The sequence below is a fragment of the Pelecanus crispus genome, chromosome 3 (assembly GCF_030463565.1).
Source record: "Pelecanus crispus isolate bPelCri1 chromosome 3, bPelCri1.pri, whole genome shotgun sequence".
Lineage (NCBI taxonomy): Eukaryota > Metazoa > Chordata > Aves > Pelecaniformes > Pelecanidae > Pelecanus > Pelecanus crispus.
This window is the reverse complement of record NC_134645.1, coordinates 82,543,693-82,611,027: the sequence shown is the minus strand read 5'-3', so window position 1 is coordinate 82,611,027 and position 67,335 is coordinate 82,543,693. Positions and strand designations below refer to the sequence as shown.

At 42.2% G+C, this 67,335-nt stretch overlaps 2 protein-coding genes across 2 annotated transcripts in view; both read right to left on the bottom strand.

The window, feature by feature from the left end:
* Positions 1-10,896: 10,896 nt before the first annotated feature.
* On the bottom strand, positions 10,897-45,770 carry POPDC1 (popeye domain cAMP effector 1). Its single transcript, XM_075707590.1, has 7 exons — positions 45,548-45,770; positions 43,121-43,245; positions 25,686-25,873; positions 24,557-24,665; positions 22,394-22,561; positions 18,481-18,622; positions 10,897-11,021 (listed from the first exon to the last, which is right to left on the bottom strand). Exons 1-7 carry the CDS (start codon positions 45,768-45,770, stop codon positions 10,897-10,899), a joined length of 1,080 nt encoding a protein of 359 aa, XP_075563705.1.
* Positions 45,771-64,532: 18,762 nt separating this feature from the next.
* Positions 64,533-67,335, bottom strand: part of POPDC3 (popeye domain cAMP effector 3) — a 3,676-nt gene continuing 873 nt past the window's right edge. Inside the window, exons 2-3 of the mRNA XM_009481117.2 lie at positions 65,773-65,881; positions 64,533-64,853 (exon numbers count right to left, since the gene is read on the bottom strand). Of these exons, the coding sequence (XP_009479392.1) occupies positions 64,533-64,853; positions 65,773-65,881 (430 nt within the window). The remainder of the gene's footprint in view (positions 64,854-65,772; positions 65,882-67,335) is intronic.

Below are 67,335 nucleotides of genomic sequence, written 5' to 3'. Positions count from 1 at the left end.
TTTAAGTTGCATGGTCGCCTGTGGTACACTGTTGTAGCTATGTGCTTCTTTAATGGGAATAGCTACCTGGTGCAGTTGTTGCAGGGGCAGCTGACAGGTCTACCAATTAGCAAAACAACTGTGTTCATTTTAGTAGTTTCGCCCAAAAGTTTATGATCATAACTATATTTATTCATCCCAGCCTAGGGAAATGTTACTTCTGTCACTTACTTGGGCACCTTGAGACATATGCTAAGCTTATCCATCTCATCACGAAGCCTGAAGCTTGCATGAGCTTCCAAAGTTTTTGCCAAATCTTTCTAATTAACTGAACTCTTTTGGCTTCCCCACGGATATCAACAGCATTTGCACAAAGCATGGGAGGTTTCTCCCCAGTAGAGGCTGCTGTTTGTCTGCGTTCTTGTCTTCCAACACGAGCAATTTTTAGATTTCTCCTCTGCTGACGAAAACAGCACAAATTCCAGGGTGCTCTCATGCATAACTCGTTTCTGTTACAGCATCTGACAGTCGATCAGAACTCAGCTGTCGTCAGGCCATTGGGCTGTGCTGGAAGAAACACTTGTGTTGGCTGAGTGCAATCTAGAAGCAGTTTAGGAACAGGCTCGGCCATAATGCTGCCTCCCAGCTCCACCTTCCCTGACAAGGTACCTGCAACAGAGTTATTGATTCAGCTCTCTGCTGCTTCCGTTTTTAAGGTAACATTCAGAAAGCAATCAGTCTTCCGAGATGGTTATGATAAGTGGAGATAAGATTTAAAATCTAGCAGAGACTCCATCCATTAAGAAAGTCAATGTAAAAGTGAACTGGTTTGAGCTGAATGCAATGTAAGCAACTTGTAGACAAACTGTAATTAGCTCCAACTGATTGATTTAAATTAATATAACAGAAAAATTCCATGGATTCCATGGTAATATCCCATGGATACATACTGCCTAAGTATTCATGTGCCATTTAGGACACAAACTAAATATGCTGAACCCAAATTTTTGTCTGTTCTGTGAAGAAAACCAGGGTTCTCAGGCTGCTAAAACGGAACATAAAAATAAATCCCACTCATCTACTTACAGATTTGCTTTAAAAGGTTATTTAGGGGTCTTTCTTTGTTGGCTTTTCACCTGCAAAGGCTCCAGACCCCCAATGTCTAGGACAAAGCGGCAGAGGGAGCAGGCATTTGCTGCAGTGTTGGGAAGAATTCAAGTTCTCCAGGAATTGCACACTAAAAATAAATTTTCTTGGTCTTTTACTTCTCCTGCCCTCCTCAAGAAGAGTTCATAGTACTAGGTTTATTGCAATTAAAGGGCATCCGAGACACACTAGGACATTTTTTGGAGGGAAAAACCCCAACTATTTGAGCAATATGATTTTTCCCCTTGACATTTAAGTAAGGATATGTATTTAAACTTTCATACTCTGTAAGGTGTTTTACAACACACCCTGTGCATGAAAAAAAAAATCTGTTCAATACACTCTAAGCCAAAATAAGCAGTAATTTTTTAGTTATTCCTCCAAATATAACGCTAGGTGATGTCAAAGGGAGTTTTTCAAGATCTCTGATCAGAGCTGCTGTTGTTAAGTATAGAGCGTAGTGGTGAATATATCAGAATCTACAAATGAGCATAATAGTTTCCCTTGATAACTGTCCTTACTGCCAGATTTGGTTCAAAGAAGGAAAGAGGGAAGGGAGCAGAAAAGAGACAGATAGCCAGGCAGACCTCGATGCTTGTGTGAGCTTCATTTCTCTATAGGTTTTCCGGAAGAGCAACTCAAATTTCCCATCCTCACCACAAAGTATCTTTTGATTTTAGACAAAATAGTATCATTGCAATTCCTCCTTACACTTGCAAAGAAGAAAAACCAGCTGGAACAAAGGGCTAAATCTGGCCATATTTCTAAGAAGAACAAAACCCTGTGGAGATATAAGCTGCAGGGACTGGGCAGAGGTTTGCCCCGTGCTCAGGATCACTTACCTCTCCCCAGCCCACAGGTGAGATGACCACACGTGCGCCACAGCAGCAGCAGTTTAAGCACATCCCACAAAAACACCTTCAGTGAATTTTTCCCAAGCACAGCGGAAAGCCGCAGAAGATGATGTAGCTCAACTCCAAGAAGACAGAAAATACCCCTACCACACCCACATGTTGATTTCCTCCTGCTGACTTGACTCTCTCCGCTCGTATCACACCCAGCCAAATGAATCAGCCCTCTCCACCTGGGCTTGCCCATTGCCACCGGTCCTAGTGCAATCCCCATGTCAAGGAAAAAAAAACCTGTTCCTCCAGCTCAGCTCACAGCTTGATCCCAGCTGTGCTTTGGCACAGGCCAATGGTTGTGTGCTCCAGGAAAGGGAAACGGTGGTGAAGGTGTGATGGAAAAATGTCAACAACAATACTGTGATTTTAAGGCATTTAGCTAATGTTTTAAAAGATCTCTTTAAAGTCCTGCCTCTGAGCAGTACAAAGGGCTTCTGTCTTGCTCCCCTGGAAGTGACTGCATGCACTATGCCTCCACACTCATCCCAAAGCCTTTAGAAATCAGGACAATACCACCTTCATATCCCATTTAGCCAGGAGCAGGTGTGCTACTTGCCCTTTCTAAGTCTAAGCCAGCCACCCAGCCGAAGAGCCGTGCCACCTGCCAGCTCTTCTGAGTATCCCTGCATGGAGAAGTAGCCCAAGGGACCAGGTTATGGACTTGACTAAAAAATGAAATTTGGGGCCTTTTGAAAGGGATTCCCTCCTCCCTTATCCCCTCTTTGTAGTCCTATGACAGCTTTTGAAATATTATATGAGGAGGAAAAGGTGGAGAGATAAACACAGATCGGTGTTTGGTTTTCTAAGTCAGCTTTCAGCGAGCAGTAATCCTCATAAATTGTTCCTGTTGAAAGCCAAACAAAGTATTTTCAGACACGAGTGACCAAACCCTGGGAATTTTTAGCCAAGGAAAGTTTTTATAGAAAAAGCTTTTCATAAAGATTTTTCTGTAAGAACTTTTCATAAAAACGTAACTTAAGAAACCAAGATGCAAAAGCAGTACAGAAAAGGTCTGGGTAAATGGTGATAACAGCTGAGGAAAGGAATGAGATTACAGGAAAAACAATGAAAGAAGTTTTAGGACTAAGGCAGCTCAGTAGTGGTCGCAATGGGATAGCTAGTGAGCGGGCTGACGCAGGCTCACAGAACGGCTGAAGCTGGCAGGCTCCTCTGGAGTCCAGCCCCTCTGCTCCAAGCAGGGTCAGCTACAGCAAGGTGCTCAGGGCTGTGTCCAGTTGTGTTTCGAATACCTCCAGGGACAGAGACCCCGCCGCCTCTCTGGGCAACCTGCTCTTATGTTTGACCACCTTCACAGCAACATTTTTTCTTATGCTTAAATAAAATTTCCTGTGTTTCAGTTTGTGCCATTGCCTCTTGTCCTGTCGCTGAAAAGAGCCTGGCTCCATCTTCTTTATTCCCTCCCCTCAGGTATTTATATACATTGATAAGATTCCCCCCTGAGCCTCCTCTTGTTCAGGCTGGACAGCCCCAGCTCTCTCAGCCTCTCCTTGTAGGACAGATGCTCCAATCTCTTAAGTATCTTTGTGGCCCTTTGCTGGACTTGGTCTGTTATGTCCCTGTCTCTGTTGTACTGGGGAAGGCAGAACTGGATCCAGCACACCAGATGTGTCTCACCAGTGCTGAGTAGATGGGAAAGATCACCGCCACCTTGACTTGCTGGCAATGCTCTTCCTAAATGCAGCCCAGGATACCTGTTGCCCCTCTTTGCTGCAAGGGCCTAATTGCTGGCTCATGTTCAACTTGATGACCTCTGGATCCTTTTCTGCAAAGATGTTGTCCAGCTTGTTGGCTCCCAGCACGTGCTGGTGCATGGGGTTGTTCCTCCCGAAGTGCAGGACTCCGCACTTCTCTTTGTGAAACTTCGGAGATCCCCGCTGGCCCATTTCTCCAGCCCATGCAGGTCTCTCTGAACAGCAGCACAACCATCTGGTCTATCAGCTACTCCTCACAATTTTGTATTGTCTGAAGGCTTGTTGAGGGTGCATGCTGTCCCATCGTCTAGGTCATTAATTCAAATATTAAACAATATTGCCTCTGCCATTGACTCTAGAGGTACTCCACTAGTGCCTGGCCACCATCACAACCCTTCTGGGCCTGATAGTTCAGATGGTTTTCAGTCCACCTCACTGTCCGCTTATGTAGCCCATATTTCATCAGCTTGTTTGTGATGATGTTATGGCAGATAGGGTCGAGAGTCTTGCTAAAGTCAGGATAAATGACACCCAGTGCTCTCCCCCCATACACCATGCCAGTCAATTCACTACAGGCCATGAGGTTGGTTAAGAAGGATTTAATTTCCATAAATCCATATTGGCCACTCCCAATCACATTCTTGTCCTTAATGTTTGGAAATTGTTTCCAGGCTTATCCCCTTCATCCCCTTCCCAGGAACTGAGGTAAGGCTGATGAGCCTGGAGTTCCCCAGGTCCTTCTCCTCACCCTTCTTGTAGCTAGGACTGACATTTGCTTTCTTCCAGTCCTCAGGAACCTGTTGCCAGCAGGTCGAGGGAGATGATCCTTCCCCTCCATTCTGCACTGGTGAGGCTACACCTGGAGTGCCCACTTCTGGGCTCCTCAGTACAGGAGAGACATGGGACCTGTCCACCTTGGCAGACTCTCCCCAGTGTCCTAGATCTGAGCCCCCAGCAAGCAGGTCAGGTTGGCAGCTGGGGGTCTACTAGAAAGACAAATCCATGTTCTTAAGCTAGAGTAACTTGTGTAGCAAGCACAAGTTAGTAAAGTGAAAAACAAAAAAAAAAAGGAGGATTGGTTTTGTGTTTAGCAACACCTACATTAGAACCGATTCTCACCCTTTTCCCATTTACATGAACCTCCTGCAGGATATGAACGTTCCCAGTCCGAGCAACTGCAATCAGATAGCTGTCCATGTTTTCCTTTATTTCTGTCTAGGCAATCCTGTCATCTTAAGGCACCTCCACATGAATGGAATAAGAACAGAAATGATGTGTTTTCATGCTGTTACAGCATTTTATATACTGCCAGTTTTTCTTCATCCCTTCATCATAAGCCATTTTGCCTGCTGCTTGTGTGGTTTACATCATTTGGAAAGAAGCCCAAGTATGCTGAAAAACAAAAAAGCACAATGTGAAAGTCCAGAAGGTGATGAGATCAGGGAAATTATTTTTTTAAAAATTGGAGAGCATGCCTTCTTCAGCATTTAAAAGCTTAGAAGGTTCATATTTCTTCACAGTGTTTTGGCAGACAGTGTCTATACTATTATTAAATTCCTTAGTTTTCTGGAACAGAATAGAGCACTGAGTAGCAGTGAACGCAACAGTATTGATGAAGTAGCATACAACTGGATGCATGTCAGGAGGCATTGCTTTTGATCTGTTCTTTGCTACAAAGGATGACGGGGAATTGCTCTCCCAAAAGCACTTTGCACAGGAAATCAGGATGTGGCCATAACAGATATTAATCCCCAAGGAGAAAGTTAAGGAGGAATTCAAGCATGGTAAATTGCAGTGGTTGGACAGTATTCATTTGAGGCATCTGATAGCTGCGGTAGGTGTCTGGAGATTATAACACAAGTTACATCCAATCCCCGTGCAAAGCCCTGATTTCTACTTGAGCTCTGACTTACGGGTCTTAAAGAAGTTTCTGGAAAAGAAAGCAGGTGCTCTCAGGCTTCTAGAGCTATTTAGCAAATACATAGGCATGGCGTGGCATGGCATGGCTGCATACTTAGATTTGTACCTCATTTTATGTTCATTAAGTGCTAAGTAAATATTCTTGTGAACTAAAATTCAGCTGATATTTAAGGTCACTGAAAATGCTTTATTCTACCGGTAGTCATAATAACTTTATCAACTGAAAAGCAATTTGTTCTGTTAAATGGCCCAACAAGAGCCCTTCAACTTTGCCACATTCTTGAGCCACTCTGCAGTGCTCTCCTTTCTGAAAGAAGCACAGGGACTGTATTGCAATCAATACTGAGCAATCCTGCAACTTTTGCTTTCATACTGCCTCTCTGCACTCTCTTATGACTCTCATATTATCATCATCATGCTCTCAGGAAGTTGAAATGTCAGGGCTAATTAATTAACATGGTTTGTCTTCTCTTATTAAGCCCTTAAGCACTGAGAAGCCATTCCCCTTTAATCAGAAGCAGCTGTGACCAACATCGCACAAGAGAGGGGAAAAACATTTTATCAAAAGGCACTTCCTAGGACTACCTTTCTGAAACAATAATGAAAGTAAGTGTTGCTGTGATTCCAGTAATAATGTTAAAAGGTGTCACTACAACTTCACTTCCCGAAACTCCGTCCAAATGATTTGTGAATGTATCTGTGACAGCCTGTCATGCACAATGTTACTCATGAAATTGCCGTTTTCCTCGTATGAAGATACTTTCCGAGTCTTTACTTTTGGTTCTACCTAGATGCCGGAAATTCACTGGAGAACCAAGCCCTTGCCTTTTAACTCTATCAGCATTGCTACTCTTTCATATTTTTTTTACTGAAGTGCCTCTTTTGTTAGATCTTTGTTTTGCTTTCTAATGCATATATCAAATGAAGTAGCCTATTTTCCATAAGGAGATCATAATTCAGTTGTACTTATTTTCTAAGGGGTAACAGTATAGGAAAAAAAGTAAGCATTTAGTATTTGCATACCAGTTCAACACATTAATTTTTTTTAATTTAAATAGTTTGTGTTTGTTTATAAAACAACCATTTAAAAAAATAGTGTTATCTAAACTACATTCATATTATTTAAATAGTTTTGATCATTGAATTGACCTGTTGTATGCTTGCTATTTACTGCAAATATCCATCACAGACTAGAACCCGAGAGTTGGTTTTCAGCCTGTAAAAACATGCTGTGGGTAGTGACTGCACCTTTCTTTACGTTAACCAAGGTCTAGAGGTTCACCAGCTCCGGAGCTGGAGCATTTTTTACATGCCTGACTTCCCAAGCGCTGGGCTACAACTGATTTTCTGAATGCTCTTCTAAACACCCAAATTAATTTTTTCAAGCTTGGGACAATTTCTTCAAAGTGGATTTACCTCCTGGGGTAGGAGTACGCAAGCTCCTGTGCCTATGAGTTACAGCTGAAGAGATGCTGGGACAACTCGTGAAGTTTATTCCACACGATTTAAGAGTGAGACACACAGCACTTTGCTCATGAGAGCAGGACAGAGCCTGAAGTGCATCTCTAAGACAATTCTTGATACAGCTGATTAACACCTTTTAGTTCAGTCTCCCTGAAAAACATGGTGCTCAATACGTTTTTTATGATATTTATATAAAGCACCGAAATTACAGAATTCTTTAAAAAATTATTAAAAATACAGTTTGATGAAGTACCTTCCCCCCCGGCATTCTGTTAGTAAAAAGAACTATTTGCTAGTACAATCCACATCTCCTGCATAGTAGAAGTTATGACCAACAGACCATGATGTTATGATTTAAAAGTGTGTTGTTTTATGTTTGATTTACTAGTCACACCTTGAAATGAGCTACCAATGGGCTTACAGCCTGTCCTCCGCTCACGCACACAACCACTCTTCCTTTAAATCGGCCATGGGAAGGGGTGCCTTATTCAATACAGGAAAGCAGGCTACAGTCTATTTTAACTGCTGTTGTCTCCATAACAACTCTATCTGAAACAACAGGAACAGACTTTGCAAGTTGTGTTTATCAAGTAAACTTACTTGCTGTTCCTTTTATCCATTCATCGGGAATTTTTAAATTTCCAGTTACTTATTTTTAGGTAATAAAATATATTGTTTCTAGTAGACTAACACAGTTATTTACCATTATTTGCAGTGTTATTGCTGTAGTACCCTTAGCACGGGTGATGCTTTGCGGGCATAAAGATGCCTTGGCTCTTGTTCCCAGCAGACAACAGTTGGTGGTCCTGAGGCTGGCATACGCAACGGGCACGCAGAGCTCTGCTCCTGCAGAGTCTCCCTGATTTTTAAGACAAATTCTGTTCGGAAGATGCAATCTCTCCAGGCATTGAATATTCCTTGAATTTATAACAATGCATAAGAAATAATCCTGTTGGAGAGGGAATAAGAAGAAGAAAGGGAACTACTATTTTTATTTCAGTCACTCTGCTTTTCTGGTTATTCAGTTGCTAAACTGTATGAGCTCTATTCCACCAGCTTGGTTTTCCTCTTCAAAGGAGTCTGAAAACCAGCAGAATTTAGAGAAAATTACATCAGGACAAGGACATGGCTCCCTGTATCTCCTCGCAACTAAAATAATTCCCATTTTCTCTCTCGCCTTCCCAGTAGCCAAGAGGCAACCTCAGAGTCACAGTCCTTGAGACATTGAACCAATGATGCCCTTGCTTCCTATGTATAAAAGATCTTTTGTTTGTAATCCAGGAAGGAGGAGAGGGTTTTTTTCGTATTTTCAGCATGGTCAAATGTGTTTGTTAAGTGATTTTTTTAGTCCTAACCACTAAAAATCGTGTAGCAGCACCCTTCTTCTGACTGGTATGTTTTATCCACTGGGATTATTTTGTCTGGGAGTAAAACACCACTTCCTATGTGGAGATTGAAACTGCTGCCGGGAGCAAGGAAGCCTCCACCCACCAAGCTGCGAGTCTCTCACTACCACATTACTTACATGGCTTGATAATCTTGGAAAACTACTTGGAACAGCTTTTGTAAAACCTGCAAAAATATACAGAATTATTTTATTTACAAAGTCTGACTGTGTTGTCATCCAAAAGGAAGGTAAGAATTTTAGACATACAATTCTCACGTAGTCTCTCACATGTTCCTGTAACAGCGCTTCTTAGTATTTTTGTCTCCATCATTATATTTCCAGTCATTTGGAAGTTGACCCTGCTTTGAGCAGGCAGCTGGATCAGATGACCTGCAGAGGTCTCAACCTAAATAAGTCTGTATTTCTATAATTTATCCTATTGAAATGTTCTGCAAGTATTCTTTCTATTAAAAGAAACAGGACATCTGCAAACTCAAACTTTACACCAAGCAGTTGCTGGAGTTATGAGGATACACATTTCTCCTTTGGTATGCATTTTATTGCATGGGAAATGTTTCATACTTTTCTAACATACTAATTTTTCTTGTTTTCTACTGTACTTTTGTTCATGGTGTAATCTGCTCTGCTGCTAGTATTTGACAGTCAGCTACTAAAAATATGGTATAATTTTAAACATGCATTTATGTTTTAGTTGCTGACTGCCAGTTTCACTCCAGTAGACTCACAACTTCTCCTACCTATCATTTTGGTTTATCAAACCAGTAGTTTTAAAAGCTGTTCCAGCTAACACTTGTGTCTAAGTTATAACAGCTGCAGGACTTCCTATTTTCTACATATAAAGACCTTCATAACATCAAATCAGATTTAGATGATAAACTACATCAACTCCAACAGAAGCAAATGTGCTCTCTGTTGCATATGTGGCAAAAATATTTTACATCTACGTGCACAAATTAGTAAGTATGTCTCACCTCAGCACAACATTTTTAATAATGCAGGACTACCGAACCACGAGACATATTGATATACTGAGGGAATAAACGGGTTATACAAGTCAGATGTAGGCTGATTCAAAGATGCTTTGTCAGGATAAATTTTAGAATTAAAACAGAGTGGCAGAAAACAGAGCAAAACCAGACTCTGACACCTCTGACTGCTTAAGAGTTTATGCCAAACTTCTGTTATTGTATGTATTGGAGTTCTGTGCAATTCGATAAATGGAACAGTATCTATTTTCTGTTATGTTTCGTTAAAATATACTATTTGTTTCATAACAAATTTCAAGAATTGTCAAAGCACAGGACAGCTACCATCTACGTGTCTCCACGTATCACAGACAGGACTGCTACAAGTGTCCATTATAAAGGCTTCCCAATGCCTCCCATTATGAGACCGTGCTTTACTCTACTTGCAGCTACCCAGTCTCGAGAGTTTGAACCGAATTTCCTACATCAAGTGTCGTTTGTACCTCACATATTGCTATGTGGAAAGATTAATCCAGAACAGCTCAATCATTCCACAGGTAAGACCAAGGAAAAGCATATTGTTTTGCCCATCTTAAAAAAGCAAATTAAGAAACCACAACAGGCATCTTTTCCTTGCCACAACAGGCATTTGGCCCGTCACAGCTTTGTAAAGAGATGCGTGTTTGGCACGGATGGGCGGCGTAGCGTAGATGTTGGCTTTTGTCTTGTGAACAAAAAGAAGTGGTTGCCTAACTGTAATAGTTACCTAAAGAAGAAAAAGGTTGGAAAGGCAACATTAAATTTACAATATTTGGAAAAAAACCCCCAAAACAAACCTGAAGTCATTATTACAATTGCAGAGTCAAGCGGTCAAGTTAGGAAATGCCACAATTAGAGGCAAATACCTCCCAGAAGGTGCAGAAGAGTGTGCGCTATTTCACCTGAGGCTCTCACAACAATGATGGTAGGTAACAGCAACATGGTTTTGGAAACATGGTTTCAAAATCTCCTACTGAAAAACACTAAGATACAGGCTTCTAAGAAACCTGGGGAAATGATACTGGGGATATTCTACTCCAAGTCTCTACAAATTTCAGGCTAGTCAGCCACTTAATACTAAATTTACGACGGTAAAAGTCAAAGTAGAAACAAAGCAAATACCCATGTCCAGAAAACAAAAATAAAACACATAAAAGTTTCAGGTTTTTTAATTTTTTTTTTTTTTTATTTAGCAGTAAAATAAAATGTGACATTTCCATCTAGAAGCCACTGACATATTCTGTGGTAAATTCAGACATGGAAAGGTGGTTTTAGCTTTCAGATTCCTCCCAAATTCAGCTTCTTCCTCTTGCACTGGAGCCTTGTACAAGCTCTGATGCACTTGAGGACACATCTGTTTAAGGCAGCCGCTGGAGTTCAAGCTTATCTGCAGATGGTGCTTCAAAGACGTCATCTTCAACACTTTCTTCTATTGGCTTCATTTTCGCCGAAGTTCTCAGGTAGGGAGACGTCCGGCCCGGGCCTGCCACAGTTACAAAGAAATTACCAATTAATTTAACAACTCATACCTGCTACATACACCTATTTGTGACAAAGTGCTCACAGTCTGGTGATCCTGTCCTAGATCCCTCATGAGAGGACTTTATAAGTGAAGGTTTCTTTGTTATTTGGCCACAGGCATCAGGAAATCCTAGACGTGGGACAGCCACGCTGCTATGAACTGGCAATGCCTCTGAGGTTCAAACCCTGCGGCCGGCCACAGGCACAGTATTCTCCTCAAATTCAGTGCAAATCCTGACTGCATGAGGTGCCCAACACAGTGTCCCTGGCAATCGTTTTCTCACCGTTACACTCACCCACTAGTTATTCTCCACAAACAACAATATGAATGGTTAAATACAAAAGGTATGTACATTTGCATGCTTGCCTTGGCTGTGAAAAAATTCCTCGGTGTATTGGGCAAACCTCAGGTGGGTACATGATCAGAGCCCTAACAGCCTTAAAAGCACAATAATGTAAAATTTGTGGAAAATATAATACTCCCATAAACAACCATAGAGAAAACAAGATTAATGGGTGAAGGCCACGTAACTTTTGGCTGACACTGATTTCATTGCTCCAACACAATCTTTTAGAAAAGCAGCAACTCACAGAGCTTGCCAGAGTGGAGCGCACACCACAGCCATTGCCGGCAAGATATTAAATGGAGTTTTTGTGCAAGTTACCGCTGCAAACTACCTCTATTGTAGTTAAATTTTCAGCATGAGGGTTAAACCAGAGAGCTCCTTTGACATCAGCCAAACAGGTTTCTTTCTCATCGTCCACTCTGAAATTGCATCTGCACCTTTTTTTTTCCTCTCAGTACCCTCTTCTAGAGTTAAACCACCACAATGGCACAAGGTTGTAAACAGCTAAAATATGATGACCAAAAAGAGTAGGAAAATCTTTGAAATACCATTTTAGAAGAGAAGAGCAAGAGGAAATGGTCCTGTCTGACAGATCATCTGTATACAAGCTAAAAATTCAAATTTTCTTGAAAAAGATACTGATAGCCATAACATACTCTTCTTGCAAGGGCTGTTCTTATTACTTTAAAAGAAGTTTATCAGATATACAGTAAAGTGCTCTGCTAAGGAAGCCTATTTATGAAGGAGGACTCCTTTTTACTGCATACGTTACAGAGAGAACAAAATACAGCTACAGGCAAGACCAGCAGGTTATCATATTACTGCATTTTTAAGTCACATTCACACAAACACCGTTCAGAATTACCTTTGTAGAACTTTTTATGTTAAAAATGTATTAGTATTTTATTTTAACATTCAAAACCTACCATGATAAAGGGTTATTCGCACACATTTTTAAATACTGGAATTGTTAAGCACTTCTTTTTTATTACTTTATTACTAGTTTATTACCATTTTTAGACTAGCTCTCTTTTGTTTAAAAGTGCTCAGTTCTCTCCAGAAATCAGAAGTAAGAAGCCATAAGTCTGTTGAGCAGGATCCAATATTGAGTCTAATACTGTCAAGTTGTTTGCTTCAAAGACATGCCCTTATTTTCTCCAAATACAAAAAAAACTTGTCTACTGATGCTTCTATCCAGTGTTGGACAGATGTTCAAGAGACTGAGTCAGACCTTGAACCCAGGCCCTCCATACACTGCTGCCCTCTTCTCAAGGCCCTAAGCCCAAATGCCTATTAAAAAGGCATTTCCCATGAAACCCAATCCTGCTTTTAACCACAAGCTGGGTATAACATAGGGAGCACACATAATGAGATAATACGAATAAAAGCATTACCAAATCAAGATTTTCTACATTCCTACTTAGCTTATAAGTTTGCAAATACAGATTCATAGACCAGCAAATCTGAGCGATCTAAACCAAGTAGCACAGAAAAAGAGACAATAAGTACACGAATGACTATCAAGCAATAGAATTATTGAATAGAAACTAATACTGAAATGTTTTCTAAAGGACTAAAAGTTAGGTGAAGCTACCCTTGCAATCAGGTTGAACTGTTTCTGCTTAACTCAAATTTTGGAAAAATCGATACATCAATTTCATTTACTAATAAATTACTTACAGATGGATCACGGATGTCAAGCACAAGTACCATGTGATAAACAAATCCCACTTTAATACCTTTTTGAGGATGCTTGCTGAGTTAATGTGATGTTATCAACAGAAAACATCATGCTGCAAACGACTCACTCCATAAGCATTATAGAACTCTTGTTGGTTATTTCCTTAATATAAAAGCAAACAGTTAGTTGGGTTTCTTAGTTAATTAAATTCAAAACACAGTTTTGTTAGTAATTGTACCTTGGGGCCTACTAATTAGTATTTTTCACTCTTCCACTGCTAAAGACTTCAAAAAAACCTTTATATCAATTTCTTTAGAAAATGAGTTCAAAGCTGATATTTCGTAGCACAGACAAAAACACAATTAAAAAGTTTGGATTATACAAAAATATATATGCTCAGTTTTTCAAGAATATGGAAATCAGGAGAATAACACTTATTTGTATAGTAGTAGTCAAATATCGCATTTGTAATGGAAAGCTTTTGTCCACACAACAATTGATCACCTAGCAATGACCAGACAGTATTCCCGTAGAGTTCCTGTACGGATAAGTTTCTCTTATTAATGTCTTATTCTAATTAAAAAAAAAAAAGTTTGTCATTTTCGTATATTCCTCACTAAGTCTTCTGGGTTTGGTTTTGGGTTTTTGTTTTGTTTTGTGGTTTTTTAAATACACACAAATGTATGATTGCAGAAGGAGGATCCAGGAGAACAGCACTGGGACAGTATGCCTCAGCATGTACCTCATACTGAATCTTAAAAAAAAGACCAAACAAAAAGACTGACTGCTGCACTGAGAGCTCCCAGAAGGTTTTTGAAAACACAGCAGTGGGAAGGCAAATGGCAGCTTTCTTGTTCAGCTTTCCCTGTGATCTGAGAAAAAGTACATACATGGCCACAATCCGCATTGAATACAAATCTTTAAGCAGAGCTCACCTTGGTAGCAAACCCCTTACTGGCAATGACAGTACCCAGGAATAACTAACAAGCTATTTTGGCAAGAAGAAAGATTGAAGTGTTACAGTTTAGTGAGGTAAATAACCTTTCATCAATAATTTTTATCAACATTTATAGAAGTCAGAAATTTTTCATTAATCAAAATGCAAAGGAGAAATAAAGGATGGTATTTCCTGAGGTGCATGATACACTGCTGTATGGGTAACGCCCCTGGTCCCCAAAAGTAAGGGAAGTATTGGACTCAGGAGGCTGCTGCCACGCCTACTGTTGCCAGTGGGGTGGTGGCAGTGGCAGTATCAACTACACCAACTGCTGCTGGACTGAGCAATTTTGGAACATAAAAGACATTTAAACCCCTCCTTTGGGGAAAGCACACGCCATACACCAGAAAATACGGTACACAAACCAAGGAAAAGTACAACAGAGGAAAGTGTATTTATCAAGTATGTGCTAAGCACGGATGCATCTTAGGGATTAATGTAATTACACTTGAACATGTCATGCATTTAGCTTACTTTCTCCCAAAGCCGAAATACTGGTGTAAGTGTTTTGCTGCTAAGCCTGAAAAAGAATTTTAATTCTAGCTAATTGCACAGACAAATTTTTGCAATTTCTTTCAGACTTCTGAGTGTGCAATTTTGTCCAAAGGCGCTCTATGCAAAGGAGTGGCTTCAATTTCATGGAGCTTTGCCGTGGAACAGGTGAAAAGCCAGTCACGAGCTTATGGACAAAGATCAGAGAACAGACCAACACGGGAGACTTCATGGCAGGTAACTGCTACAGGCTGCCTGACCAAGAAGAGCAAGTAGATGGAAGCCTTCTTTAGACAACTGGATGAAGCCTCATGATTGCAGGCCTTGGTACTCGTGGGGAACTTTGACCACCTCAGTATCTGGTGGAAAGTCAACAAGGCTGGGTGCAAGCAGTCCAGGAGATTTCTGGAGAGCGTAGCAGATAATTTCTTCACAGAAGGGATCGATGAGCCGACTAGGAGAGGTGGTCTGCTGGACCTGTCACTGATGAACAAGGAAGAACTCATCAGGGAGCTGAAGGTTGATGGTAACCTTGGCTGCAGTGTCCAGGAGCTGGTGGGTTTTAAGATACTGAGAAGCGTGCAAGAAAAATAGCAGAGTTACAACCCTGGACCTGAGGACAGGGGACTGTGGCTTGGTCAGGGATCTCCTTGGCAGGAACCCATGGGACATGGCCTACAAGGGCAAAGGGACCCAAGGACAGATGGTTGATCTTCAAGGACACCTTCCTCAAAACACAAGGACAGTCCATTCCAGTGTTTAGAAAGTTGAGCAAGCGTGGTAGAAGGCTGGCATAGATGAACAGGAAAGTCCTGACAGAGCTCAAAACACACACACACAAAGTGGAAGCATGGATGAGCTGCTTGGGGGGAACACAGAAACATGGCCCAAGCATGCAGGGATAGAATTAGGAAAGGCAAAGCTCAGCTGGACCTGGATCTAGTGAAGGGCCACAAGAAGGGCTTCTACAAACACATCGGCAACAAAAGGAAGACCAAGGAAACTGTGAGGCCATGGCTCAGTGGGGCACAGGACCTGGGGACATGGAAAAGGCTGATATATTCAATACCTTTTTTGCTTCAGTTTTTACTTTCCAGGTTTGTCTTGAGGCCTCACAGTTCTCTGAGTCTAGTGGTAGAGACTGGGAGAGTGATACTTGACTTACAGGAAAGGCAGACTGAGTTAGGGACCACTTAAGTCAATGGGGCAGACACAAGACTGTGGAATCACATGGGTTGCATCCAAGGGTGCTGAGGATTGGCTGATGCAATTACAAGACCTCTCTCTATCATCTTGGAAAAGTCATGGTAGTCAGGGGAGAGAAAAAAAGGCCAATGTTGTGGCCGTTTTAATGAAGGGCAAGGAGAAGCACTCAGGGAACTAATGGCCTATCAGCCTAACCTCAGTCCCTGGGAAAATTATGGAGCCCATCTTCCTGGACGCCATATCCAAGCACATAAAGTACAGGAAGGTGACTGGGAATAGCCAGCATGGATGTACCATGGGCAAATTGTGACTGATCATTCTGACCACCTTCTGTGGTGAGATGACAAGCATTGTGGATGATGAGGGTACAGTGGATGGTGTTTACCTGGACTGTAGCATGGCCCTCCGCAGCCTGCCACAGAATCCTTCTAGCCAAATGGGTGAGAGACAAATGGACTGCATACATGGCCTACAGCTTGGGTAAAAAATTCGCTGGACTGCTGAGTTCAGAGGGTGGTGAACAGCATTACAAAACCCAGCCGGCAGTTGGTTACCAGCACTGTCCCTTGAGGGCCAATACCAAGGCCTATAATGTACAATATATTAATGACCTGGATGATAGGATGGAGTGCACTGCCACCAAGTTCATAGACAACAGCAGAGCAGTGAGGGAAACTGTTGATAGGCCAGAGGGTAGGGCGGCTAGTCAGAACGGGCCTTCAGAAGCTGGAGAAGAGAACCGACAGAAACCACATGAAGTTCAACAAAGGCAAATTCCTGCACCTGAGACACAAGAAACCTACACAGCAGTACAGGGTGGGCATTAACTGGTTGGAAAGCAGCTTTGCAGAAACAGACCTGGGGGTCCTGGTTGACACAAAATGGAATACAAGTCAGCGGAGTGCCCCTGCAGTGAAGAAGGCCATCCATATATTGGCCATATTAGCAGCATATATTGGGCCATATTAGCAAAAGCATAGCCAGCAGGTCAATAAAAGAGATTAATCCCCTCTATGTGGCACTTGTGAGACAGGATCTGGAGCGCTGTGTCCCGTTTTGGGCTTCCACCTACAAGAAAGACATAGACATACTGGAGCACGTGCAGTGGAGAGCAACCAAGATGGTCAGGGGCTGGAGCACATGATGTACATGGAAAAGCTGCAAGAACCGGGTGTGTTCAGCCTTATGAACAGAAGGTTCTCAGGGGATCTTACTGTTGTCTTTGGCTACCTAATGGAAAGGTATAAAGAAGACACAGCCAGACTCTTCTCAGAGGCACGCACCAAAGAACAAAGGACAACAGTCATGAGTTGCAATAAGGGAAATCTTTTTCACCATGAGGGTGGTAAGGCCCTGGAACACGTTGCCCAAAGAGGCTGTGAAATTTTCCATCTTGGAAATATTCAAAGCTTGACTGGACACGACTCTGAGTAACCTGCTCTAGCTGGCCCTGCTTTGAACGCGGGGTTGGACTAGGCGATCTCCAGAGGTTCCTTCTAACCTCAACTGTTCTGTGACTCTAAATGTCCTTTCAGAGAACAGAGGAGAAATAAAGAAAACAACGCTGGAATTTTCATCAAACTATATCCCAGCTGTCACCCTCGATATTCTAGTAGGGTGAAACACTAGCAGGACTTTTGCTCCCATCTATCTGGGCATGCATACTGTACCAATGTTAAGGAGTGAAAACAGTTAGGCCCTCCAAATCTGAAGGAGTTCCTCATGAGAGCTGTGAGGAACACAATGGAGAACAGATAATTAAATGGGAAAGTGCAAATACTTTAAATCATTTTCTCTTCTTAGCAGAGAGTTTAACCATCATAAATAACTGGCAGTGATTTGTTTCCTCATATATTTGAATTCTAATTACTGAAGAATAATATTTCCCAAATCAAAATAAATAATCTTATATGATCCTTTTAATTTCTGTTAAACTAACAGCTTATGCCAAATGAGAAAATTGAGCATCTTCTGGGGTGTGTTGTTCAAATGCTGCTTTTGGAGTTCAGGCTACTGTTGAAGCTGAGATTCAGGGAAATTAAAACATAACAATAGCCTATAAAGAATTGTTTAGAAGGTTTCTATAAAGAAATAAATTCCAAGAGTTGAAGCAAAAAGGTCAGATACGGTTTCTTCCCTCATTTCATCTGTTGTCTACTACTCCTGTCCATACAAAGCACAAGGGAGGAGAGCCTGACAGGATATATGGAGATTTTCCAGGTGGCATCAAACTATTGGTTGTACACCACATTTCTCCAGACCCTGCCAATACGAACCATCTCAAGAAGAAATGCAGAGCACCAAGTTGCTGCAGGAAAAAGTTTTGTTTGGGTTTTTAATTTCTACAAGGACCAGTCACAGACCAAAGGAGATACTACTGCGACAGGCACTCCACATTCAGTTTTGCCCCATTGCTATAAATATTCTATGTTATGCCTACACACTGACATTATGCCAAAAATTATTACAACACATGCTTGTTTTTTGCTAGTACCTATATGAGGTAGCTTCAGTTAGCATACAAAGCCTTATGCATCTTATGAATTCCCTACAGCTAGGTCCTTCCACCTGGGTGATGTATAGCAGTATCCAAAAAGCTACAGTATGCTCCCACTGAAGACAACAGGAGTTCTACAATCATCTCTAATAACCAATGAAGCTGTGTTCAAAACTGGCATGAACTATTTTGAGGACTCACGAAGAGAGGATGCAGAGGAAGTCCCACGAAGAAACATCTGCAAGCCATCCTCACTGTCACTGCTACTGGCCATACTGTTTCTCATCTGCATCACAGAGAGCTGTGAGCAAAGACTAGGCTGTCGATCAATCTTTTTTGAAGCCTAAAAAAAAAAAATTATCAAGGTATCAAGTAAATTAAAATAAAAATGGAAAATAACGACTTCCTCTGTGGTAGATGCTCTGGTCTCAGCTATGACTATTATGAATCAAGAAACTGGTTAGAGCAGAAGATTCTGTGCAGTGTAAATTGATTTAAATGAAAACAAAAGATGCCAGTAATATATTGGAATTCAAACACTGACAAGCATGAAACCTCAGATTAGTCACTAAATTTTAATTCTGTTTTGCACTGGACTTTTCATGTGTTTTCCTGCAGAGAGGTTGATTTTTATTATTTTTTATTTAGTTTTATTATTTATAATAATATATAAACAATAATATTATTTATTATTATAATTATTAATTATTCAGGTATGATGCTCTGCCATTAAATACAGCCTTTATGATTAGCCTGGTCCTCCTTGCTAAACAAAACAGCATGCTATAGAGAGAGTTTAGCAATTTATATCTTAACAGAAACTTGTTCACTTTCATGGCTTTTCATTTCATCATGTTAGAAAATGGTGAATATCATTCCTTCCTAGTAGATGATCATTTGGCTTTTGATTTTGCTGAAGACAGATTAAATGCATCATATGAACATTATCCTCTACCTGTCAAATGGTCTTAGGAGCTTCCATTTGCTTTGAGTAGTCTTCCTGAAGAGGCTTTGTGCTATAATATTTATATGAAACCATACATTGTACCTTGTTAAGTATTACTGCAAGTCAGAATGCTATTTCAGGTGTATGCGAAAGGTAGTAATCAATGACAAAAGCATAATAGGCAACTCCACTTTACTGAACTTTGTCAAGAATTAGTATCCTATTTCATGCGGAGAGTAACGACTGTTTTTCCCAACAGTAGTGAAAATCTCCTTAGGTAAGAGAAAATAACAAGGTTTCTTACAAATAAATGGATACTTTTCTGTTTTCCAACACACAATGAATTGATATTCTTCTTACTATCATCTTGATTATGAATAATCTATACCATATTTGGTTTAGTTGTTCTCTTGTAAGTCCCCTGTGTACAGAAGTCTACTACAAAATTTTCTGTTGAGATTGTCACCAGCCGAAAAGCATTAAAGACACCAATAATATGTGCATTTGACAATGAAGCTTGTGAGAAGTGACATGCCTATAGGGTGCTGGCAATGGAGAAATGAAGGAGAATGTACTTGTGACAGACAGTTCTTGTCCTATGTTATGTAGGAAGGGCTTGTGCAACAGGATTTTCATTTGAGGAAGACTAAAAAGGTACTACAAACTTCCCAAATTCTCACTCTTAGTTTTTATAACATACATTTTCAAAAGTTACTGTGATAAAATGTTTACAATAATCTTAAATTCATGTGACTTTTCACTAAAGACTTGGTACAATCTCAAATTAAAGTGAAAATTTAATTAAGAAATGTACATGAAATTGTGAGGCCATATTTACATATCTGTATATGATTTTAGGACGGCGAGTGAAATATATACTCAATGCGTTAAAGGGGCAAATAGAAATGTCAAAACTGTTATTAGCTGGAATAAAGTTAAATGGAACTTTTCTGTTCATACTGACTTGTCTGTACATTATATAGCTATACTTGAACAATGCAGTGGGAAATATAGACAGGTTAAGTACAGAAATAGAAAGTCCCTTTCAGCCTTGATCTTGCCAAGCCCAACAGGTTGGACAGCCATTTGATTTTCCAGGCTGTGCAGATACAACACAATGCTACTCAAAAAAACCCCTTTCAAACAGCAAGGACTGCAATTCGATGACAGCAATACCTGGTGGCTGCAACACAACAGGATTAGAAGGGAGGAGGCAGAAGCCAGGGGGGGTCACTGCTCTCCTTAGACACAGAAGCCTAAAATGAATGTACTAATGACAAATGCTTATGCTGTTATTTTTATAAAAAGTGTGCAGATGCTAAGTCAAAGAAGGGGCAAAGTTTGGTGGCTTTTTTTTTTTTAATACTTAGAAGGTATGATAAGGACCCTTAATTTAAAAACAATCAATTACAACCTTACAACGAGTATTTTATTACATTTCCATTTCAAGAAATATTCATACTAGTGCTGAAGCTCCACAGTGCCAGAAGTCAGCACCACAAGTTTGTTGCTGATGACTTCATACACCAGGCATGACACCCTAATCTATGTGTAAAAAAAGAAAATGAGGGAAGGAAAGAGGAAAGAAAAGAGGAAAATAAAATAGAGAAAAGAGAAAAAAAGAGGGGGAAAAAAAGGAAAAAAAGGGGAAAATTTAAAAAAAGGGCAAGGTGAGGAGGAGTGTAGAGAACAGCAGTCTCCCAGGAGAGGCAGTCTGAATGCACACACAGGAAGCACGTTGCTACATGTTCCTTTCAGATGCCATATTCCAGAAATTACTTACTGTCTATGAAGATGTGGGCTTTATTACAGAACACTCTCCTGTAATTCTTTTTTATTAAAAAAGAGACGCTTTAACCACACGCTTTGTAAGATGTATTTTATAGATGGTACATCGCTGCTAAATCACTTTTATCTTCTAATGCAGTAAGATGAAAACAGTGATCCAAAATAGTTCTGAGGATCTGATTGCACGACAGTGTAATCCTCTATTTCATTGACCAGAAGGCAGAATAAGCAGTGCTTTATTGCTATTAAATTGTTTCTCCAGCAATTCTTTCTTTTCTTTTTCTATAGCCAGTACAAAATTGGGAAAACTTGCAATGTCTAATTAGCCATAAAGACATTACAAGTTAAGCTTGCTGATGTCTGTGGTATAGTAGCAGTGGCAGTCATTCCTTCTGGATCATTTTCCAGTAAATTCACAACTTTGCAGCAGTAACTATTTAACCTATATATGAAGTACTTATGGACAACCTGATGAGAAGGATTTTTGCTCTGAGTTAGAGTGAGTTAAATCACTACAGACAGAATATGAAAACACTGTATTATAAAATTATAGAGCTTTTCATAAATGATGGTGAAAGTTCTTCAAATAAATTATACATGAAAACCCTACAGCCACTACATAAATAACAAAAAAAACCAAAACAGAAAACAAAACACCAGCAGCCAAGTTAACATCCAAATCTTGAAAAGCCAGGTAACTAAGTAAGGAGACAAAATGCAAGTAAAACAAAATAATCAATATATCCATTACTATACCCAAACCACTTACAGTGACACCTAAAACACACTCCCTCTACAGGCAAAGAAGAATGAATTATATTCAGACCACTGAATATTATATGTATTTATCTTTATTTATATTTTTTATGTATTTCATGCCTCCTTCCACTAACTACATCATATCAACCTAACATTCCTCTTTTTTTTGTGTTTGCAACCCTCAAACATGTGTTAAAGTTATTCTTCTTGACAAACAGTATTACCCAGTTGTTTGACCCCAGCAAGAAGATTCTTTAAGAAAAAAACCTGAAGCTTCTTTGTACAAAGGCACCCATTTGTTAATGAGAAAGGATATCCAGGGAGAAGCACCTTTTTAGCCATCATGTCTACTAGTTGGCTAGAAATATTTGCGCTAGCCCATCAGTTCTGAATCTCAGTTATTCATCTTTCTTGCACATTACCGTGCTACCTTTAACCGAGATACTGCTTCGGACAGAAATGCTGCACTGACTCATACTTTGCCACTAAAAGGCAATGAGTATGAATTCAGCAGCTGATAGCAGCAGGTTAAAAAAAGGTCCTTTAAGAGGATTTAAAATTGAAGTAACAATACATTTGTGCGTGGGAGGAAAATTCCCAAATGAAACTTCCATTGCTTACCTTGTCATTTAAGGTTGGGTCATTCAATGAGTAGAGTTTATTTGTAATATCTTTGCCAATAAGATACTTAAAGATCTCATAAAGAAATGGCTCAGATTCCAGAAAATAAGTCAGCCTTTCCCTGGACCAGCACAGGAACTTGCAGTTATCATCTGCGATAATGGTGACCTGAGAAAATACATGCTCAGAATTAGCACGTTTAAAAATGCTTTAAAATTAGCACATTTAAACATGGTTTAAAGCAAGTGATACCATTTTATTTGTGCTTTCAGTTAAAATATCTCTTAAAGCCATAAAACTTTTCGGTATCCCTTAGAACGTGACATTTACAAATGTAAAACATCTCAGATGTTTATTATCCTCATATTTTTAACTGATAAGCATCACCAATTTGTTTTTCAGAAGACCTGGGGGGAGATAATAGGGGAGAATCTCTCATAAGTTCCAAACTGTAAAAGCATTTATGATAGAAGATATTTACATATAAAGTCAACCCTACAGTAATGATGCTACTCACATCCCAGCAGGCCTACACGTTGCTTGGTTTTATTTTATGTCGCTGCCACCAAACAGGAAAAACTGGTATAATGTAACGGTCTCCATCAAAGAGTTTTTAGTGATTTTTTTTTTTGTCTTTCAAGTTTCACTTTTCTCTCTTCACTGTCAGCCCTGCTGATCCCACAAGCACTACCTTCTAGCAGTTGAGCTAAGGCTCCGTTTGCTCAGTTACTGATAATTCTGCTATCGATAGTTACAGAGGAGCTTGCACCCTCTCCGGGGCAGCTGGACCCGCCAGGTTCGTCCCCCTGTGCCGGCAGAGGGCAATGGCACACCGAAACCAGCGCCACTCGGTGACACCCAACGGCGTGTTTCGCAAGGGAAAGTCAGTCATCCACGAAGAAATCGGGTGCTCTCTACTGTTACAAGCTAACGTTACCTCCTGAAAAATTAAAAATATATAAAGCCTAAGAAATAATGGGAAACTGTCAGGTGTCCATGGATTTTAACTTCACGGTCTGTAATACAAGCACGCAGGCTGAGGAAGAATTTGCCAGCGTTGCCAGCAGATGGGGTCCTTAAGATTGAATCCGTGTCCTCTTGCAATGGCAACGCTCGGAGCGTTTATATGGCAGTAAGAAGCAGAACTCACGAGTGAAGGATGTACACCGCACCAGATTACAATACTTTTTTTTGAGGCGGGCAGAAGTTGAGGCATGAGCCTTTTCCCTTCAGAGGGACCGATTCGTATCCAGTCGCTTACGAGAGAAACAGGCTGTGCCAAGAGGGCAGCCGTGCTGCAGGACACCTCACTGCTGTGAAATGAATACATCTGGACAACTCTCTCTCCCTGGTGTTAAGCCTAGTATTTGACTGGAACATATGACATCAGTCACTGATTTTAGAGTCTACACTGCTCTCCCTTCCCTCCCCTTCTGCCAAGGTACCCACGTGGATGTACCCAGTCAGCCACAGTCCGGTCATTACTACACATACACAGTTAAGGAACAACAAGTAAGAGGCAGCAAAATAGTCATTTCAGTACTATGTGAAAAAAACCCTTCTCTAACAGTATTTTTTTCTCACAAGCTATAGCATAATATATCCTTTAATGTAGTAGCATAATTACACTGCTAGAGACATATACCCTTATGGCTCCCCATATGAATATTTTTATTCAAAATACTGTGATCTCTTTCAGCTTATGTTGCTCTAACAACTTTCAAAATGACAGAAGCATTAATACGTTTAGATAAATACCAATTTCAAACTACTAGTGCCTGAAATTTTAGTCTTTCATTTTAGTAACACCAAATATTATAGTAATTAGTCTTCCTTTTCTGTTTTTGAACTAGTGACGAGACTTTCCAGTAAAGCTATCTCTTAAACTGTTTGTCCTGAATAACATCTTAAGACAAAATAAACTTGGAAACAGTAAAAGAGAACAGAATAGCAAAAGCCAGACTGCTCAGTGAACACCATCATAATACTGTTTTGCAGCATTTCATTTTAAAAGTTATTCCTGATATGGTCCATCGTGAAACATCAGTACTAGAAAGCTAGCAAAATTATGCAAGTCAAATAGGTCACTGTTGATCAAGTTTATACTCTGGTTTTTAATGATCTCATCAGCTCACATCCAGTGACATTTAAACCAAAGTGTACCTGGAATTTTTCACCCCGATTCATCTGCGTTGATCGAAATTCAGGAGAATCTATAAAGGCACAGGGGTAAATATTATGCAGAAAATGCCCTCGATAAGACACCTTCATTCTGGAAATAAAAATGTACAAATCAACATTTTAAAGTCATGGAGGTTGATTAATTTAATCTAAATTTAGATACCATTATTGACAGTGGTAATGCAGCAGGTAACAGGCAAAAATATGTCCAACTTCTGGAATTTCAGCCCCAGAGCTAACCTATTTTCTGCCTAAACCTCCATGGATTCCAAGCAGAACAGGCTGCCAGCCAATTCGAATTGCCAGACATGGTGTGTATCCTTAGAACACTGCTATTCAAAATGAAAAAGGTCTGCAGGGTTATGCTATCCAGCCAGACCAGAATCAGTCTTCCTTTAGATAACTAGCTTTGCAGTAGTAAGCAGCTAATGACCTCAAAAAAAAAAAAAAAAAAAAAAACCAACCCCAAAAAAAAAAAAACCCCAAAAAACCCCAAACCCCGATGAAACCTAATACCACTGTTGCCATCAGCAGAAACTGGTTAAAATACTGGCCAGAAGTTAGCAAGAGCTTCAGGATTACAGCCTGGCCACAGGCATTTATTTTTACCCTTTCTCACCTGAGTCCTGTCAGCCTCTGGGCAGCGCACCTGCCCCTCTCTGCTTGCACACACATGTGCAATGAAGCAATTCCAACAGGCCTGTTGTTTTAAAGTCTACTTGGAGGGATATTTTTTCCTTCCCTCATGCACAGTATTTTTTAACCTTAAAACCTGAGAATGCACTGAGAAGACGACTTAGCTATCTAAGAGTCAGACAAATCTCTTGCTTGTCCTGAAAGACACTGCCTTTGGTCTTAGGCAAATCTAATTCCCATTAAAATCCATGCAGCTGCACACACAGGTGAGGCATAATATGCTCCCACTAAGAGACATCGCTGTCATTTGAAAACTGTGTCACAAAATAGTCTATGGCTATAGACTATTTGGCTATAGACCATAACATGCTACAAACAGTAACATTTAAAAAGCTAACAAAAACCCCAACAACTTTCTAATCTATGCAACCATCACACAAAGCACAAGACTGTCCCCAAGTTTTACAGAACCTACTTCCCCTTCAGCAGGATGCTTAGCCTATCATCAACTGATGTTTTATCTTCTGCAGCATAGGCTTGACCTGTCTTTAAACTCTGAATGTTGCAGAATTGTCCAGTCAGTCTTTGGAAGAGCTCTGGAGGCACATGGAGAGGTTCAAACATTCTCTTGTAGAGGCTGCTAAGCTCCTTCTCGATCTTGATCTAGAATGCAGAACCAAGAGACATCAATAAACACAGGGGCATTAGTTAAAAAAGGGTAAGACTGCACACATGCTTTAGTTGCTACATTTGAGGAACATCTTAGTGTTTGTTATATTTAGGCAAGGAAAGAAGTGGTAAATGCGTGACATCTGTCCACAAGCACTGCCTGTAAGAGGGTGACCAAAACCTTATCTAAAATTAACCAGGCTGGTACACTAGTGCTTTAGGATGCTATTCCAGCCAAGTGTCACATTAAATCAGACACAAGCAATCTTCCGAGACTTCTGTTGATGCAACAGCGAATAGGACTTAACGGAAAAAAAAATGAGGTTGTCTGCATCTTTCACACCATATGCACACCTTGTTCTGGCCATCTCTCAGGCTCTCCTGGGAGCCCCTTTCATCCCTCAGCTTCTTGGCTCACTTGCAGTAGAAAAGCAGTACTATGAGTCTTGAAAAACAAACCCATCATATCAAAACCACATGTGATGAGGGAGTAAAAAAAAAAAACCCACAAACAAAAAAACCATTGCCAGCTGAACATCCCACCTCTAGGAGCCCACCCAAACTCAGGCAGCGGCAATGAGGGAAACGAAGTTTGTTGAAATCCCAAGCCTGGAAGTCTTTCCTGAATGAAGGTAGCAGGGAATGAGACAATGTCTCAGCCTCCTTGCAAGAAGAGGCAGCCTGAACAAAGCCCGCATATTTGCTAGGAGGAAAACAAATTAGAACAATAAGCATCAGATAATGAAAAGATGAAATATATATAGAACAGAAAATAAGGAAAAGCAACCAAGAAAAAAAGGCAGAAAAAGAAGAAATGGAGTCACCACTTCAACAAATGAGATTATTCCAAGTTTACATAATTTTCCAGATTTTTTTTGTATTTCAATATAAAAAACAGGAGAGTGGAGAAGGTGGCAGCACAGGAGTCCAGGAGTCACTTTCCAGCCGATGGCAGCCCACAGTGGGAATCAAGAAACTTCTGTTCACCTTGGGGCTGGAGGAGGTGGGGAATCCAGAATGACCATGGGAGGCCCCAGGCTGTCCAAGGCCCATGAGGGCCTCAAACTGTCACTATTCCTGGCCCAGGAGAGCATTTTAGGGTGAAAATATTAGTCTTTAGCCCCTAAGAGAGGTATGTATTCCTCATCAAAAATCCTCCCTGAGCTGTTTTCAGTAGAGTTACGTGTGTGTTTGAAATAGTAAATCAAGCATAAGGAAAAGTTTTGGGGAAATTGAGAAAGTTTCCTTGTTAACATTTTGAATTTAGTTAAATATAGAACAAACTGAGCTGAGGCAGAAGCTTTCTAGATTTATGGAACCATGTCTGGACTATTTCACACACAGTCTCAATCACTGATGCGTTCCATCCCACATTTGGGCCACTGAACACCATGGGAATCACTCTGGAAGTGACAATCCAGTGGGCAGAGATAGTGGGTTAATCCCACAGAAGTAGTATACAGTTCATTATTAAATTGCTAAACAGGAAAGACAAGGCTGCTTATGTGACCTTGGTATTAACACTTCATGACTTCTCAGCATTTATATATCCACAAAAGCTCAACAAAAGGATATCCCAAACCTGCAGACTTCACTTTTTACCCAGACCGCCTCAAACCATGAAAAGTGAAAGCAAGTTTATGAACCATGAGAATTTTTATGCAGTCTCCATGTGAAAGACACACCAATACCTGTTTCCAAGGGCTTAATGTAAAAAAACCTCATAAGAGCACCCAAGAACTTTCTTTTCCTTATACACAGCTGAACTTATTGTCAACTTTGTGTACCGTATCTGTGTACATTTACCACTCACAACTGTAAAGCATTCAGTTTGACTTTTTGATCCATCCATACATAAGTTTCAATAAAATGTGAATTACTGCCTCCTCAAAAGATTTAAATGGATGTTCCTGTTTCATTACTCTGTCAACGTTGTTACATGTGTCTCTCCTATAAATTAGAGATGCCCCAGAAATGCTATGAGGACTGAGAAGGGCTAGAATATAAATGTTCAGACAAGAATAACAATAAAGTCACAGAATCACAGAATGGTTGAGGTTAGAAGGGACCTCTGGAGGTCATCTTGTCCAACCTCCCTGATCAAGCAGGGTAACCTAGAGCAATGTTGCCCACAACTGTGTCCACATGGCTTTCGAATTTCTCCAAGGATGCAGACTCCACAACCTCTCTGGGCAACCTGGGCCAGTGCTCAGTCCCCCTCACAGTAAAAAAAGTGCTTCCCAGTGTTCAGATGGAGTCTCCTGTGCTTCAGTCTGTGCTCATTGCCTCTGGTCCTGTCACTGGACACCACTGAAAAGAGCCTGGCTCCGTCCTCTTTGCACTCTCCCTTCTGGTATTTATACACATCGATAAGATCCCCTGAGCCTTCTCTTCTCTAGGCTAAACAGTCCCAGCCCTCTCTGCCTTTCCTCATATAAGAGATGATCCAGTCCCTTAATCATCATCTTGGTCCTTTGTTGGGCTCTCTCCAGTATGTCCATGTCTCTGTTGTACCGGGGAACCCAGAACTGGGTCCAGCACACCAGATGTGTCTCACCAGTGCTGAGCAGATGGGAAAGATCACCACCACCTTGACCTGCTGACAATGCTCTTCCTAAACGCAGCCCAGGATACTGTTGCCCCTCTTTGCTGCAAGGGCCTAATTGCTAGCTTATGTTCAACTTGATGTCCACCAGGACCCCCAGGTTCTTTTCTGCAAAGATTTTTTCCAGCTGGTTGGCCCTCAGCATATATTGATGCATAGAGTTGTTCCTTCCCAGGTACAGGACTTTGCACTTCTTGTTGAACTTCATGAGGTTCCTGTTGGTCCATTTTGCCGGCCTGTCGATGTCCCTCCGGCTGGCTGCCCAACCTTCTGGCCTACCAGCCACTCCTCCCAGTTTTGTGTCATCAGGGTACACTCTGCCCCATCATCCAGATCATTAATGAAGATATCAGACAGGACTGGGCCCAGTATTGACCCCTAGGTTACACCACTAGTGTACTCACGATACACTAGTTTAGTGTGCACAGTGCACATCTCCAAAAAGACTTCATACCCCTGACTACCACCCTCAGCCCAGTCATTCAGCCAGTTTTCAATCCAACTCACTATCTCCTCGTCCAGCCCATACTTCAAGAATTTCTCTTTGAGGAGTTCATGGAAGACAGTGTCAAAAGCCTTACTAAAGTTAGTGCAGAAAATATCCACTGCTCTCCTCGCATCTACCCAGCCAATCATTTCATTGTAGAATGTTATCAGGTTGCTTAAACATGACTTCCCCTTGTGAATCCACGCTGACTGCTGCTGATCACCTTCTTGTCCTTCACGTGCCTGGAAATGGTTTCCAGGATTAGCTATTCCATCACCTTCTCAGGGATCAAGGCGAGGGTGACTAGCCTGCAGTTCCCTGCGTCCTACTTCTTGCCCTTTTTGAAGAAAGCAGTGGCATCTGCTTTCCTCCGGTCCTCAGGCACTTCTCCCAGTTGCCACAATTGTTCAAAGATTATCAAGATGGCCTCACAGTGACATCAGCCAGGTCCCTCAGCATTCGTGGGTGCATGCCATCAGGGCTCACAGACTCCAGTATGTCACTTGACCTCAAGTTACACTGGTTTCACACTGAATCAATTATTAATTACAACTTCCACCAGTGACTACATTTATATGAAACAGAGGTTTTGAGTTTCCTGTACGCTGCTTATGTCACAGTCTTTAACACCTCAGAGGACATCTACATAGACAAAACAAAGTTTAAATTTAAACAAAACAAGAGATTAAATTTAAACTAGCAAGAGAAATTGCATCAGGGATTGCCCTGAACTGTTTGATTTCAAAATACATTCCATATACCTGTGACATTAGATGACAATTCGTTTTCCCAGCAGGTTCTCCCTCATTTTTAACAGCTGTACCAATTTAATTTGCACCTCTTTCTATACATGACCACTGCAACTCAAAGAAAGATAAATTCCTTTCTCAGATGAACATACAAGTAGCTCCCAAGACTCCTGAATTCAAAACAACGCATACAGACATTAGGACAGGATTTGGCCCTGGAGTGCTAATGCAATCCCTTAACTAGCACATAATTCAGGTTTCATGATCTTCCTCTAATGTATAATACTTAAAAGGGAAAGCAGGCATAACCACTTTCTCAGGTTGGACACCATAGATATATTTTAGATGGTCTCCCTCGTAACAGACTATTCACCCTTCACAAGCGCAGCTGACTGCTTCTCCAGTCATGCTTGTGGGTCATATTCCAAATGAGCCATACGGGTAGGTGTAATGTTTTGTTCAGCAGTGGTTGAAATATTCTGGGATGCTGCCAGAGCTCCAAGTCAGAGCTCTGTAGAGATACCGATTAGACTCTTTCAGCTTCCACTCAGACTAAAAAAGCCAAATCTGTAAAGCTCCAAGGAATCAAAACCACAGAAATAATCTTCTGGTCAAAAGAGAAACTCACTGGTATTTTGCATGCTCCATTTAATAAAATATGCTCAACTGAACATATAAATTATTCATTTTGTAATATGACTAACTTGTAATTATTCTTCCATTCCTTTCTTTCCTTAAAAATGTCATTTGTGAGGATGACTAAATAAAATTGATTTTGAGATGGGCAATACAATATTTGCAGACAGAAAAATCTCATTCAAAATTAGTTCCTGAGAATTTTTTTTTTCATTCTCTAGTTTTCTACAGGAAAAGCACTTAAAAACAGCCTTCAAGTTCATAATAAACAGAATGTGTAAGACAGCTAAAAAGGCATGTGTGACTACCAAGCAGCACTTCAAATAAGCTTGTTACAGACTGTGATCAGCAAAGAGATTAATATATGTTTGAGATATTACCCTGATTCCATATAATTTCAGCTATTGTTTAAATTCACATAATTTACTAGGTATTTAGAGCCCAGTCTTCAGAGAGGCAGAGTACCCACAGTTCCCAGATCAGAGCTGCAGTGGTAGTAATACAAGTCTGAAAGCCAGACTCCAGTTCTCCCACTGTGTTATGGTTCAGATTAGCATGAAGCAATTTTAATTTTTTTCCTCGTACTGCTAGAGAGCAGAAATGAAGTGCATCTCACCTAACTATGACTACATAAAGCTAGGTTAGTAGTTTATAATGGTTGTGCAGGCTTGTTCTCTAGCCAGTGGAGAGGGATGCCACTATCACATCTTAGACATTGGGTGGGTGGGTTGAATCACGCTGGACAACCAGCTTAAACTAGATGTTTAACTTGAAGATGGATGGAGTGAGACAAGATGAATCCAATTCCTATTTCATAAGGCAAAGATACTATTGCAGGAGTAGAGACCACAAATAATTATTTGTACTCCTTGAAAATGCTCTTAATTGTTAGACTCAAATATTACATGCTTCCTCTCAGAGGCCTTTCATCTCTGGGAGCACCCACATGCTGAACAATGTAGTATTTCAGGACAAGTATCAGAATGTGACTGAGAGTACCTAAGAAAACAGTCAATACCTACACAGAGCACTTCCCAGTTAAAATGATTTGATATTACTCCTACATTTCACTGTTTCTATTTCCTACATATTTCTGTCTTTAGAAAGCAGTTCAATATTGCAGAAGATGGCGGGGGGATATTCAGTAAAGGCATCTGTGGTGGTGGTTTCATGATTTTACTTTGTTCTCTATCAAAAGCTACAGAGACTACCAAGATGTAGTCACTCGTTTTTAGAGACAGTAAAACTGACATTTGGTTTCAGGTGGCTCTTCTGGTAGAAACTCCAGTCTGCCCAGAAGGAGCATCTAGGAAGCCTTCACATGGAAGACTGTCCCTGCAAGCTCCCTCATTCTGTTCAAGATCTGGAGTAGGGAGTTGGGGGCATTGATCTGAACTAAGTGCTGTAAGCTTTACCACCACAAAAACATATTTTGAAAGAGGAGTGTGCACATCTACAAAGGTCAGGGTTAAACGACTATGATAGATGTGCCAGAGAGGTTTCACATGACCAAACAAGAAAGATGAAACTTACAGTTCAACCACGTCACTTTTGTTGTTCATGGAATTGGTGGAAGACCATATTTTGATCATGGTGGGATGTGCAGATTTAGCATTTATATTTAGGAAACTTATTTTAAATGCAGCTGACTTCAACTACTTATTATCCGTCATTCATTAACACAACTGTAAGTACTCTCACTGTCCAAGACAGAATTTTCATTGGATCTTTCCAATGTTTATTTTTAGTTTAAGAAATGTTCCTCATCCTTCTTTACAGAACAATGCTGTTTTGTCATGGACAGAGAGAAAAAGCTACAGTCCAGAAATTCATACAGGGACAAAGGTGAAATGAGTAGTTTTACATTCACTCTACTCTCATATACGCATTACCTTGAAGTAAAGCACAAATCCTCGGCCACGATCACATATAGTGATGGGAGTCACGCAAAGAACTAGACACATTAGAGTATTAAAAAAAAAAATCCAAAACACACCACCACAAAGACTATTTAAACACTGCTGGACTCAAGCACAAGCCCAGGACCTGGGCCAAGAAAGTCCCCTGATGACGTTGTATCCAAGTTAGGACACAGTCAAGCATGAGCATGTCATGTGGCAGGACTCCACTCAGGTGAATGCCAGACCAATTAGCTTGCCTTCCAGTAAGTATCTAGCTGTGCAAGTGCTCCTTCAATGTTCCAGCAGGAAATCAAACAGCACAGAGCCTCAGGTATCAGTGGCTGGAGCACAAGTATTTTGTAGAGAACCAGATACTAAACTTCTTTATGCTGGACTCACCTAAAACTGGATGGTTTCTCTATAGCACAGTCCCACCCAAAGAACCAGCTATAAAGCAATTCAACTATTATTTGCTCTTAGAAGTTCTGCCCAAATTATGTGCCTTGAATACAAATTCCAAAGGGAAAAAAGTTAATTAGCTTGCACAAAGTTTCCTTTCTGGCCTTTCTGAAGAAGACATCTTTCTGTATCACTTCATTGTTGGTCAGTGAGCTGAGCACTAAAACTGAAAAGCAACTAGCGTTAAGGTATGTAGGGGGGTGTTTTAAAAAAGAAAAAAACCACCGATTTAAAAATAATTACTGGAAATAGTATAATATTTAGTATAATTTTCCAGGCAATGTTCATAAATACTGTAATTTCTTAGAAAGAAAAATACTGCCATTACTTTAATATACAAAGAAACACCACTGTATGGCTAATCTGTCAGAACTAATACTTGGCTAAGCTTTAAGTTGTAAAGGTCACCTAGCCCTGCAGATGGTAACCTTTGGGTGAGTCTGTGCTCCATACTGGGGGAACACTGCTGTAGGTAGAACCCTTCCTTTGTTAACACATGTAAGTACATGTACTCAATTTATCAACTTGTTGTAGACAGGTGCAGTTTAACCTTTAGCCTCTTTTTATATACTGTGGTTGCCTATCAGTTTGTTCTGCAGTTGTTTTTAGCCATACAAGTAAAGACTTCAGCCTTTCTACCATCTCTCATTTTCATTTCCCTTAACTCTTCTTCTTTTGACAGCTTGCTCTGGCTCTACTTAAGTTGAAATCCTTAACTTGCACAGCATTTTAGAAGATGTCCACCAACATCTATTTTCCTATGTTTCCTCTAACATTCTCTGCCTAGAATTCTTTTTTATTCTGTATAATAGCTGTGTTTTGCACCACGTGTACGGCGCAGTGTCTGTGGGAGTGCCAAGCACCTCAATTCTGCCGTGGTTCCAGATCCAGTGGGGCAGGTGTAGAGAAACAGAGAGCAAAATTAAAAAGCAGGTCCTCCAGTCCTTCCTCTCTTAGAGGTTATTTTCTACCAACTTTAGCAACTGACAGTTTATCACTCAAGTTTCATGTCCTTACATAATTTCTTCTTTTAAACCCACCTATAGAGTACTTCATTCACTTCTATCACTGTAGTATCCAAATGCTTACAAATAAGTCTGCTCACAAATTTACTAAATTTAGTGAAAACAGCTGGCACTTCAATATGATGAAGTCTGTATTATAATGCACAAAAAAAACCCAGTCTGTACTAGCATAGCTTTTAGTATACAACTGTAGTCACAGAAGAAAACGTTTTTTTCTTCTTCATTCAGTATTGCTTTACACACTGTAAGGGGATTTTTTTTTTTTTTTTTTTTTAAAACCCACTCAACCACAAACTGGTGTGTCTTCCTCCCAGGATGCTCCTTCACTCTCCAATAACCTTTTATTTAGAATTTTGGAAACGGTTGGATGGGTATGAACCCGAGGACCATTACCCATGTTCTAAGAACAGATGCCACAACTCACTTTGGAAGATACAGACAAGTTTTAAGGCTTGGTTTTCCAGGAAAATGAGTGCACTCCTGCCTTTTGCAATAATTTCTGACTTTGTTAGCCAATTCCTGTCCCTTCTGACAAAGGAGTACAGGCCTCAAGACGACATAAAAGGCTAAGCTGGTGTGTTGGTTGAGGGGAAGCAGAACGTGCTCACTTGATGGCTTCATTGAGGGCAAAGAATGCAACATGAGCTCATCCCATATCAAAGGCCAGAGTACCTGCACAGAATATCTAACTGCAGACACAAGCATGTAGAGTCTGGCTTCACTGGCTCTACATTATCACAACTGTTATTTTGTGTGGTGCATTGAGCAGCATGGCCATGGCTGACTAGCAGAAATATGGTGCAGTTTCACCATGCTGCTGTATCTTTATAACGACACATAAATGGATTAAAGAGTCTAAAATAATAGCATTAGCAATAAAAAACAAAGAGGAACTTAGCCTTTAACTTGGAAGATTACTCTCTGAGAGTAATTTAAAAGACTAGAAATATTTACTGCACATCTATAAATGTCTAGTAGATCAGTCTAGCTAGTTTTAAGCTATCTTCTAGGCAAGACAGAAGTCAAGCTTTATGCTGCTATGCCAGGAAAGGACGAGGTTGCTAGCTTCCTAGCTGCTTTCTTGCACAGGCTGTGTTGACTTGGCTAAGAGCTTATTTCCAGCTAGGTGTCCTGGTTTCGGCTGGGATAGAGTTAATTTTCTTCCTAGCAGCAGGCATAGTGCTGTGTTTTGGATTTAGTAGGAGAAGAATGTTGATAACATGCTGATGTTTTTAGTTGTTGCTGAGTACTGCTTATGCTAGTCAAGGACTTTTTCAGCTTCCCATGCTCTGCCAGGCGCACAAGAAACTGGGAGGGGGCACAGCCAGAATAGTTGATCCAAACTGCCCAAAGGGCTATTCCATACCATATGACGTCATGCTCAGTATATAAACTGGGGGGGGTTGGCCGGGGAGCAGCGATCGCTGCTCGGGAACTGTCTGGGTATCGGTCGGCGGGTGGTGAGCAATTGCATTGTGCATCACTTGCTTCGTGTATCATTATTATTATTACCATTATTATACTGTTACTATTAGCATTACTATTTTACTTTATTTCAATTATTAAACTGTTCTTATCTCAACCCAGGAGTGTTTCTCACTCTTACTCCTCCGATTCTCTCCCCCATCCCATCGGGGTAGGGGGAGTGAGCGAGCGGCTGCGTGGTACTGAGTTGCTGGCTGGGGCTAAACCACGACAGTCCTTTTTTGGCGCGCAACGTGGGGCACGAAGGGTTTGAGATAACAACAGATTAACCAGAGTGTATTAAGGAGTCTGTTAACAGTTGCCGGTCACGATATTAGTTCTTCTGATCTGCACCATGTTCTTTTTTTTGCAGCACACGTTAAAGCTTGCTGTCAGTTTGTGTAGTGTGCTATGCTCTGCAGTGATTCATGATCTTTTGCTTGGGAGGCTCCTTATCAAAACCCTGACCTTGAGCATTCTTTGGTATTTGGGTTTCATACAGAAGTCACTACTGTACTTCGGGTACTACCTCATAGAGAGAGTTAGCAATTATACTTCTTACTCTGAGAGGCTTGTTGTGGAGGAAATACAGAATGGCACCTTTGCTGCTTTCTTCTATGATGTTTCCTCCTTCATTACAACAACTTTCCTGTATCTTGAACACCCCTGGGCAGTTAAGATACTTCTATTGATAATTCTTGGGAATGTTGTTTCCGTTTTGATAAAGGTCAGTAAGCAGTTTAAAAATACCATCCAGAGATCTACCCCAAGGCTGGATAGTTATGAGTGGCAGGGTGTGTGGGAACGTATGCGCAAGTACCTAGGGCAGTGGGGACCTCCAGTGTTTTGGAACTTCACCCCTGAACAAGTGCAGAATCCTGAACAATTAGTAAAGTATTTGGAAGAAGTATGTTGTCACCCTGGTAGCTCCAGAGAGACACAAATCATTGCAACATGCTGGGGACTGGCCCATGCCTATCGAGCCGTGGTCAACGCTAATCAGTACCCTCAAAAGAAAGAGAAGGTCTCTGGATCTGATGACAAAACAACAAGCACTGTGGCTACTCAAACCCCCACTACAGGCCCTGCGGCTACTCCAACCCCCACTACAGGCCTTGCAGCTACTCAAACCCCTGCCCCAGGCACTGTGGCTACTCCAGCCACAGCCATGAGCACTGCGGCTACTCAAACCCCAGTGACAGACACTGCGGCTAAACCAGAGAACCAACCTGCACCGGTATCAGTTGCCCCTATACAGAAGAAGAAATACACGAGGAAATCAGTTCGTTTAGTAAGGGATGAAGATGAACCAGGGCCATCACGAGAACCAGAGGAGGAAGAACCCATAAATGAGATGGTGACCACCCGATCCCTATCCCTGAGTGAGCTGCGAGATATGCGAAAAGATTTTGGTCGTCATCCAGGCGAGCACATCATCACCTGGCTGCTCCGATGCTGGGATAACGGGGCCAGTAGCCTGGATTTAGAGGGTAGGGAAGCCAAGCAGCTGGGATCCCTTTCCAGGGAAGGGGGCATTGACAAAGCAATTGGAAAAGGGGCAAAACCGCTCAGCCTCTGGAGGCGACTCCTGTCAAGCGTGAAGGAAAGGTATCCCTTCAAGGAGGATGTTTTATACCGCCCAAGCAAATGGACCACCGTAGAGAAAGGTATCCAGTACCTGAGGGAATTAGGCGTGCTGGAGGTGATTTACAGTGACCTGAATGATGAGCGGTTAACCAAAGACCCAGATGAAGTCAGGTGCACACAATCCATGTGGCGGAAGGTGGTACGGAGCGCACCAGCATCGTATTCCAACTCGTTGGCAATACTAGCCTGGAAAGACGACGAGGCACCAACGGTGGATGAAGTGGCTAGACAACTCCGGGACTACGAAGAAAAGCTCTCTTCCTCCCTACAGGCCTGTGTCTCAGCTGTGGAAAAACTGTGCCAAGAGTTCCAACAACTCAGAGAAGATCTGTCCTACTCCCCACCTGCACGGACCAGTGTCTCAGCCATTAGGAGTCAACGTCCCTATGCTCAAGAGAGAGGATATAGAGGATACACACCACGGGGCACCCTGTGGTTTTGCCTGCGTGATTATGGAGAGGACATGAGAAAGTGGGATGGAAAACCCACCTCAACCTTAGAGGCACGGGTGCGTGAGTTGCAAGGAAAAACTATTAGAAAAGGCGGTTCTCCCAGGAAAATTGCAGCTCCAGTTTCCAGTGAGCAGTTCCCGAGACAGAGTAAGAGGGCTAATTTTACTTCCGACCTTGATCAGGGGACTTTTGATTCACATTTACAGGAAGTGAACAGCGAATACTGTGACCAGTGTTAGAGGGGCCCTGCCTCCAGCCAGGTGGAGGAAAGGGACAACCGGGTTTACTGGACTGTGTGGATTCGATGGCCTGGAACGTCAGACCCACAGGAGTATAAGGCTCTAGTGGACACTGGTGCACAGTGCACGCTAATGCCATCAAACTATAGAGGGGCAGAACCCATTTGTATTTCTGGAGTGACAGGGGGATCCCAACAGCTAACTGTACTGGAAGCTGAAGTGAGCCTAACTGGGAATGAGTGGCAAAAGCACCCCATTGTGACTGGCCCAGACGCTCCGTGCATCCTTGGCATAGACTACCTCAGGAGAGGGTATTTCAAGGACCCAAAAGGGTACCGGTGGGCTTTTGGTATAGCTGCTTTGGAGACAGAGGAAATTAAACAGTTGTCCACTTTGCCCGGTCTCTCAGAGGACCCTTCGATTGTAGGGTTGCTGAAGGTTGAGGAACAACAGGTGCCGATTGCTACCACAACTGTGCACAGGCGGCAATATCGCACCAACCGAGACTCCCTGATTCCCATCCATAACCTGATTCGTCGACTGGAGAGCCAGGGAGTGATCAGCAAGACTCGCTCACCCTTTAACAGTCCCATATGGCCAGTGCGAAAGTCTAATGGGGAGTGGAGACTAACAGTGGACTATCGTGGCCTGAACGAAGTTACACCGCCGCTGAGTGCTGCCGTGCCAGACATGCTAGAACTTCAATATGAACTGGAGTCAAAGGCAGCTAAGTGGTATGCCACAATTGATATTGCTAATGCATTTTTCTCCATCCCTTTGGCAGCAGAGTGCAGGCCCCAGTTTGCTTTTACCTGGAGGGGTGTTCAGTACACCTGGAACCGACTGCCCCAGGGGTGGAAGCACAGCCCCACCATTTGCCATGGACTGATCCAGACAGCACTGGAACAGGGTGAAGCTCCAGAACATCTGCAGTACATTGATGACATCATTGTGTGGGGCAACACAGCAGAAGACGTTTTTGAGAAGGGAAAGAAAATAGTCCAAATCCTTCTGAAGGCTGGTTTTGCCATAAAACAGAGTAAGGTCAAGGGACCTGCACAAGAGATCCAGTTTTTAGGAATAAAATGGCAAGATGGACGTCGTCAGATCCCAATGGATGTGATCAACAAAATAACAGCTATGTCCCCACCAACTAGCAAAAAGGAAACACAAGCTTTCTTAGGCATTGTGGGTTTTTGGAGAATGCATATTCCAAATTACAGCCAGATCGTAAGCCCTCTCTATCAAGTGACCCAGAAGAAGAATGAATTCAAATGGGGCCCTGAGCAACAACAAGCCTTTGAACAAATTAAACGTGAGATAGTTCATGCAGTAGCCCTTGGGCCAGTCCGGGCAGGGCAGGATATTAAAAATGTGCTCTACACTGCAGCCGGGGAGAATGGCCCTACCTGGAGCCTCTGGCAGAAAGCACCAGGGGAGACTCGAGGTCGACCCCTAGGGTTTTGGAGTCGGGGATACAGAGGATCCGAAGCCCGCTATACTCCAACTGAGAAGGAGATACTGGCAGCATATGAAGGGGTTCGAGCTGCTTCAGAAGTGGTTGGTACTGAAGCACAGCTCCTGCTGGCACCCCGACTGCCGGTGTTGGGCTGGATGTTCAAAGGGAGGGTCCCCTCTACACATCATGCAACTGATGCTACATGGAGTAAGTGGGTTGCATTGATCACACAACGGGCTCGAATAGGAAACCCCAGTCGCCCAGGAATCTTGGAAGTGATCATGGACTGGCCAGAAGGAAAAGACATTAGAATATCACCAGAGGAGGAGGTGACACGTGCTGAAGAGGCCCCACTGTATAATAAATTGCCAGAAAATGAAAAGCAATATGCCCTGTTCACTGATGGGTCCTGTCGTCTCGTGGGAAAGCATCGGAGGTGGAAAGCTGCTGTATGGAGTCCTATACGACAAGTCGCAGAAACTGCTGAAGGAGAAGGGGAGTCGAGTCAGTTTGCAGAGGTGAAAGCCATCCAGCTGGCTTTAGATATTGCTGAAAGAGAAAAGTGGCCAATCCTTTATCTCTATACTGACTCATGGATGGTGGCAAATGCCCTGTGGGGGTGGCTGCAGCAATGGAAGCAGAGCAACTGGCAGCGCAGAGGCAAACCAATCTGGGCTGCCGCATTGTGGCAAGATATTGCTGCCCGGATAGAGAACCTGGTTGTAAAAGTTCGTCATGTAGATGCTCATGTACCTAAGAGTCGGGCCACTGAAGAACATCAAAACAACCAGCAAGTAGATCAGGCTGCTAAGATTGAAGTGGCTCAGGTGGATTTGGACTGGCAACATAAGGGTGAATTATTTATAGCTCGGTGGGCCCATGACGCCTCAGGCCATCAAGGAAGGGATGCAACGTATAAATGGGCTCGTGATCGAGGGGTGGACTTAACTATGGACAGTATTGCACAGGTTATTCATGAGTGTGAAACATGCGCTGCAATCAAGCAAGCCAAGCAGTTCAAGCCCCTTGGGTATAGTGAACGATGGCTGAAATATAAATATGGGGAGGCCTGGCAGATTGATTACATCACGCTCCCACAGACCCGCCAAGGCAAGCGCTATGTGCTCACCATGGTGGAAGCAACCACTGGGTGGTTGGAAACATATCCCGTGCCCCATGCCACCGCCCGGAACACCATCCTGGGCCTTGAAAAGCAAGTCCTGTGGCGACATGGCACCCCAGAAAGAATTGAGTCAGACAACGGGACTCATTTCCGAAACAACCTCATAGACACCTGGGCCAAAGAGCACGGCATTGAGTGGGTGTATCACATCCCTTACCATGCACCAGCCTCCGGGAAAATTGAGCGATACAATGGATTGTTAAAGACTACCCTGAGAGCAATGGGTGGTGGGACGTTTAAACATTGGGATACGCATTTAGCAAAAGCCACCTGGTTAGTCAACACCAGGGGATCTGCCAATCGAGCTGGCCCTGCCCAATCAAAACTTTTACGTACTGTAGAAGGAGATAAAGTTCCTGTAGTGCACATGAAAAATATGCTGGGGAAGACAGTCTGGGTTACTTCCCCCTCTGGCAAAGGCAAACCCATTCGTGGGATTGCTTTTGCTCAAGGACCTGGGTGCACTTGGTGGGTGATGCGAAAGGATGGGGAAGCCCAATGTGTACCTCAAGGGAATTTGATTTTGGGTGAAAATAGCCAATGAACTGAATTGTATAATATTAATTGCTTTATAATACTGTATGTTATCTCTTAACTGCATGTTAATATAATAATATAGTAGGTTAATATTAAGTATATAATACTATATATTATGATTGCTATATGCCGCATCAATGGTATTGCAGTAAGAATTGCCCAGCTTAATGAAAATGAACTTTGATGAAACCATGTTGGAATGAGAACTGACTTCAGCATGCAACAGTCCAACACTGCACACCACCTCTCCTGCTCTGAAAGACCGTGATGACAGATGGAACCCAAAGTCATGGGCTAAATGAACTCAATGGACATTTTAGAGGGATGGGCCATAGACGAAGGGAATGATATCTGTGTGTATATCAAGATAGGGAAAGCGGTGGTGATTAATTGGAACACATTGGAAAGGGGAGGGCCTGTGCATGACGTAGATGGTATAGAATAAGGGGTGGATACTGTCCTGGTTTCGGCTGGGATAGAGTTAATTTTCTTCCTAGCAGCAGGCATAGTGCTGTGTTTTGGATTTAGTAGGAGAAGAATGTTGATAACATGCTGATGTTTTTAGTTGTTGCTGAGTACTGCTTATGCTAGTCAAGGACTTTTTCAGCTTCCCATGCTCTGCCAGGCGCACAAGAAACTGGGAGGGGGCACAGCCAGAATAGTTGATCCAAACTGCCCAAAGGGCTATTCCATACCATATGACGTCATGCTCAGTATATAAACTGGGGGGGGTTGGCCGGGGAGCAGCGATCGCTGCTCGGGAACTGTCTGGGTATCGGTCGGCGGGTGGTGAGCAATTGCATTGTGCATCACTTGCTTCGTGTATCATTATTATTATTACCATTATTATACTGTTACTATTAGCATTACTATTTTACTTTATTTCAATTATTAAACTGTTCTTATCTCAACCCAGGAGTGTTTCTCACTCTTACTCCTCCGATTCTCTCCCCCATCCCATCGGGGTAGGGGGAGTGAGCGAGCGGCTGCGTGGTACTGAGTTGCTGGCTGGGGCTAAACCACGACACCAGGTTTTTTTTGTACCAGCTGTTACACACTTCCAGAATGTGTCTGATTTTGGGCAAAGGGAGAGTTATTCTGCTGATAATGTAACCCCACATATATTCCTGTAATCTTCACATTACAAATCTGAGCATTATATATCTGCCTTAGATTTTGGAGACTACAGAATGCAATATTAACATTTTGAACACTTAGCACTTCATTAATATTTGATTGGCACATGACAGCAACTATTATATTAAAGATTATCTAGTTTTGATGTGCATATACCAACAGAAAGCTGGGTTGCTAATCATTTTGCAGAAACAGAATATACTTCTGCATGAATAATACTAACAAAATAAATTGATTTTCTATTGGATATACATGTAGCTGAAGGCAGGGCAAAGAATCCTGTATTTTTGGTATACGTTTCAAATATATTCTTAGAGTGCATTTGAAGAAAGTTATCCCAATGCATCCTTCTGAATGCAACAAAAGGAGTTGCAGAATTCCTAGACATGACCCTCAAAACTCAACAAATGCATTAAATGGGATGAAAGGAAGGATCATCTTACTTAATACTGCTCTTTCCACACCTCACTCAATTTTGCTGCTTATCTCCGAGTCCCACAGATGTTCAAGAAGGGCAGCCGCATCTCACCTTTCATTTGCGTTTAAAAGGAATGTGACAGTACAAAACATATGGGCTAAAGCACTTGTCAGCAAAGCAAAGAATGTGAAGGTGATTTATAAATGTACATCAGCATTTGTTTCTATGTTGAAATAACAGTCTATCAGGGCACCGGTTGTTTATCAGTCTCCCACCACAGAGGACGTTCAAGACTTAAAAGTGAGGCAGGCAAGTTTGATCCCTCCCAAACTCCTATTTTAAAAAAAATACTTTCCTCGAATGCTCAATTTCAAGCATCTTGGTAGGATTTTATTTCAGGAGGCCCATATGCATGTGCGCTTGTTGGTGGGAGGGTGGGGAAAATGACCAAAAAAATCCCCAACACCACCCCCTGCCACCCTCCCCAAAAAAACCACCCACACATAACCCCCAAACTACCATTTCTGGTCTCTCTGTAAATAAACTACGTAATCCCTTCCTTACCACCAAAATCAAACACAACACCCAAAACCAGCCAATAGTAACTTCTAAAGTCAACTCATTTTCCATGAATATGGATTTCAGGGAAATAATTACGTACTGCATCAGATCATACTTATGGTCTGGATCCTTCCTGAAGTAGCTAACTGACTTCATCCAAAAGAACTACCGTGTAATTCAAGAACTGCCACGTAATTCATTGGTTTGTCCAGCAAACACAGGCAAAACTTCCTTTTTCTTGCATCTACTGGACTGCTCGTGCAATTTAGCTGATATACATACCGGTCTTCTCTTATACACTAGGTATATGAAATGTAAAAGGTTGACAACCAAAAACACAGAATTCCAGATCATTATGTCCAAGGCACAACGGTACAGTGTAGCCCAAATGATGAACAATGCACATCCTGTAAAAATTAAAAAAAAAAAAAAGGAAGTTACATTTCACTGAACAATAAACATATTTGTACAAAGCCATCAAGAATGTGTCCACTGGGTGTAATTACACTGAAAAGCAATATATTCTACAAGTTTTACTACAGTTAGGCTCTGTGGATCAATGCATGCACTGGTAGCACGAGCTAATCACTACAGTGCTACAAATAGGCACTGAGAGCAGGCTGACAGCAGACTGCAGTCCTATTGCATGGGACTGCAATACTGGAACAACAATAATTCAGATCAGGACTGGGGAAAGCAGGAAGGTGCGGCCCACGATGGTCTGTTACTAAAATGAAGTAGAAATGGGATAGGGGAAAACTGTATCTTAAGTACAAAAAAACCCCAAAAAACTTAAGCAGCTCACAAAACTTTACTACTAGAATTGCATTACTTAGCAAACAAGACCCTAGAAATGAATGCTTGTTGTTCATATCAGTAACATTCATATCTAACCAGTGAGCAGTAGCTGCACAAATCCCTCTTAAAGTTGTACACAGATATCTTTGAAAATCAAAGGGAAGTATCATTGCTGCGTTTTGAAGGTCACAGCAGAAACCTGAATTCTCTTGTACAACATCAAAAGAGAAAATTTCAAATGCTTACTCTTCTAGTTGCTTTACTTTGAATAATGACAATTGCTTTAAAAGATAAGGTATGCTGTATGATTAGGGATTCTATTTTTAGCTTACAAACACAATACTTATCAAACGATAGACTATGCATCAGTGAGTCTCTCCCAGATAACTGTGAGCCTACCGTCCAATACAGATGGCTGTAGAGGTCACAGACACATTTTCCCTTAAGTTTCATGCAAAGACAACAAGAAGAAGGTGCCAAATTAGTGTCCCTTCCCCCTTTCTCCCTGAAAGGGAGATGATGCTGAATTAATTAACTCAGTATTATCTAGTCTGTCTGGGTTGTTGACTGGCCAGGCAGTACTTACATACTGATCAGAAAAATCAAAATATTGTGACTCTTGATCAGCTGGTTAGTTAGGCTACAAGGGATGGGAGGATACAAGGTCTGGAAGTATGGAAGAGGAGCAATATTGTGGAGCAGCACAGAGGTGGGGCAGGGTCATCAAAGCAAAGGGGACAGATCCATAACAACCAGGCTTCATTACTTACGCTGCTCATAGAGTAAATTTGCTTCCAGCTGCCACCTCAGCTTGCAAAACTCTGATTCCCTATCTGCTCAAACTGCAACAAGACCTACAGACCAAAGTGGCAAGCTCAGCAAGTGCAGAGCTCCCACTGCTTTTAAAACAAGAACTACAGAGACAAAAAGTTTTGCAATGCTCAGACCCTTGGTCATTGGTGTAGTCTGTTTTAATAAGTTATCCCATAATAGCTATAAAAAAGAAAAGGCAGGATCATTGTAAATTCAACCACAGAAGTTCTACCATAGAAATGACCTGCACTATTATACAAATAAGCATTCCCACTTAAAAATACTTAACCATTCTCCATGCTGTGATACACTCGGGTTTATCTTTCTCAGACTGGAATGACTCCTTCTCCTTTGATCACTAAAGACCTTGTCCCACACAAGGTACAGGGGCTTTGAAATAGCTGTAGGACTGCAAGAATGTTACAAGTGAAAGCACGCTTGCTCAGCCTCAAGTATGCCAAACTTAGTTCTGACTCTGAAGTCAAATTTTGGTGTTGCAAGATGCCTACAGTGGTGGAGGAAATACAACTGACCGTAGTAGAACACAGACTGCACTCCTTATCAAAAGCTCGTGCTTCTAAACCAGCAATGAAAATAACGCTGGTGACCTGCAAGTGCCACGTGTTTGAACCCACATTTAAAGAACACGTGGGCTGACACCAAGCTTCTCAAGGAAAATGTCACCTACTGCAAATACACTAAGTCAGCGCACCAGCCAATATGCAGCCCCAGTTCTTACTGGAAACCAAAATTAAGCTCTTATGGATCCATAGACTTAACTATGATTTGGAATTTAATGAGTTTTAAGCAGCCAGTCACATCCAAAGTAAACAGGGTCCACTTGTTTTCAAGTTGACATCTTCATAGATTTGAAATTGTAAGTGACATTTCTGGGAAATGAGCCTAGGCACATATAACCTTTCTAGAAAAGGTACGCTGGGTCAGAACAGATCCCCACTTACACCAAAAACACCTTCAGCAATGACCATGAATATGGGCTGTAATTTCACCGTAAGCTGAAGGGTGCAGCTCCATAATGGTCATGAACTGCTATTTGTCAGAGGGAGGTTGCAAACCTCTCCAGAATAATTCTCCTACCTATGGTGAGCAGGCCTCGCAGAAAAATCATATGAAAGTTGAGAGTAGTTGGAATAACCAGTCCAGCTGCAAAGCAAATATTTGCCATGTGGAAAACAAGATGATGAATCTCTTTCCAGTTTTCACATGCAGTCTCATTGAAAGGCACAAGGGTGGCATTTTTTAAGTCTGGAATAAAACCTAGCGGAGTAACAGCAAGTGGGCTCATTGCTGTAGTATTCATCTTGGAGACTCCTGCAATGAGAGGGGGGGGGGGGGGGGGGGGGGGTGGTGAAAGAAAAAAAAATCACCATGCATTAAACTGAAATATATTAGACATATATACGAATTTTAGGGTTATTTTCTCTATTCCCAGGATATATTTTCCATTAGCATTCATGAAAATAAAATATCTACAAATGCTTTAAAACAGTAAGCTAGATCTATAGTTCAGTAACGCTTTACTACGTCTTCCACTTAAGGCTTGAAGAATGGTACATTTCAAAATCTGGACCATATGCACATAAACAACACTGCTTGAACACTAGCTATGACTGTCATTGCTCAGTACAACATTGTATGTATTCTTCCGAGCCCTACACAAATTAAAAAAAAAAAAAAAAAGAAAAATCACATTTTAGTGTACCATTTATTGAATGGGTCCTGGTTAGCTCAGTTGGTTAGAGCGTGGTGCTAATAATGCCAAGGTCACGGGTTCGATCCCTGCTCACTGCAGGGGGATTGGGCTAGATGATCTCTCAAGGTCCCTTCCAACCCAAAGCATTCTATGATTCTATGATCTTAGGCAAATATTTAAGAGAACTTAACAACCTAGACAAGAATGGAAAGAAAAGGAAAAAAAGGCTTACGTAGTATAAGTCTCCTTTATGGCATACAAAGCTGTTCTTCTAAATAAGGAATAGAAGGTCTTAAAGGAGGAACACGTGCTGCTTGGTTGATTTAAAAAAGCCAACAAACCATACAAAAATAAAAACCAAACACAGTCACAGGTTCTGGCTTTCTTGCAGTATTTGCAGGATCATTTGGAGGTCTCCTAAGCCACATATCATCTTGCACACATTAACCTGAGTAGGCAAAAAAGCCCCAAACCACTTTTGAGACCAGTAAATAAAAGCTACCTTTTGTCCTCCTAGTTGATCAAACGCTATCAAGTCAGAAAGGGAGATGCCCAGGCTGCTAAGTTATGACAAGGTTGCCAGTCTTTCAGGGAAATCACTTGGTCTAACTAATATGAGCAAGCTTGCAAGACCTTTAGTTGTCTGTGGAACTCCTGGAAAAAACTAGACAGTTAAAAAAGCTGATTTCTAATCTAAAAATACAGTGGTGTTGTAATAGTCTCTAGCATATTTTCCTTTCACACCAATTAAAAGGAAAAAAAAAAGAAAAAGAGGTATCTGTGGGCAAATATCTTCCCAATACAAAGTACAAAATTCCTATTAGAAACAAGCTACAAAGAGATGAAGAAATTGGAAGATTTCAAGACACTACCTTTACAATCTTAAAAGCCGGTCTTCTCTAGGGAACTGCAGTCAGTGTTACAAGCACTCCAGAAGGTCTTCTCAACCCAGAGCAGTTCCCAGCTGGAGGAACACGACTGTTCCCAGGGGGGCCATCAGAACCACGGGAGAACCCTACTTTCAGCAAGGCACATATGGTCCCCCACTGCCACAGCAGTAGAGATTATACGGAGCTCTGCTTGAGTCTTGTTAATGAAATACATGCACATATCACTGAGCAAATGGGCTCCATAACATACAAGACAGTGGGATTTGCGTTCAAGTAAATTCTGTAGAGACAGTGCATGTCCCTGCTGTGTATGCTTACCAGCTGTCATGCAATTCATCTGCTCTGCAGATGATTTTGAGTCACAGTTAATACATTCAGTATTTCCTGCAGACTGGCATACACTCAGCATCCCTCTCTGTTACTTGAGAGTGCTTCTTGGGCTGTCAATTAATTTTGAGTTACTTCATCCATTCTTTTTATTATTTTCCTCCCAAGCAACTTGCATACAAGGCATAAGCAAGCTAGACAATTTCTGAAATTAATCAGTCTTTCAAACCCCTTTCTAAAGCAGCGGGAAGAAAGAAATCAGAAAGAATACCTCAGCCCTCTGATAGTTCCTCTCCAATGCCCAGAGCCTGTCACAGCTAGGGCATGCTACAGAACGTGCAGGGGCATCTTGCAGGATCAAGCAGTAGCAAATAGTGCTATCCATATGTGGACAGAAATTACTTTCAAAAAAAAAAACCAATCTAATTCTTACTAAAATACATAATTCACTTATTTCTTAAAAGCTGCTCACTCTCCTGTTTTCATTCCTACATTAGTTATTCACAAAGGTTAATTAAAATGTGGTTTTTTGGCATAAGCAAATTCTACACTAAATTGTTACCAATAATCACGGTGCCCAAACAAATTCACAGTCCAGGTATCATACAGGGACCATCCAAACATGCTCCTATGTTCTTTCAGCTCTTTCACATGAATTTAGTGACAGAACCACGAGAGCAGTTCCACTGTCCTGACAAAGCCACTCACTCATGGAGTGAAAGCGTGAACCCGTACGAGGCTGCAGGACTGGCATTTTAATGTGCTCAGAAACAGAAGATAATCGCTAACTAGATAACTGTGCGTGTGCTCATCTTACACACGTCTCATCATTGTGCTCCTGTTGTTTTCAAACAGTATAAACTCCCTACACTGCAACAGCACGATCTCTAGACCTTTTGTAAAAAGTTATCAGCCAATTTTCTATCTACGTTCAGTCTTTCACTGTCTAGTCATCTGCCAATAAAAGCACCGCTTAACATACCAACAGAACAAGTAAAGACAACCAACCTCACATACAAATACAGAACCAGCCATAACCCCATCAACTCAAGATCAAAACAGGCTGCAAGCAGTAACTTTAGCTGCATCTAATTACAAACCGACAGAGTTTTCCCAATGCTTGATTTTTTTAATAGCAAAATTTTGTACTGCATCGCTGGGAGAATAGAGGCTACCTTACTCTTTAAGACTTGGCTGTAAAGCATCACACGTTTGAAGACTGGAAACCCAACGAGCCAAATCAACCGTACAAGACGTGACAATGTCATTCTCCTCACAACCCAGCCGAAACACCACTCCCCTTGTTAGCCGCAGTTACTGATGCCACAACGCACCAGCCATAAACTGTCAGAACGGGAAGATGTTTCTCCAACAAGTGCTGACCAAGTCATTTAAAGCCTTTGACAATAAAGAGTCCACAGTTGTAACAGCAGGACGTTCAAATCTTCTGCAAGTCTGGGCCACCTACTTAGTTGCCTAAATTAGAACCTAGGAACCTAAATCTAGCCACCTCAATTTTTTATAAGCTTTGCCTTTAATATGCTAATGTTTTTATATGATAACATTTGAACTTACTACTCACAAATAAACATTGCAGCACCACTAACGCACTGGAAAAGAGTGGAAAGCTGCTGAACTTCTCTGTCAAGATGGTATTTAAAAGCTGGCAGAAATAGCTTGATGCTATCTGCAGAATGACACGAGGACAGACTGTGACACCAGCTCTGAAGGAGGGCTGCCCATGAATTTCAACTAGGGAGCCTGTTCGAGCACCAACAAAACAGGCAGGCAGAGTTACAAGCTCTAACCTAAAACGTTTGTCCACAGGTAACAGCAGAAAGACAAATATTCAAAATAACATCTCTGTAATTTTTAGATCAGTGTCTACTCTTGTCAAATAGTATTGAAGGATAAGGAAAAAAAATCTCCCATTCAACAGATGAACAAGCAATTGTCATTTCCTACCCTCTGCTATCTCAGAGAGTCAAAAATTAATTCTGGAAGTACAGAATCAGGCCTTTAAAACTTTAACTTAGGGTTATGTGTGCTAAGGATTAATACAGCATAAGACTTTGAAGTCTTAAGTCTTCAATACATGAAGACATGTATTAATATCAGGAGTTAAAAATGCAACCAACATGGTCAAATGATTTTGGAAAAATTGAGGAAATAGTGTCAACTGAAATTAAAGCTTTATGGAGGATAAGACAAATAATTAAACGAATATTTTTAATACCCAGTATTTTTTTTTCAGTTTTACCAAACTAAGAGTTTGAAAAGTCAGCTGACTGAAAACTCAAGACACTTTATTGTCCAAACACAGAAAAAAAACCAACAAATATCAAAACAAACTCCCCTCAGTGACACTTTAACGTTAAATCTATCAGAAATTAGTACAGTTAACAGCAAAGCCTATTAATGTTTTTTGTGCATGAATTTGATAACAAGTTAAGGTAACAGATCATGTTTTTAGGTCTGAAAATACAAATTCTCAGAATGTAAATGAGGTGAGCTTACTCTAGGACTTTTCTGTGCTCATGACATCTTTATATGAGAGGCCAAACTTCTGAAAGCCATTCCCAAAAGTATTTAGCCCCTAAGTCTTCAGACACAAAGATGCCTTTTTTTAAAAAAAAAAAAAAAACAAACCTGGGGTTTTATGGATACCTACACAACACTCGCAGAAGACAGATGTAGAAGAAAATTTTAAAGCGGTTGGTTCTAGTGGGAGAACAGGTCAGCCAAGCTGATACGGGACAGTGCAGACTATCCCGTCATCATCCACTTTATAGAGATTATTTGTATCCCACAGCTTTACCGTTCAATATTATTCAAGTGAGCTTAAGGCTTTGCATGAGTATATTTGCATAACTTTACATTCCATCATTTATATAGATGAATTTTGTGAGTCTAAAGAAAAAAAAAAAATGGGGGGGTGGAAAAATCACGCTTTTCTTTTTTTTTTAAAAATCATATCTGCAAAACTTTAATTACTTTTCTATGGTCTTGTAGCACAAAAGCTGCATAGAGAATTTAGACAATCAATTTCTTTGCTTTTGTGAGCTGAAGACAAACTATTAGCGCTAGCATAATTAAGTTAATTACAGTTTAAGTTACGAATTTCCTTTTTATAATGAAGTAGGAGTGAATGCAAAAGTGGATAAGAAAAGATGTATTCCAACACGCTCTTTGGGGCAAGTTCGTTTCCATTAAACGCGCCCGTTAGCTACAGGAATCTGTTAGCCTTACTCTACGCTTTACTCTAGACAAAATTTAACAACGTTTTCATTCTGCACGGTTAACGAAAGTCTCTCACGTACGCTCGGCGTAAGAGCAGCCCGGCCGTAGGAGGGCAAGGGAAGTTTTAGCCCGTGCTTGAGCTCGCCCCTCCGCTCCCGGGCGCAAAGCCCGGGCTGGGGAGCGCACCCGCAGCCGCCGCCCTGCAGCCCCGCTCCTCGCCCCTGCCTCCGGAGCTTCACCTCAACCCAGCGGGTGCAAAGAGCAAACCCGTCGCTTATACACAAAAAGGGGGGGGGGGGGGGCAAAAAAAAAAAAATAGAATAATCAAGCGAGAATAATCAAGCGAGCCGTCCCCTTGCCGCCCCAGAGCCGCTCCCGAGGCAGCGCCCGCCCGCAGAAAGGCGCCAGCGGAGCCCCGCTCCCAGGGCGCCCGTCGGGGCTGTGCCCGGGGCGGGCAGCTGCGGCCGCGCCGAGCCCCGAGCGCCCGGCCGGCGAAGGCGGAGAGCGGGGCAGGGGTGCGCTCCCCCCGCCCGCCGGCGGCAGGGCCGCCGCCGAGCCCGCTGCCCGCTGCCCATCCCCCGCCGCCGGCCGCGGGGGGACCCGACGACGCCGGCGGCTGCCGCCCGCAGCCAGCCGGGGGCACCCGCCGCCGCCGCCGCCGCCCAGGTAAATCGCGCCCCCGGCCGCTCGCTGCCTCCCTGCCCGCCGCCCCCCCGGCGCAGGAGCGCCCCTTACCTGCCCCGCGCCCCTGCCCTCGGAAAAGCTTCCCGGGCGGGACGGGGACGAGCTCAGGCTGCCACTCCTCGACCCCGCGTCCCGCCGCGGCCACCCCGCCGCCGCCGTGACTAAAATAGGCAGAAGCCGGCGGGCGGCTGCGGGCGGCGCCAGCTCCGGGGCCGGCACCGAGCGGCCGCAGCGCGCAGGCGCCTCCCGCCCGCCCCGGGGGGCTGCGGGCGGCGGGGGGCGGCGGGGCGAGGCGCGGCCGCCAGGGGGCGGCGCGGGGCGGGGGGCGCCAGGGGCCGGAGGTTTGGGAGCCCGCCCTGCTCCCCCCCGCCGGGCTGCGAGCGCCGCCTCCCCGCCCTCCCCGCTGGAAGGCTGCGAGTGCCGAGGGGAGCGCAGGGTGGGCGTCTGAAACACGTGGGGTGGCTCCCCCCCGCGGAGGTGCCTCCGTTCGCTTAGGGTGAACCCCGGCCTTGGGCAGCGTGCCTCGCGTTTGGGCGGGTAAAATTAGAAGGGCTGAATTCTCCCCGAAACGAGCGGCAAGCAGTGTTTCCCCTATATGGCGAGTCGGGGAGCCACAATAGCCTTTGCAAAACTGCTCGGCTTGGCACCTACTGTGGTGGCTCTGTCACCAGCGTAAGGTTTAAGAAATGTCCCTGACTTTGCTGGCGTGGCTGTTCGACAGCTCCCAGAAATGCCGTGCCTCCCGAGCGGGCCGCTCGCGTCCCTGCGTGTCGGCAGATCGCTCTGCCCGTGCCCTGTCTAGCCCTCTGCTGCACCGCCAGCCTTGCAGGAACGGGCCGAGTAGCCGCCAAGCCTGCCGCCATCTCCTGCGCACCGCGTCGGTGGGTAGCACCCAGCGACGAAAGGCAGCGCAGATACAGCCTGTGGGCACCCCAGCCCGTCCCGAAACCTGACTGCCAGTGATAAACGAGCACTGCAAGGCCGCGGAATCTCTTTCAATACATTCTGATGAGCTAGCTACAAAGTGGGGGGGTTTTTTTCAGCAGCTGAGGGCATATGGTCAGCAGTATACTTAAATATTTTTTGAAAGAAGAACACAGAATCCCGAATAACTTCTGAAGTAACTTTTTATACACATACACATCGACACGTGTTCCAGGAGGCTCCGGCTTCGTTATGGTTGTTCCTACCTTCACATCTTGGGGAAGAGATCTGGATCTTTCCAGTGGTGTGTGCCATGTCAGTAGGGTTTTTATGAATCCTGCCGCCTGGGATAAGAGCTGATTTTCCAAAATATGTTATGAATTTATTATGAAGGACTTCATTTGGGACTGTTTCCTCTGCCTGGCCAGTCGTTCTTATTGGATGTATTTGCTCTTTCCCGAGATATGGAGAGTAAGTGAGCTGGGAAAAGGGTGGGGAGAGCGAGTCAGGATAGCGTGGCCACAGGAACGGTCACGAGAGATAGCATCTAGCATGTGTTTGAGATTGATAATATTCAGCTATGCTTGCTGGAGCAAAGCCACATAGCTTCCAAAAGCAGCACAAAGCAGCCTGTCAGAGGGCTCCTGTACAAACCTAGACTGACATGTAAGCACTTTCTAGCATGTCACTGAATGCTATGCATTGGAGAAACACGGTTTGCTGTACTAGTTTTGTCTTGTATAGAGTCTTTGTGCTTCTCTCATTACCCTCCAGGTCTTCTCTGTTTTTGTGGGGAGCCTTGGTGATAAACAGTATCTGCTTAGCCCAATGCGGAAAATCCTAGTTAGGAAAGCTTGGCAATGAACTAATAATAGTTGAGCCATGTGAAGGTGTAGAACTTTGTCCTGATTGCAGCTAGTCTCTTGGGAACTTTATATTTCAGTAGATTCGTGATTAAATGTCATCTCCCCTGCGCAGTGGAGCGGTAAGAACCAAGGCTGCGTGGGTAACATAGATGGTATCTAGTGCAGCTGTCAGCAGAAGGAGAGAAATGAGGGAGGATCTGAGAGGGGCCCCTATCTCCCAGCCCTCCAGGAGGACCGTAAGCAGATGAAGAGTGTAGACGTGGCTCTGATGGGCTCTAGTCTTGTGCTGCGGGGTACACTCGTGCGTAGAAGAAAAACCTTCCTTTCGCTAATAGAGTGACTACCATCGATTTTATATAGATAATAGCACATAGTCCTATGCAGATATTAATGGTCATAATTTTACATAACCTTTAGTCACATACATATTATTAGATCATAGAATCATAGAATCATAGAATCGTTTAGGTTGGAAAAGACCTTTAAGATCATCCAGTCCAACCATTAACCTACACTACCAAGTCCACACTAAATCAGTCAAGGGTAGACTAGACTAAACCATGTCCCGAAGTGACACATCTACCCGTTTTTTGAACACTTCCAGGGATGGGGACTCCACCACCTCTCTGGGCAGCCTGTTCCAATTCTTGACCACCCTTTCCATAAAGAAATTTTTCCTAATTTCCAGCCTAAACCTCCCCTGGTGCAGCTTGAGGCCATTTCGTCTCGTCCTGTCGCTAACTACTTGGGAGAAGAGACCAACCCCCACCTCACTGCAATCTCCTTTCAGGTAGTTGTAGAGAGCGATAAGGTCTCCCCTCAGCCTCCTCTTCTCCAGACTAAACAACCCCAGTTCCCTCAGCCGCTCCTCATAAGGCCTGTGCTCCAGACCCTTCACCAGCCTTGTTGCCCTTCTCTGAACACGCTCCAGCACCTCAATGTCTTGCTTGTAGTGAGGGGCCCAAAACTGGACACAGTATTCCAGGTGCGGCCTCACCAGCGATAACATAGATAACTATCTATAGTTATATAGGTAACATAAACATTCTCTAAGTAGAAAGTATTAAGTACAGTTTATTCTCTTAAACCAAGGTCTCACGTACTGTAGGAGAATGGGCTGGTTTAATTAAATCAGTTTAATGTCCTACTGTTAAACCACTGTAAAGACTTAAAGAGTTGGGTTGACCTCCTATCTATGTCAATAAAGCACAAGTTCGTTGAAGTCTGCTAATATAAATTAATCTGACAGAGGCAAGAAATAAAATCTTTTTGTGTCTACTCTGATGAGGAGTTGGCTTCAAATAGCTGTATCAGTTTTTAGAGATTTGTGTTGAAGTGAAGCATGCTGGTAGCAGAGACAGGTCTAATGGTATTACAGCTGTTCATTGATGCAGGCTTTCTCTCTGTCGTGTTTCTCTTGCTATTAAAGTCTCGGGAGCTTAAGTACTTTCTCCAATTATTTAGCTATTTTACACAGTAATGGTCTGCAGTAGAAAATGTCACATGGATGTTGTAAATTCCTCGGTCTCGTTCCTTATCTCCAGCAACCTGCTTTGTGATCTTTGATGGTACGCCCTAACCTCTCGGTGCCTGGCTGTTCTTCTGTGTTACAAGGGACATAAGGCCCGCTGACGATGCGGGGAGATGTCGCTCCGCAGAGGTCAGGCAGGACTTCAGAAGCACAGCTGAGACCAGAGCCTCCCTCTCCTGCTTCAGCCTAGCCGGGCATTGAAAGACTTTATTAAGCAGATGAGCAAGTAAATTTTTGTAAAATTGCAAGTGCTCTGCCTCTTCCAAATGAGAGCCTGACTCCGCAGCCTTTTTTAGGCAAAGTTTTCACTAAAGAGAACAAATGCTTTGCATTTGGGATCCCAGATGTGCCAGGCTGACAGGGCTATTTTCAGACAATGGTGAGATCTATGAAATGTTTCCATTTATAGTTTCAGGAAGCGTACTCAGCATCTACAGGCTAAAAGATGTCTACTCTAATCTTTTAAACTCCCTCTATAGACAATGCAAGGGGGCTCTTTTAGAAAATAATTAATCCTGTGTGTGTTTGACAACTGTCTGGAGTGGGATGAAATATGCTGGCATAGTTCAGAAGTGCCACATTTCACTGAGACAAATCCCATCCCAGATGCTGAAATTATGTGCTGTATAACTGAAAAATTACACATATTTTCCACAGAAAAGATTATTTATTTGGGTTTTACCTGAAAGCAACCTTGAGAATTACGTTTTATTAGAAGGAAGTTTGTATGGAAGAGATTGTGAATGACAGATACTCTCTCAGCTCTTTAATATTCTGGAAGTTTATTTAAGAGGAATGTGTGCATTCTGGTGCATTTTTACCTCAGACCCTCTGATGGCCACTTTCTGATGTATCACAATATAGTCTGGCAATTTTTCCCATGCTGCTTCTGCAGGGAGAACGGCCCCTGTTCATACAAGAAGGGCTATCTATTTGTGAACCTGGTTTGAATCAGAGATATAAAACATTGTATCCCGGGGCTTTCAAGAGTCTGACTGATAGTAATTGGTTGTTGCAAACTTAAAAGCCAGGAGCCAGCTTTTTCTAAAATGATCTGTCAAAATATCCAAGTTTTAATAGATGCACTTTTTGTCACAGATGTTTATGCAAAGATTACGCAATCCTGAGGTGTAAGGGCAGAGTAAAATTGTTTGCTATTAAAGTTATCTAAACTTTGCACAGTAAACAATTTATCCAATCACACTTAGCAATTATCCCTGTTCCCGAATTACGTGTGAGCAGTCTCCTGCTGACAATTTAATTTGTATGTTCATTATTTGAAATTGCTCAGCAAATGTTTCCTATGAATAAATGCAAGCCTACAAGCTGCTCGCAAGTGCATTCCCCGAGACTGCTGCTGGAAGGGCCTGCTCTGCTTGCTCTGGCTCTACCTAAATCACATGGTCGTCCCCCCCCCCCCCAAAAAAAAAAGGAGAGCTGCTATAAAACTGATTGGATTTCCTACGGCCAGGGTCACGGTGCACCTGTCGTGGCGCTGCCGGGGCAGCTTGCTAGCGGCAGCGGGGAATAACAGGGAGCCTGTCTCCAACAGGTCTGCTTGTTTCTGGAAATAGAGGAGTACCAGAGACGGGTTTTGACCACATCACTCGTCCAGGACTCAAGTTGCTATCGACATGTTGCTCTTGGTTGATGTGAGGCAGCTCTTACTTCACACATAATTGGAAGGCAAGTAATAAAGCAGTGCTTTTGCATTGCATCTGTCCCCTCGCTGGGTGACGGCCCATTTCTTAGGGGTCCCCGCTACAGCGGACTTGGCAGTGCTGCTTGAACTGGCTGTGATTTCTCTGGACAACTTCCATGCAAAGCTCAAAATGATCACGCAAAGATGTCTGTGCTAATCCTGAAGTAAATCCATCTCAACCTCAGCTCACTGTTTTCTCTGCAGAGATCTTTGTGAATTTCTGCGAACCTATGTGACTGTCCGTATATTGTCAGGGTATAAACGTATGCGTGCTTTTGGGTGTTGGTACAAGGGCAATGAATGTTTTGTTGCAATATTAGTCCTTTTAGCTGTGCATTTTGATATCAGCAGTGGCTGTTTTTGAGAAGCGAAGGCTAGGCTTGAATCTCTGGGTCTTTGCATATTAGCATCATTAAAAACTACCATTTTCTAGGAATTTTTTAAATTATTGATAAGGATTTATAATTTTATTTCAAGATTAAAAAGGAACTAAATAACAAGTGTTTAACATATCCAGAAGGATAGACAGAACTAAAAAAAAAAAAAATCTAACTTAAAAACTTAAGGAAGGAGGACAAGGAGGAAGTGGGGGGAGGCAGAAGGTGAGTCTACAGGATTATTTAAACAAGTGACAGAGAAAGCATGTAGGATTTAAGAGTGAAAATACTCCACACTCTGAGGGGGGAGAAAAGGTAAATAGATTAGCTCAGAAGAACTGTGAATGGGCATGAGGTAGCTTTTTTTTAAAGTTTTTTTTTCTTTGCAAAAATACACAGAGAGAACAGAGCGAGAGTGGGGAGAAAATGGATAATCCCATGAAGGAACATAATGGGGAAGAAAATAAGCCAAAATAAATGTTAGGAACAAAAGTTCAAGAGGAAAAAGCAAACTAGGAACGCACAAGTTTGGTCCAAATGCACAGAAATGGGTTGACGTAGCCCAAGTATCAAGCAAGAGCATTTTATGCACTTCATCGGGTTAGCAGTCCTAAATAAGAGTCTTTGAAATACTCCTTGTTTTGAGCATAACCCTCAAGGAGAAAATAAGCACCCAATTTCTGGATTAGCTGCCTCCTCTACCATTTCAGAAGAGTCAGCATCAAACAATCCCTAAGGAGCGTCTGGTCCACATTTACTGTCCACCCCAACTATGCTGCTTTGTAGATCCAGATGCTGGACTTCAGCTGTGCATATCGACTATCAAAATGTGTGCAGAGTTATATTATACCACAACTGCTTCTTGCTACTGTTTGAGTGCTCTGTGAGAGTAAAGACAAACATGGAACTAAAAAAAATATTTTCTTCTCATTTCAATGAATAAATAACACCAGTCTTCTGAGGAACATTTATTATATGTCTTTGTTTGGTAAAGAAAAAAGCAACAAACAAAACCCTATTATAGAGGTTAAAAACAGGGATACAGACCGCAATGAACATACAGATTATATATATATATGATTATTGCTTTTGCATCTAGTATTAGCTTAAGTACATACATCACTGTATAAAGCAGTTTCAGAACTGAAATGGCAATGACTATGGTAAAGAGAAAAGTACTGATAATTTGTAAAACCAATAACAGTACAAAAATGTTCTATGTTCCATATCTGATTTCAGAATATCAGCATTTTTTTTCCCTACTAATAATTACTCCTTAGTTCTTTAAAATATGAACATATATACTGAAAGGACACTATGTTTTTCAAAAGCCATAACTGCACAAGAAAATAGAGACCTGGTAAAAACCAGAGCGTGGTGCTGTATGACTGGTTTTTAAGACGTACTCCCATTCACCTCACTAGGGAGATCTGCTCAAAAGGTCATCTGAGAGGACCCGACCTCCCTGTAAACGAAAACAGGACAGTTTTGCTTGCTATTCAAAATAAGTGTTCAAAATATTTTATCTAAGCTAAATCCCTTAGTAAAATAGAATATCTGCTACAACTGGGTTCACTAAAAATTTTAAGGATTTTAACATGAACGAGTTGAACAAAGCACAGTAAGGATTTCCAGCTATGTTCTGGTAACTGCTGATACTCATCCCTGTGTATCCTAGCAGATGTGAACTGGCTTGCCTCACTTTTGTTATGGGATAAGTTATTTTATGTTTACCCCAGTGTAAAAAAAGACATATGGGAAGATATGGGGTCATACCTAACATGTTTTAAACCCATCCCATAGCTTACGTAGCAGTATCCCACCCTTGTAGCCATGTCCTACAGTTGGCCTCTGGAAGTCCAAGCCCAACATTGAGTATCTAGATTGTCCTGTACGCTTCTTAGGAATCACTAAAACCTACACACGGGAAACGCTACACAGAGATGTGTGCCTCACCCCCACCGAGCCCTGGCTCCGACGGGCCACCAGCTACTTGGGGTCATCCAGCCAGAATCCCTGCATGGGGACAGGGACCCACTCACCTCCTTTCACAGATCTGAGATGCTTTAATGCTTGCCTATGACATGTGGTTGGTACAGATGGTGCTGCCCACTTCTATATGATGACATAGAGCATTTATCCATGAAATGGGATTTTTGGCTTCAGTGTCTTCCTCAGCCTAAGGCACCTTACTCCTAGAAAATTATTATATCCCCCAGGTTTAGACAAGATTGGGTGCAGAGTTGCTATACATGTGGATACAATGAAAACAATGAGATTCACTGCTAAAATAGTTATTTACCACTATTTTATTGCAGTTATTTATTTATGACTTCAGTGTCCGAGTTATTAATCATCTAACTTTTACCATCATTTATCTTCAAAACCCCACTAAGGTAGGGAAATAGTCCTGTCCCTACAATACACACAGATCCCTTAAATTAGGAGCTGTGGTGGAACTGATGACTGGATGAAATTGCTTGGGAATCCACAGCAGACGAACTGCTACAAAATCTTTCTGCTCCCACAAGCTTTTGGGAACGTCCCAAAAATTTTTCCTGGTCCATGACAACGTTTAGCAACATTTGCGGCTTGCAGAGTGATGATTTGGGTCCAAACCCTCTACTGGCAGAACCACCTGCAAAGCTACGCTCTAGAAGGGCTTTGCCAGCTGTGGTTTGGGACGTGACCCTGAATTCTGGGGCTCGCTCATGACGTGCTTGCGCTGCCTTTCTCCTACACACTCCTACTGATGAAGCCCCGCCTACACGGTTTGATTCATAGGGATGAGGTAGCTTGATTTACATGCTAAGTTCCATTAACTCTTTTGATTCACACAGAAGTAGAATTAGAGGAAGCAGAACCTGCAGACACACAAAAATCTACAAGAAAGAAAAGTTAACGTGAATTAGACAAACAGAAAAAAAGTGGGTGCTTTCCCTTGGAAGCCCTGAACCTATTATATTTTTATGCATATGAATGCAATCACAGTAAGTGTTTTCAAGAGGGATTAACAAATCAGCTTAATAAAGTATTCATTCTGTTGTACTGTAAAAAATATATTATAGTGTAACACTTTGGGGCAGAAGAATACGCATTCAATTATCACAGGATTAGAAAGAAAATATTTAATGTCTGAATTTAGCAAATAGACATTAATTCTTTCCTTTTCTATTTAAATAGTTTTCTTCTATCTAAATAGCTATGGATTTATTTCATTTTTAACACATGGTTTGCAAGACCTGTTTATATGAGCAGTACAACACTGTATTTTAATTTTTCATTTATATTGAGCCCAAATATGTCTTATATTTATCACTTACAATAATCGAAAACTGTAGAGCACTTTTTTGCTTGAAACATAGCATCAACATATTATTTAATTACTGCAAGCATATACCTTTTTTGTGGTGTGGCAAAACTATACAATTTCATCCAAGCATGTATTCAGCTTTCCCACCTTTATCCCAGTGGAGGTCATATATCTATATGTATAGTTTGCCATCATTCTTTCCATTACTGAGTTTACTTTGATCACTATCACATTTGCTGGTTTGTTGCAGGGAAATTCATTCTTGAAAATTTAGGACCGGGATGGCCCTCCTCAGTCACCAAGTCCAGCTTCTATTATCATAGGCAACCACATAAAATAATCCTTTTCATTAAGCACTTACAATTTGCCTTGCATAGCATTATTAGTTATAAAAGTACATTGGGATACATTCTCTCCGGTTATTCTGTAGTTTTGAGTGGAGTTGCATGATGGATTAAAAACATCACTTAGAACCTGTTACCTGTAGTTACACTACTACTAGTTAAGAAAATACTACCTAATGAAAGAATTGCAGGGTCAGTCCCATGCCCCTAAATAGGCCAGACTTGCTTTGAAGCTCTCACAATACATTGCTGCATCCAATAAATTAATTTGCCACAAGCCCATTTAAAATAAATCTCTCCTGGATAAAACCTGTAAGAAGTTGAGTGCTCTTTTTTTTTTCTTTTTCTTTTTTTTTTTCTCTTTGGACTGTCCTAGGCCATGTATTTTTTTAGCTTGTGCAGTAAATCTGAACCCTTCTGTGGGCTGTAAGGGCGATTCCAGCGTGATGTTCACAATTATAAAATCTCTGGCAGATCAGCTGATGCTGACAAATGAGCAAATCATCACACACACCAGATTCTGCCACTCTTACCTATAACAGTATACAAACGTAGACATAATCCCACAGAAGATCATGGACCTGTTAAAAATAGGAAATGTGAGTAAAGGGGAATCACTGCAGATCAAGAAAATGATTCATTGATAGTGTCCTCAATTCAGAAAGCAGCATGGACTCAAGTATCCGTTCACTTAAACCGATTATGAAGGAGCCTGACCACCTCACTGATAGTTATTCCTGAGTAATAACACAGGCATAAATTGGATGACACACAAGTCAGAGCTTCATCTAGCTCCAAATATTTACTAACTTATAAATAATCATAGAATGGTTTTGGGTTGGAACAGACCTTTAAAGGTCATCTAGTCCAACCCCCCTGCAATGAGCAGGGACAGCTTCAACTAGATGAGGTTGCTCAGAGCCCCATCTAATGCAACCTCAAATGTTTCCACGGATGGAGCATCTACTACCTCTCTGGGCAACCTGTTCCAGAGTTTCACCACCCTCATCATAAAAAATTCCTTCCTTATATCTAGTCTAAATCTGCCCTCTTTTAGTTTAAAACCATTACTCCTTGTCCTATCGCTACAGGCCTTACTGAAAAGTCTGTCCCCATCTTTCTTATAAGCCCCCTTTAAGTATTGAAAGGCCACAGTAAGGTCTTCCTGGAGCTTTCTCTTCTCCAGGCTGAACAACCCCAACTCTCTAATGACTGGGTGTATATGATACCACAAAAGCTTGTATTATTTCACTGACATCAGTGAAATAATAGGTAGATTATACAGCTCTCCCAAAACATTGGTTTATGAGTCACATACCAGAGCGTATTTTACAGTACATTTTAGAAGTGCTGTCAAGATTAAAAAAAAAAAAAAACAAACCAGGGGTAGAGAGGGCTTGCTGTCTCGCTTCCAGTCCTTTTGTGTGTACTTGTATTATTGTAGATATATATATATCTGCCCTGAATTCTACAGCTGAAATGTTCTGCTAGTCATGACTCAAACAGATGCTGGAAAACTGGAAACAATTTTTAAAAAGTGACTCAAAGCCCAAAAAGCACAGTAGCAAAAGCTAAACAAGATTAGCTACGAGTATGTTCAGATATTGACTCAGACATGTCCTAGTAGAGATTTCTGAAAGTAACTGATTCTGGCAGAGAAAAGCATCACAGAGGATTGTGGTTGGAAACCCGGCCAAAACCAAGGCACGCACCCGTCACAAAGAAGAAAAAAAATACCAAAGTATGTAATGAAGCACCCATCACTCCAGAGCAGGTATCTTTCTAAGCATTATGCTACAGTTTAAATAGAATATATAAGCTTGATACAGAAATTGGGTGGACGAGACTCCTTGGTCTTATTTTGAAGGTGAAGCTGATCATACTAGTTTATTAAATGCTAACCCAATTTAAATTAAGGCAAGTTTTCTTGAATAGATGGGGCAAGCCCATCTATTCAAGAAAACCAAGGAGAGCATTAAACAATGATTTATATTACGCCTAAGTTGAGAATAACATCTCTTTTATATTTCTAATCTATGCTTGCAGATTGTTAACACAAAAAATATTAAGTATAAACTTCACATTGGTCCAACACACGTTATAGCAAGAGAAATTTATAAATTCTTGTTGTTTTATCAGAATAAGAAATGGGGTGTTATTTTTAAATCACCTGTTAAAAACCAGCGCAGGGTTTTCAGAGCAGCTCGGCTGGGTGAAGTGGAGTGGGGATTGCGAGGCACAGCCTAAGTGACCACATCCACGAGGGATGACGCACTTCCGACAAATAAGACATGATACTAATCACAGCGCTGAAGTTATATGAGAATACCTGTGCTAACACATACCAAGGGGTCAGGTAGCCTGCTATCCTGTCCCTTAACAGCAAAAAGTATAGGGAGAGGGCACACACAGCTGTATGTCCTTACTACACACTGCCAGCCTCTGGCACTTTGTGCCTTAGTTATTTTCTGGGCTAGTCTTTAATAGCCATCAATGAACCCTCTGTTTGCATTTTTTCAATTCTCTTTTGACCAAGACAAAGTAGCTTTGTGACTCAGGGACTTCATACATTAAGTAACACATACAGAATACATCACACGGAAGGGGTATTAGAAGAATTTGGGGATTACCACATTGCATGCTATGGTATTTGTGTTCGGCAGATTTTCCTCTCTGAGAAGGGGACATAAAGCTAAAAGCAAAACCCATACAACGTTATCTGCTCAACACTGAAGGTCCTTCAAACAGGTGGTGTTTCACATCCCTTCTAATAGCTTTCTTACACATACTGCATGATTCTTTCAAGCATGAGGTTGTATCATTGTTTTAAGTCCTCCAGCAAGAACTCCCAAGATCTAAACTCATATGTTTACCTGCACATACACAAACACACAATAGTTGACCTACCAAACAGTCCAGCAATTTTAAAATATTAAAAATGTGATCTACCTCCAGATATATCAAGCAGCAATACAGTCTCATAAAATAGTAATGTTTCTTATTTTTTGATTACTGGCAGGCATCACGCATAGCAGCAGGAAAGTGAGTTAGCAAAGACATTTGGACACTTCTCCCCAAGGCACAGTGTCCTCAAGGGTTGAAACCAGCTTTCTCGTACCAAAGCGTGAGCTGGTGCTCCCTTATGCCATTAAAACACCACAGAATTAGGGGCAGAATAGCTTTTAAATCAAGAATTTCATAGGCACAGAAAAGTGACTCTGGGAGCTAAACAAGAATGTTTCGGTTAAAAAAAATGTATTTATTGCTGCAGCTGTTTCTTAATTTCTTTCTGACAAACCTGGCTAAAAAGAATATTGTAAAACAAACTCCAATGGTTTGGCAGTCAATTGATTAACAGTATTTATTGTACATGTCACAAATGGCACTGACACTGTGGAAGCCTAGGTCCTATAGCATCACATTCTATCAGAAACACTACACAATCATTTCCCTAAGCTATATTTGCAGCAGTTACAACTGCTTTAGTTTTCTAATGCCGGCAATTACATTTATGTTTGTTTTCACACAATACCGCTTTAGGACAGAGAGAAACCAATCGCTCATGGGACAGAATTTGTTGCTTTTTTTTTTTTCCTTTGTTTTTAAGAATCTTGCTGTGCATTTCAAAATCTTTCTTTAAAAGACAAAACCAATACAATCAGTCTCTTAGTCTTTTTCTGCAATATTCTTCATGTTAATTGAGATAATGTTCACATGGCATAAATATGAATGTTACAGGTAAGTTGCTCTATTTTGAAGACAACTTACTCGTTTTCATTGACTATACCGACTATACTTCATTATGGCAAATAATTTTGAGAAAGTATAATCACAAATACCGTGGGCTTGTTTTTTTTTTTAAAAAACACAACAGAGAGGCCACCACAATTACAATAAAACTTTAGCCTGTTATGATTTGTTTTCCTCCAAAAGTAAGGAGATGAAGATCAACAAAGGAATCAACAGAAACATATTGCACAGTCAAAACGCAGAAGCCAACCTGCTGGCTCTAGAGAGAGGAAGAATTCAAGATACTCCAATGAAAGTAAATGGCACTTGTCAAATTTGGTTTGACTGGGTCTCATTCTGCTTCATCTTTCTGCTCTTCTGCTTCACCACTTTGCATCTCCCTTCACCACTTTGGGGAATGGCTGCAGCAGAGCTTTCCTTCCTAGGGCTGTGTGCTGAAGGAGCTGCAGTTTGTAACCCCCGCGGGCTTGCGCCGGGGGGACCCTCTCTGTAGGTGGTGGGAGGGCTGCACCGGAGGGGTCTCTGCCAGTGAAACGTGGTAGAAGTTCGGTAACCGAATGTCGTACCTAAAGCCTTTCCCCACATGCACTCTGTCATTCAAGGCATACAGTTTTTCAGCAATGTCGCTCCCAATTAAAATTGAGAACAGGCGGGAGATGAAACGGTGTTTAGCAAACAGCAGATAAAGCTTCTTTCTCCTCCAGGCCACGTACCGACAATCTGTCTCTGCTGTAAGTGTTACCTTTAGAAGAGAAAATTAAAATTAGCTAGGTGATAAGGCAGTGATATTGCTGCTGCTGCCCTTGCTCAGAAAGCACCCCCTGCCTCAGCCGGCGCGCAGGCTGCGTCTGTAACGTACGCTTCACGTCTTTGCGCCTACTGCAATTTTAAGCCATTTAATCCAGCCGGAGAGCTCTGCGAGGTCTACTGTATGGCAAAGACGAGAGAGAAGGGTGACTGGGAGCGGACCGAAAGGTTGTGTCCTGTCGGCCGCAGTGACGGTGTGCCGATGCTCACACGGAACAGCAGCCCCAGCCGGCCGCAGGCTGACGGCATGCCCTGGCCTCAGCCCCGCGCTCCCGGCTTTGCTCTGGGCAGCCCCAGCTGGAAAGGCAGCTCTAAAGAAAGCTCTCGACGAATGCCGTCTGCCCGCATGACACGAGGCATCAGATCCCACAGAGGCAGGAGCTAGCGTGTCAGGCAAGCGACAGCACTGGGAGGGCTCCCGGATCACAGGGGCAGCCCGGATGGGCACTGTGTCCCACGCTGTCACCCCATGCCAAGCTGCACCCACACCTCTCCCCAGCCTGTGCTTCCCCCTTCACCTCCTGCAGGGAAGCCTCTTCAGCACCAGCTTCCACCCACCTCCCGCAGACCTGGCTTCTCGGGGCTGGATTTTAGCACAGCCAAAGAATGCAAACAGAGTCCACGCCGCAGATTAGCTTTAAGAAAAAAAACCCGGTTTGTTGTAACGACAAGATGCAAACAGAAAGAAGATACAAATAGCATAACCGGTCCAGCGGGTAAAGAGGACTTCCCTCCCCAAAACAGTGTAATGCCACTTGTTTAATTTCGCAAACAAAACCCGCAACTAAATGAAGTTTACCAATTAGTACTTGAACAGTTTTCTGTAGTATTCAAAAAAACCCCTCTGCTTTTACCTGGAAAATTCCCTCTTCTGTGGGCCTCAGTGAATCCCATTCAGGAGAATCCAGAAATTGAAGAGGAAAAATATAATGCAGAAACTCCCCATCAACTGTCACTCTGATCCTACCAAGATAAGATGTGTTAATTTGTTAGTACTACCTGTACAGCAGCAACAACTGCAAGAAGAATGTGTTATTTCTACTATGTGAGGAGTTTAAATATAGCTTTGAGCGCATGAAAAAGCAATCACTGGCCAAGAGTACCCTAATTATATTTTTGAACACAACTTGATCAGGCCAGTTGAAAGAGAATACAAGACAATCATGCGACTGAAATGGAAATCATTCCAGGCCTTATTCAAGTCATCTTATTCTCTCCAGGGCAGGTCCGTGCAGCGACGTGCAAGTTTTGTCATGAGAAGGCCAGCGTGCACTGGAGAGGTGAAAGACCAATGCACATTAACACCGTTTGCCTCTTTCAGTTGAAAGCCATGGGATATACTTCTAGGTTTGGCAAATACACATTTTAGAGGGAACACAGTGGCAAAAGCATGGAGTGGGAAACAGGAGTTCCCCATGGCATGTGTTAGGTAGGGCTTTCTCAGTGTTTAACAGGAACTACACGGCCACAGGACTGTCTCTGCAGCCAGGAGAACATCACAAAGGTATGGGATCTCTGTGTGAATGCCGTGGCCTTCTGCAGAAGCCAAAGAAAAATTTTCATTCTACTTTTTAAATCATATTTAAGTTTGAAGGCACACAAGCAGGAAATGTATGCTTGAACCTCATGAGCTAAAGAAAAAAAGCAAGCTATAGGAGGCCCCTTTTTACATCTGCTCTGCACCAAGATTAATGCTTCTTACAAAATCAGAAGCAGCAGCCTTATATTGCACGAAGGAGGGTAGCAGGAACGCCCTGCATGATTACTAACTGGCTGGGCATGTAGAAGGATGGACACCTGTCCTTCAGTATGACTATGACCAAAAGCAACCTCCATGTGGTACTTTCTAGACAGCTCCCAAGAATGCTCTGAACCAGGCTTTCACTAGGGACAACTACCTAAAATCCATCTTGTTCACTGCAAGTAGTCCTAAATCAGCTGAGTTTCAAGCTGCCTACAAATTCCATCTGTCCATGCAGCAGGCTGTCAAAATGCTCCTACAAAGTGTCCCATCAAAGACAGACCATGACCATAATTTCTGGGTATCCCATCTCCTCTTGTGGTAGTCCAGTACTGTATACCACTTTGTACACAGTACAAAAGCCAGTATTTCCCCTTCAGAAAAGCATCAGCAAGGTTGCCAGAAGGATCTCCAGTAAGCAGGGAGTACAAGCAGTGGTCTAACTAAGGGTCACAGCATACAGTAACTGTAGACTCAGTTCCGCAAATTTTGATAGGGCTTGACTATGTCCCCTTGTAACTGAAGGGCGCTTTTAGTCCTTCTCCTCTCCCTTACTCCCTCCGTTCTTCCACCCCCCAGAAAGCAACCAAATACAATCTGTATCAAAGTCAAGATCTCTATTAAACAGAGTTTACCTTGCTATACTCAGTTTCATAACTACCTTTAGTCCTGTTTC

Bases quoted from the DNA above. Each gene is read 5' to 3' on its own strand.
- POPDC1 (XM_075707590.1), bottom strand. From the start codon at position 45,770: ATGAATACTACAGCAATGAGCCCACTTGCTGTTACTCCGCTAGGTTTT. The intron at 43,246-45,547 runs GTAGGAGAATTA...TAATTTTTACAG, and splicing joins GCGAGGCCTGCTCACCATAG to GATGTGCATTGTTCATCATT. The intron at 25,874-43,120 runs GTATGTATATCA...TCTGCATTCTAG, and splicing joins TAGTGTATAAGAGAAGACCG to ATCAAGATCGAGAAGGAGCT.